This window comes from Aquila chrysaetos, chromosome 2 (assembly GCF_900496995.4).
Source record: "Aquila chrysaetos chrysaetos chromosome 2, bAquChr1.4, whole genome shotgun sequence".
NCBI classification, from domain to species: Eukaryota; Metazoa; Chordata; class Aves; order Accipitriformes; family Accipitridae; genus Aquila; species Aquila chrysaetos.
In genome coordinates this window covers 16317883-16389971 of record NC_044005.1, presented here as the reverse complement: position 1 = coordinate 16389971, position 72089 = coordinate 16317883, and the positions used below count along the sequence as shown (strand labels likewise).

The following is a 72089-nucleotide window of genomic DNA, read 5'->3' as shown; positions in this document are numbered from 1 at the left end:
CTCAGCAGCAAATTTAGTTTTACATACCATGGAATACTCATCTGCTGTCCAATTGCTTCAGCTTGGGGAAATTTTTGCAAGTCATGTATATGTATGTGTCTCTTTAGTACTCCTTGCAAACTACTAATCAGTGTGCTTTTACTTAGCTATCTGATCTAGGTGAGAAAAATGAATTTCTCTAGGCATTTGTCTCTAAATGTTCTATGTGTAGCTGAACCTCAACTATGATATCTACATAAAAATCCAAAGCTACAAGATGATAACACTCGTGTGCCTTGTCTGTTGGTCTTTTTTTTCCCACCGTAAGCCCTGCATAATGGTACCAGAGAGCAGTCCTGAAGCAAACTCTCCTGTTTCAAACTTTGTGAAAGTCCTCATCACAGCCCCGACTTGCCAGCTTCTGACCCACCTCTGGCAGTTTGGCAACACGCTATGTCAAACCTGGAGAAAATGTGTGTCTGCTCTCTTGACAGGATCAGAGAGATTTTGGGTAAGGCATTTGCTTCAAATCTAGGTTGTTAAGTGACATAAACTTAAAAGAAAAAAAAAAAAGCAATTGGTCTCAACATAATTTTTTTTCCAATACAAAACTTTTTGCTTTTACTGTTTAAAATTTTTTCTTTGCCAGTGGCTGAGTAGCTTGAAGTCTTTGAAACACTGAGCTTTCTATAAAATCCAAATAATTCTCTGTAAATCAAAGTACTTGGCATGCTTGCTGCAAAGCCTGAAGCTTTTTTTTTTTTTTTTAAGGTAATCTCTAGAAAGTAGTTTGTACTCATGTTTTCACAGTGATTAAATATGCAAAGTAATTTTCATGATTATCACCCCGTTCTGAACCAAATCAGATGCGGCTATGCTTTTCTTTGTACAAAGCCAGTTATTGGATCAGATTCCAAAACAAATCCCCTGAATTTGGCGGATCATCATTTTAAAAGGGGGCTTGTTAAGGTAATGATTAAATTAAACCACCCCTTTAAGAATATTTAGATCTGGTCCGCCAAGCGGAACGGTCTAATGGTTTTTAAATTAGAAGCTGCGAATGCTAGTGAATTTCTTTTGTGGGTCAAGTGGGTATTAACAAATGCTAAGACTGTTCTCTCTTTTGTCATCACCTTGAAATCTGCAAAGAAAAGCGAAGAGTGGGAAAGACACAAGGAGAGAAGCAGTGTTAGTATTTAACATCAGTGCTTTTTAACCAAGGGCAGCCTCAGATTTACAAGGTTGGATAGGAGAAGGTATGAGATGGTGTTGCCAGTAATCTCTTTAGACCTTGCTCTTGAGAGGGAGATGGGAGCTCGAATCTTCAAGGAAGTGGAGAACCCAAGTGCATTCAATTCTGGCAGTCTTAAGCTATTGCAGAGGTGTAATAGCCTGCTAACCACAGAAGCGTGGATAACAACCCATACCTGCGGCTTCCAGATTTCTTAACCCTGTCAATTTTAAATGTGCTTTTTAGCCTCAGATGCTGCTGAGAGTTTGTGGCTGGGAGAGGCAGTTGTTTTCTTGTGTGGAGAGGATGGCTGGGTTCTTTCCAATACCAAAGACTTCAGTTCCTCTTTCAGGTACCCTAGGCAAACTGTGTTTGTCACTAGTATTTTTCATCCCACATTACTAGCTGATACTGGAGTTCTGTGAATATTGGATTTATGGGGCATAACAATCTCCCTGGTTGGAGGAAATCCACATTAGAATATAAATCTGTCAAGTCAGGTCAAGTCACAGCTAACAAAATACCAATGCTGTTCTTCTGTGCTTAGTCTCTTTTCCGTCATATGAAAGTTTCTGAAAATGGCACCTCTTGGGCCAAATTTTTCCTACACTGAGATGGCTTAAAAGAAAAATGTTGGGGCAGGGGAGACAGAGGTGGAATTTGAGCTGCTCGGAGGAAAGTGGGGAGAGAAATAGCTTTCTGTTTCTTCAAACAAAATCCTTGTGACTATTTTGTTTATGAATAGCTTTCTAAGCAGAACGGGTAGTAGTGGAAGCTGGCTTAGGCTACAGAAACAACTGTAACTGGTGAGGTGCACTTCTGCAGGTGAAAAAGTCAGTTTTCAGTTGACTGCATTATGACCCTTCAGAAACTGCATGCTCTGGACATGTGGTTTGGTACAGTTTGTGTAGGGCTTTTTGCTAAGCTTGTAAAATGCGCACTCAAGGAGAGACATGCTCTGTGCATGTGTGTGTGTGTTGAGAGACGGAGAGAGGGTAGGCTAACTTTGCTGTGAAATGAATGATTTTCTGACCTGACAAAGTGGTTAGGGAAGGTGGCTTACTGTGCTGAGTCCTGGGTTTATTTTTTGCAAAGCAAGTAAGTAAAGAGGTCAGGTAAAGACTGATTGGTATGATGTAGGATTTACAGAAAGAAATATCACTCCGATTAATCTAACATACTGGCTTCATTTTGTTACCTACACCCATCTTACCAACCCACAAAATTTCCAGTGGGGTGTTGATAAAATGTTTTGAACTATGAAAAAAATAGTTAAGGGAATGTTACTGTTTAACACCTGAGAATAGTTAAAAAAAAGATAAATCATAATTCAGGCTTGTTAAACAACAACTCTGCCTTAACTGCCTTATTCTCTGCCTTATTCTGCCTTAACTTTGCCCCGTGTACATAGACATGGCAATACATTTTCTGATTCGCAGTGCTGGTTTTAAATATCGGTTTGCATTCTTGAGAACTGTGGACAGTTCTGTATAAACTTCCGTATACTGTGCAGTAGTTTGCAATAAAGCAAACCCAATGTTTTGATATCACACTGAAGATGATGCTGAAGGACTAGGAAGCAATTGTGGTATCTTCTACAGGTTATTTCTTCTCATCTGGAAAAGCTATTGTTGATCATGGCCAGATTTCTCTCACAAAAAAAAATAGTAATAAGTTCCAAATAAAAAGCACTGGAAATAATTAACAGTACACAAAACTGAAAAAAGTACAGGCTGTAGTTTAGAAAGGAACAAAGAGAAGACTATGATAGATATACATGAAGTATGGTTACGTATGTTAAGTTAGGCTCTTCTCTTTACCCTTTTAATTAATAGAGGAGCAAGTAAGGCTGATCAGATTCTATTTTGCATATGAGATTGTATAATACATAATAAGCCTTTGGTTCATATTGCCACATGTAATTATTTTGGTCAAGAAACCATTACAGTGCAGAATATTAAATGGAAATTTAAGTTGTTAATATTATTTATATTTCACATACATTTTTTTGGAAGCAGAAAAGTTCTTTCCCTCTCACTATACTTTCAAAATTTGACTCAGGAAGAATATTCTTTGTAACAATAGAAAGGTTGCAATGGGTTGGACTCAAGCCATCATACTGTGAAGTCTAATCTAACAACATAGAGACCAGGTTATAATGAAATTCCTTCACAAGGAGGCCCAATTCATAATTAATGCAAGATCACAGCAGGTTTTTTGTTCTTTCCTTGAAAGCACAGGGCATTGATGATTTTATGGTCTGTTTGGACTGTTCCCTTATTCCCAACTATATTTTCCCTAAAATAAAAGTTTTATCAAAATTATCTCCCAAAGTGTTTTGTGAATAAAACCCTGAAGCAGTTCTGCTTTGTACAAGATCATCATGGGCTCAGTTAGTTTGAGAGAGAATCTGCAGTGAAGTTCATTTTCATATAACAATTTTTCCAAAGTCCATGCCCACCTTGATCCCCTCTCCTTTTTAATTCGCAGTTTAGTGTAGAAACTATCTGTGAGCAATCACTAAGCCTGGATCCTCATTCCTGCCTTCACCAAAGTAAAGGTGCGATTGAATCTTGGATTTTGGTTAGGGCTGACAGTTTAAAATTAACTCATTAGTAGGTCCCTATTTTCTAAGGGCAGAGAAGGCAGTGTATTTCTTTACCATTTCTTGCAAGCTCCCTGGGAAAAAGGCTGCATGTTCTGTCAGGTGGAACAGAGTATTTTCAACAACACAGCTTAGAAGTGCGTGCAAGTATTATCTCTGTTTCTAGCAAAAGAAAATGAGAATGAATAAAGCATATTGTTCTAAAATATCTTCATCTTCTCTCCAGTGTTCTGACTTTAAGCCTGAGAGCCACCCTTCCTAGAAGGGGGCACTGTAAAGTGAAGTTCTGCCTCAAAATGCCTGTCAGAGCCTGTGATTTTGAATGTTGCTGTTGCTTCATGGCAGTCATGGACAAAGCTAGCCAAAGGGCAACACTTGTTCCCAAAACCACAGGCATGAAATCAGTGGCCACAATTATTTGCAGACTGAAATCACTAGCATAAAGATGGAAACCAGGTTGAGAGACTGTTTTAAATTCACCTACATTATATCTTAAACAGGTTTTCATAATAAAATAAAAATTGTGTGATAGCACAAAGAAAGAAAATTGATATAAACCCCATGTAAGAATTTTTGGTTCCATGTCTTGAACACTTGTTTGAGGTTTGAATCTGAACATTTTTATGTCACCAATATCTCACCTGGCATCTAACTTTCTCTGCTGAGCTGTAAGGTCAAAACTCTGCTTTTGGGTTATCTGCAGAGGGGATCTTGACTGTATGTTGTGCCCTTGATCCCTGCATAAACCAGCCATTGACGTCAGTATGAGTTTCATGTGCAGATTAGAGCTGTGTAAGCTCTTCACAACAAAATCTGAAGTTATGCAAAAGCCTCTAGTAGTTTGAGATTTGAATGTGGAAATAAACCCAGAAGAGTTTTATGTACAATGTTTCTGACTAACAAACTTTTCAAAGGAAAACCAAAACTTGTTTCTCTAGACAAGCAGGATTTTTTTTTTTTATTTTTTTTTTTTTTTTTTTTAATGCTCAATGCCATGGTTTTGCCCTCTGGTTTCATTTGGTTTCATGGAAGACGTGGATTAAATAAAACTTGATCAGTCAGAAGCAATGCCTATACTCTTGAATTTCACCAGCAAACCTTTAGATGTGCAGTAGAACCTGCATGTTTTGAATCCAAATTTTGAACCCCAGGAAACTGGGGGATTAGAAGAAGAAGGAATGATGTGGACCAAATGATCAATCGGAGTCATGGATTCCATGCATCTGCCACCCTTAACATAACTGACAGGAGTCAGATATTTTTTTGTCCTGGTCAGCTCCTACTCAGAGCAGAACCTGGGGAATATAAAGCATATGATTTAAATCGCACCTTGGTCAAAGAACTGAAACTGGCAGGAGCTGCAGTGCTGAGTCAAAGTCATAAACCTAAAGGTACAGATCTGTTGTGACAGATGAGAAAAGAAGCTTTCCCCCTAAATCTTTGCAAATTAGGGACTCTTTTTGTACAACATTTTTTGTGACTTTTGAGATGTTTAAATTTTGCCTGAAGTGATGGATTCCTGATGCCTGTGGGTGAACTCTCTGAACAGGGAAGGCAGGACTACACACTATGGACTCTTATCAGGAGAGCTGTTCTTCCCTATCACTAAAATAATGTGACTTAATTAAAAATTGTAAAGATATATTTACCTGCTCGGACAGAAATGGCTGCCTTTAGAACAGTTCCAGTCTATTAGTAAATAGCATACATTTAAAAAAGATTTATAAATATGTATTTAACCAAAGCAGTCATTCTGGTCTCTTAGATAATTAATATGCATTGGAGAACTTTCCACTAAAGATTTTTGCCTCTCTTCTTTTTGCTTTAAAAAGCAAAGAAGTTAAATGCAAAAAAAAAAAAAAAAATTAAAAAAAAATTCAACCACTGAATAATGGTAGGCTTGGGACATAAACCATAAAAAAACAGGACACCGAAACTTCATTAAAACTTAAGGCTGGAGAACTTGTTCTGTGAAGCTGATTTTCTTTTTTCTTCTCCTTGACAGCTAGAATTCAAGGACAAAGTGTCAGCTTAATTTTAAACTTCCTGGCTTTGGTCCATTTGTGTTGCAGCCTTAATCAGGAAGAAATAGTTCTGTTAAGGGTCATATTATTTTTGGCCCGTGGGAGGGATGTTCAAGGTGAATGAAAGGGCACAAAGCTTTAGGCAGGCTGTTACCAGAAATGAGCTGGGGACCACATCTGTCCCCTCAGAGAAGTTATTGGCATAGGGCTGCTGCCACTGCACGGAGCCGGGGCTGTTCTAGGAGCTGCCATCAGTGGCACCTGGGCTTCTCTGGGGTAACCTTCTGTTTGCCACTAGCCAACTCCTAACTCTCATTTTGATTCCAAAATATCTGCCTTGCTTTTCTCACCTGCGAGTCAGCATTTTCTTAGGCTCTGAGCATCTGAAGGTAGGACGTTATGCTCTTACATGGAGAACCAAAGGAGCAAAGGAGCTCTGATCCTAAATGTCACTTTTTGGTTATTCCACAAATGAATGTTTAGTGACCGTGCTTCTTGAAGAAGGTAGTGTTTTAAAGTTTGGCATGTTATTTGGAAGAGTTATTTCTCAAATGCTTCACTTGAAATAGAAATGTTTGTGCTTATATTGAAGAAGTGGTGGTAAAAATAGACAATATAGTAAAAAGAGGTTTGGTTTGAGTTACAAATACTAGCATATGTCTCACTTTTCTGGATCAGATCTATCCAATTTACTGAGTAAATTATGGAGAGATTTGGAACAACGTTAAGTCCATCACAACCAAGTAGAGGTTTATCAAATCTGTAGGATTCTTAGATAAAGTGTTTTAGTGTTTGATAAAAAGCTCAAGCTAATACTGAATGATTCACAAATGTCTTCTTACCAGAGGGCATGTTTGAAAGCCCTCTGAAATCAATAGACAGGATCCCACTGATTTCAGCAAATTTTGCACCATGCTCTTGCTAAATCATAAGATTCACTCAGAATTGTCGCCACATGCTGAAAAAGAGATGCCTTTTTTATTTCCCTGGGCACAGAACAATAATATGATTTTATTCTGTTATACTACTGAGAGAGTGATACACACACTGAAAGATGAATTCTGATCTCTTAAAGTAGCATTAAGCCAGGGTGTCTTTCACATTTTCATACTGATATGTGGGGAAGTACTTTCTGCTTCATATGAAATGTTAGCATGATGGCACTGAAATTTAGAATGAATATAATTCCTACTGTACCGGGGCCCTTATGAAAACAAGACTGTTTATCTTGTGAGGCTGTCCGGGCAAACCAGGGCTTAAATATGAGAAATAAATGCTCTTCAGTTTTACAAGAGCATTGTGCCTCTGAGCTTTGCATTTTTTGTAAAATCCAGGATAGCGTAAGAAGAACCAGTAATAGGAGGTAAGCTTCCATAGCATTATATCAGAGAACAAATGCACACAGCTCTTTATTAAAGGGCAAGGACATTCGTTTGACTTTTTAGTTTGTTTTATTATAGGGATGCCATTCATGCTTCTATAATTAAACTTGTTTCAGCGCCTCCATTATAAACTCTTTTTTTTCCTGCTGAAGCAAATGCTGGCATGCTCCATCTGTTTCAGTGTCCTGGAGTGCCTTGTTTTTATGTTGGTTTTTTTAGGGGGGGTGGTTGATTGGGTTTTTTTCTTCACTTTGGAAAGGTTTAAGCTTAAGTCTAAGAATGAAAACTGTGTAAACTGCTTGCTACCTCCAAAACTCTGCCTGGTCTTGAGGAATTTTAGCAGAATCTCTGGAGGTGTGACCATACATGATTCTTCCAATTCTTGTAATGGAAAGTGTGGATTTTTAATAGGATCCTGGGCTTGGAATTAGAAAACCCAGCATCTATTTTTAGTTCTGCCAGAGATTGTCTTGCTGCTCTTCAGCACTGTTGAGCTCAGCAGGTGTTTCTTCAGCAACTTCTTTCTGTGTCTTGATGCTGTGACTCATGAGCTCTGGTGGTACTTGCTGAGGGGACTGAAGAAGTCCCTGATGCCATAGCAGAGAAAGCTGAACAGGCAGTGTACCTACTCCACACCCACCATAGTTCCCAGTCTGTGTGAGTCTCCATAAAACAGAGGCAATAGCTGAAGAATAGATGCTTTGCCTGCTAAGGACAGTAGGCAGGTGGGAACAATAACCTCTTTCGCGCTTGCCATAAATCACCAGAGCTTGTCAGGCAGTGTCCTCAGTATGCTGGGCTGTAAAATACTGTTTTGCACATTTCTTTTTGTCTGTCCTCCCTCCCTAGATGTCTTTTCAATTTAAGGCAGGAACTAGAAGTATGTGCACACATGTGTGAATGAGTGGAGAGGGGTTATCTTTAGCTTCCTTGTATTTCTTACCAAGATAGAAGACAACTGTCAAGCTTGGAGAGACTACATCTGTTCTACAAGTGGTTTACCTGATCCACAAACATTTAGCATGGAAGTCTGGCCCTAAAGCTTTTAAGGTATGTAGACTCCAGTCGTAACTACAGAAACACTTTTGAGCTCCTTGCACCAAGCCTGCAAATTAGTACTTGGACCACACCAATATATTTTATTTGTGTCATTCCCCTGAGTCTTTAAGGCTTGGATGCCTGGTGTACAGATGCACTCCATGCGCATTGGGAAGGATCAATACACAGACAGTGCCTATTCAAGCATGTACACCCACCCGAGGTCCATGTCCAGGAGTCACATTGTATTGTTACATTACTGTGCTCAGTGGTTTGCGTTTAGCATTTTTAAAATGAGAGAAGAGCAAGGAATAAGAGATGCAGAGGCTAATGTTTCATTTGTGTGCTTCCCAAAGCTTTTACCTAGTCAAACAGGTATAAAAAAAGAAGTCGCTCTACTGCAGAGTCATCCTAATGTGACATTTTATCATAAAACCAGAATCTTTTTGAGAAATTTTTCTTGCATTCAATGGTTTGGAGCAATGGCAATATACAGTATTTCTGTGCAGATAATGCTTAGTGGCAAACTAGAATAGATATTTTAACCAGAAAACTGATTGCAAATTCTGCTGCAGAAAAAAAACAAACAAAATGAACATTTCATATACCAGTTATCATGTTTTAGATACGATTTCTGTTATCATGTTTTAGATACGATTAAGATTCCAGATTATCTTACTTATACTGAGTAAGCACACTTGTCCACTGCCAGTCTAGACTAGTTTTCTCTCTAGCTTGTTTTTCACCATTTTGTCGGATGCTGTTTTTATAGATTTCCCTCTTCAATAAAAGTCCTTGCTTTCACTAATATAACATTAATTTGTGATTGATCTTTTCTGAGGTGGAGAAATAAGGTCGAAACATATATTGGCATCCTGATGGCTTGAGCTGGTCACTGCCAGCTCTTGATCAGCAGCCAACTTTTCAATTAGGAGGTGAGAGAGAGTGATCTGTGCTGGTTTTGCCATTTATCTCATCTCTAAGGAGCAACACATTTTGCCTTTCTGAAAACAGCTCCAAAGACTCTGCAGTTCAAGTACATTTTGATCAGTGGCTGATCTCCGCCTCACATCTGAAAAGTTCACTGGGGTTCTCAGCATCATTCAAAATGCTTGGAGGTGAAGGTATGAAACACAGAAAATGATCAGAGTAGTAATGATGATAATACCAGAAAAAGATAGACTGGTGAAGCAGGTAAGATATTATAATCCAAAAAAATGTTACGGGTAATTTTCTTCTCATAACCTGAGGACAAAAACTTTATTACTCTTTAAACTCCAATATTGCACCAATTAAATTCCAGCTTAAGAACTAAGGTTTCCAGTCCACTTTTCATTTGAAAATGTATCTCCTATTCTTGTTCCCAGACGTCCCATAAGAACAACTTTTTATTCTTCCTTTTTTTTCATCTTCATATTTCCTATAATTAAAAAGCATGAAGGAATATTAAGTTACAGAAACTGCCAATGTGCTTTCAGTTTTGCAAAAGCACACACTTAAAAAAATACTATTTTCTCATACAAGAAATAATATATATTGAAAAAGAAAGGAAAGAAACTTCAAGCTCTTTTCTTTTTTCCTGCTGCATTTAACTTTTCTACCTCACAGCTCAGATTGCTTTTTTTAATCAAAGCAGTAATGGAAGAACAGTCCTTACACTCAAATGCAATCACATTTAATCATATTTAATATCCTTTTTTCTCAGCTGATCAGACTTTAAAAATTTGATTGCTTTAGTTTGATTTAAAACTTAAGATAAGTCAAACCCAATAAAAAAGTATATTTTTGTTGTTAGTGTGTTCCAATTTTGTGGTTTCTTAAGGTGCTTGAGCTTTTGGCTGTTGTATTGCGGACCAGAGATTTCTGAGCACCCTCTCTGTGGAAAGGGGCAGAGATTAAAATGATATAATTTTAGCCAAACATACTACATTTTTTCTTAGGAAAAAATGAATTGATTTGGTGATACATTAATCTTTGTCCTACAAGAGACAGCCTCTGATTCAGTGTGAATATATTGTATTATTACATTGTCCTCTTCTGTTGTTTTCCAGGAACTTGTTTCACAACAACATTCAGTGGGATAAGATTCTGAGTTCTTTTGCTCCATGATAAACCCAAAATAATTCCAGTTGACATTGAAGTCTCCCATCTCTGTCTGCAGTTTTCATTTTCAGGCTGTAAAAAAAGGACTGTAGCTGGTGATGACTCTGATCAGGTCGTTTGACTACATTAAAGTCCATTATATTTGCTGCAATTACCCTCTGTGTTCCAGAACATAATCTAACACACAAAATGCTTGCTTCCTACTTGTATTAGTATAAGGTAAACTGTGTACTCAACATGTCACCTGGCTTCCTTTATTCTCAAATTGGATTATGCACTTCATATGGGAGCGCACTAGCTGAAAGTCCCCATCATGCCCACCAATCATGATGGTGAAACATGCCCAAAGACTATATGCTTTAGGAACAAAACTTTAGAGACCCATTTGCCCTGTAGTGAGGTAAGCGTAGACAAACACTCCCTTGAAATCTCCCAAGTGCCTATACTACTTGCAGTCTTACTTCCATGAGAATGAATAGAACAATTATGCTTTCATATAGACCAAGGCTGCAGAATATGTTAAAACTTGATCCTCCCAGTCCAGCAACACACATAAAATCTGCTAAGCCACAGAACTGAATGAAACTAATGAAATGTTCCATTCCTTGTTAATTTGATGCATGTGTTCTGGGTGGGTGAGAAGGAACAGAGCAGGAAAGGGCAGGCTTGTGCCAAAGTTCAGGGTTGAGTCAGTGTGGAGTTTAGCACAATCTCACAGATTGATCTTTGGATTTCTGGTGCTGTTAGACCGTGACGGTTTGACAGGCATATGTAAACCGTAGGAAAGTTCCTTCTGAGATACAGCTTAACAGCAATAAGAGGTAATCAAAAAGGCCTGCATGTTGTCTGTGCTGGCATTGTGGATCAGAGTCTTATATGGAAAGACTATAATTTCATTAACTTAGCATGAAGGTGAATTTATAAAATTATGGACACTGCTTGGGAATCTGGTATGCCTCAGACTTAAGCTTTGTAACTTCAAGGTCACATTAACATAGTTTTATGGTTACTTTCTTCAGTACAGACCTGTTATCTGGAGAGCAGATATTACCTTCTGTGAAATTCATTATATTGCAAAGTCAAAAAACAACAAAAAAGAGAGAGTGTAGCTCTGCTTGGCAGGGAATGCCATCCTTATAATGTATTCCTGGTTGTTGCTGGTGTATCTCTACCCAGCCATGCCACAGCACCTGTGAGACAAGGTGGAAAGTGTAAAATGCAAGACAGGGGAAGTGCATTGTGAGCTTGCAATGTGGCTTTCCTGTACTCACCTACATTAAGTCCCCTGTGTTCATAGTTTGGCCATTTGTGGGACATTACAAAGAGTGTAATTTTTTAAAAAAATGCTAGTACATAACCTTATGTCTTGATTATGTTCCAGTTGGCTGGCAGTACTCTGCCTTACATTGTTAAGCTTGTTGTCTCACTCTGTGTTTGAGTTCATTTTAATAGCCAAAATTATTGTGCGAGGCTGCTGCATAGTTACTATATGCCACTCAAGATGTGGGTGAGTTTTGAAGGTAATGTGAAATGATTTTCTCATAGCTTGCAATGTAGTTTAGGACAGAAGGCACTGCATTGATATAAGATGATGATTTAAGGTTTGGCAGACGTTGAGTAACAGTTACCATGCATTTTTCCTCCGAATTCTCCTAATTCAACTTAATAGGCAAATCATGTTTTCTCTCTGCTTTCCTGATCATCCTCCATTAACCTGCAGTCTTTGATAAATATGCATTGCCTCATAATGTTGCATAAACACTTTTTAGATGGCAAATAGAGAGTAAACAAAACCCAAGTTAAAATTATATTAAAGACTTTGATGGCTTATTAATCATTTATACAAAGCTTATTAATCAAATGGATACTTTAAAACAAAATGCTTTTTTCCAAAATCAGAGAACAGAGGCAATGCTGGCCTTATCTCTCTTAGGAGGGGAAGGCTGGCAGGAGCCAGTTCTCCATCAGTCCTAATTCACTTTTAAAAGTTCAGACTCCAGGAGCAGGAGCACATCCCAGTACTAATTCACTGTCTCTGTCTACTTCTGAGTCTTTGATTCAAGGGCTTTGCATGCTCCTGGTGAAAAGGTCACCATACACCAAAGCCTGTCTGTCTCCTCCATCACAGTTTTCTTCCCCTTTCCTTGGTCCTTCATTTACTGCCAAGTTTGTCTACCTCTGTTACATCTCTGCAGAGCCTGGTGAATAAATGAGTAGTGTTAACTTTGCTTTGTATGCCCAAGAATGAATTGATTTGAAAAAACACAAAGAACCTCCCCCCCAGATTAGCTCTCCTCTGCTAGAGGTTTCAGCACCCAAGTGAGAGCACAGCAATACAAATGGCTGGTTCAACACTCATGACAGTTGAGGAGTGCCAGGCTGAGACATGAAAATGAGCACTGGAGGCTGGGGAGAAACTGCTGATGGCAGGACTACTCCTGATGGAGAAGAAGACTTCTGTCTCAGCTGAAAGGAAATCTTTGGAGAAAGGTGGAAATAAGCAGCCAGGAGTGTAAGGAGAGTAAAACTGGTAGACAACCTGCAATTAATCTTAAAAGGTAAATTGGCTACTATTTGTGAAGCGATACTTGACAGGCTGGTTATTGTTTTTCTTCTGAGCTTCTACAGCTAGAAGCTCTGGTTCAATATTGCTGTGCAGTTGGGCCACAGTGGTAAAGGAGCTGTGTCCCTAAAGATATGGAATCACAGTGTAATTCTTCTGAGCTCCTAAATCAGAGCTGTAGTAAGAAGTAGGTGCTCTTACTCAAGTTGTTCTGATTAGTGTATTCTTAAAGTTATGGGGGAAATTGTGGGTCATTTGTAGTCAATAGCAAATTTATGTTGACTTTGTAAGGGCCAAGATTTTACCTGTAATTTGAACAAGGAAGAGCATCTTTTGGCACATGCTAAACTTGTCATGTTGAACCATAATTTTTTCCTAAGTGTTTAACTCGTCTGGCTGAACACAAGTTAAAGGACACATAGCCTGGTCTGCATTTAAACATGTTAGCTGGACCATGTTAAAATTCACCCTTTAATTCCTCGTCTAGACAAAGTCACACTCTATAAGAGAGGGAAGAAGCTGTCTACAATCTGGGTGATTAATGGGCTGAAAGCAGATGTGAGATATAAAAGAGTTTGTAAGCCTCCTCTACTACCTGGAGGTAAAGTTTGGCTGTCACAGGCAAGAGAAAAGGGATAAATTTCAAAGGAGGCTGAAACTGCAGCCAAAATGCATTAAATGATTACACGGCCAGGACTTACTTTGATCACACCTCAAAAGTAAAACAAACACAAACATGAAGAAGAAAGGGTTTTTTTCCCCCCAAAATAGCTCAAAAGGATGAATTCATTAAAGAAAAACAAGCACTCTAGGGCAATGGTACCAAACATGACTTGGTGTTTTAAATCCCTCATCCCCACTGTAAGGGTGAATGTGACTCTGCTGAGAGCACTGGTATAACCCTGCAGTTTCACTTGATCCCCAGGGAGAGAACGGGTTGCTGTGAACCTTTGCATACATGTAATCTATCCGGAAGCAAGCATGGCCTAGCTAGTGCACTTTGTACAGTCTGATATGCATGTAACCTAACATAGAAGTCATCTAATAACTGGAGATCGGTGCCAATGGAAAAAAGAAGCAATGTACCGAAATAATACCAACTTACGTGGACAAACACCTGTGGATCGCAGAGCTGCAGAACCCAGTGTCATCATCTCCATTTTAAAGACAGAAAACTAGAGAAGGGAGATATGAAATGGTTTATTCCAGTCATCCAGGCTGTGAAAGGTAAAAATCCTAGACCTCTGTTTCTATCTACTGCTCTCTCATAAACACCTACTAGGAAAGAAAGAGGGAGGGAAAGTATATTCATATATATTCTAGTTTGGCTTCAAAGGAGCAGGCAGCATGATGAACAAAGTATATTCTCTCTTTGTGATTGGAGTTTAGTCAAGATAATTTTGCAATTTAAGAAGCCGAAATAGCTTGTCTGCTTGTTTAGGCAATTTAATTCCTAAGACTGGAGAATGGCTTATCCAGAAACCAAGTCAGATTTTAACATCACTTCAGTTTTAAAATCTCGCTCCCTATACTTTGTTATAGGAAGCAGTCAAGCTCCCTGGGTATATATAGTTTAGAACTGCCACATCTGATAATATTTGGCACTTTACACTTCCAAACCTTTGCAGGTATTAAGTAACTTTATAATATAATTGTGAGACACGCAAAAAACTACAGTCCCATCTCTGTGCCCCCACATTTCCTGGGTATATAAGAAAAAATCCATGTAAAGCTCAAAGAAAGGCAGCATCACTGTGTTGTCTGATAGCCTGCATACAAGACACTGAGCACAGGAATTTGCAGTATACCATATCTTATGTAGTTTTACCCATCTGTAGATTGAAGACAATTCTACCAAGAGGGAAGGTGGGATCTCCAGGTTGCTTTGTTCTTCTCTCTGGAGTCTCTACATTATTTGGTGCATCACACACAGTCTCAGGGCCTCCATTTACGCATGTTCAGAAAGGTGGGGTGACATATTTGCTCTTTCTAAAAATATTTGAGAGCTAAGACTGCAAAGTTTGTTTGAAAATGCCCAGGATTACTTAGGGCTGATTTTTAACTTGTAGTAGGTATCCTCCTGTAATTGTGTGGGGACAGAGGTCCTCTAAAATCTTAATAAGAAAAAGTATAAACAAGTTCAGCTTATGCCAGTGATTTCCTGGAAAGCTACACTGGTTAAGATTGTTATTTATTTATTTATTTGTAATACTGCTAGCAAAAGCTCTGTCAAAATAAAAATGTACCAGCAAAAAAACTTCTATCTGGGTATTTCACTGTGCACACACTAGGAGTTTTTTTCTGGCATGCTAGAACGAGGAAAACTTTTCTGGTGCAGACCAGGTCTCCAAACACATTTTAAGTAATTCCAACAGTGGTTAAGTGTATCTAATTTGAAAAAGATTGCTCTGATAATATGTTAACAAATAAACATAAATCAAACTGAACCTGGAAAAAACCCAAACACTTTCTTCTTTGTGTTTTTTTTACTTAAAAGAAAAATTCTGATATCAAAAGTAGCAGTAGAGAATGGTTTCAATAAGCAATACAAGCATTACTGTCTTTTTTTTGCATTTTTAAGTTTTAAGTCTTATTTTACACTTTTTTTTTTAAAGGAAAAATACCATATAATTACTGTCATACTTTTACCATTACCTTCTTCAACTTTGATGGTAATAAGCAATATGACAGCCTCAGTTCCTCTGTCAAGGGAAAGGGTGAAGTCTTCATTTACTTCTAGTGTAATAGATTAAACTGAAGAATCCATTTTAGTCAGGGAAGAGTGGATGTTGGTGAAGTTATGAGCTTACTGCACCTTTTAAAATGAAATATTTAAACAAGTGGAACTTTACGTGGTTGATGCATTAAGCTGACATAGGATGTAAATCAAACAACACCTAAATGTCCTTTAACAAAGTCAATTATATTATATAAGCGTAACAGAGATGGAACTCCTTTATCCTGTGCATCTGCCAGTTTTTTCTATTGAGATGAAAACCTTTCCACAGATGCAGAATATCATTTATAACTGCTCAGTATTGTGCTATAAACTTAAAAGAAATTAAACAAAAATGTATTCTTTATTAATGTTATTGAAAAATGGTGTTCCATAATCTAAACATCTACTGGAAACATCTACTCAGTTCCTGAAATCATCTCTATTAGATTATGCAGATACCATCTATGAAAATACTTCTAAACTTAATCTGTCAAGACTTCAAAGAGTCTATAAGCAAATACTTAGATTTGCATTAGATTTTTGACTTTGAAATCCATTATTGTAAGTTCCTTGCTGACTTTGATGTGTTGCCTTTACACCTCCTCTCTGAGAAAGGAGGTGTAAAGGCAGCACATTAGTTTATAGATGTTCACAGACTGTTTTTCGGATAAGGCCATTTAAATCTCTTTTGAAGGTCAATCCCAGCTCTTATCATTCAGAAGTAATAATAACAGAGAGAGACTGCCTAGAGTAAGGACTGCTTTAAAACACAAAATAGCAGGGGTGGAATGAACTTACTTAACTCTTGACCTAGCACAATATCAGCATTCTAGTGTTTTGCTGTGACAATGCCCTGCTAAGGCATAGTGTGAAATTTCAATATAGGTGTATGGAATTAAATGATTAAGAAGAACAAGAGGTTGCAGCTGTTTACACTGGCTTATTTTTTTCTTTGATTTCTTTGGTTTTGTTTGTTGCAATTAATAATGTATTGATGAACCATTAAAATACTGCTTGAAACACATAGTAAGATACCCCGTGTTCAAACACAGGACAAGAATTTCCTTTATGCATATGCCAATATTTTCAAACCCCGCTGGCTAAAGTTAGACTTTGAAAGCAACTTTGTTGCTTCCATAGACCCCTCTACTTATTATGGAAGTAGGCCTATTTGGGATGTTTTCTGCCCTTCCAATATGAATGTCATTTCACTATAAGTCATAAGATGAATTTTCAACCATTTTGGCATATTACTGTTTTGCTTCTTGCCATTGTTTTCCCCTGATCAAGAAAAATGAGAAAGATCTATTTTTCTTCTTTTAAGAAGCAGCCTGTGTCCAAAATCTCTTTCTAGTCACTTTGTCTAGGTTCATTCTGATTTCAGTGATTATTTGTCATATGTAGCAGTCTTATATAGACAAAATATTTTGGAAGCTGTTGCCTCCAAATAAGGGACCTTGTTCTCAGAGGATGAAGCCTTACTTTTGAATGCAAAGTTTGGCAGAGCGAACAGTAGAAAACACAGAAAAGACTGAAATTATTACATTTGTAGTGAACAACATTTAGCAGTTTTTCTTTTTTTTTTTTTCCTTTTGTAGGTTTTGGGTGAAATTTGGTAGGGATCATGGTGTTAGATGTTCTGCTAGTTGAGTGCTGACAACTCTAACTTTGCAATAACTAGAGTATTTGCATGTGATTTATGAGTAGGAAGAGTTAGTTTTGAAACTGACCTTGTCCAGATGCGGTTTTGTGTGGTTTCAGCAGCATTTTCTGTACTGGTAACGAACAAGCAGAGAGGAGCTACAAAATGTAAATGCAGTGCAGTCATTTTGTAGGAAGCCTTGTCTCTACTGTTTTAATGAGACGGAAAAGTTGTGCTCTGAACAAAACAGTGCTATCATAATGCCATCCCATAAGTAACAGAAGTGACCAATATCAGAGAAATCTGCAGGGGAATATGCAAATCTGCAGGGGTCCAAACCACACCTATAAAAAGAACAGCGCCAGATTGATTTCAGAAATTTTATGCTGGCATGTTTGCCATTGTGTTTTGAGATGCTATGCATGCTTCTGTGTCAGTTTTCTTGTGGTCAGGAAAACACAACTACATATTGTGCTTCACAAGTTTTTTGGAGAAAGTAACTTTAGAATGAGCTGTTTTACTTGCAAAGGGATCTTCTTGCCCAAATTATTTGCAAAATATCACAAAGTTTTGTAAGAAAAAGGGTAATTTTAAAGCTTATATTTAAATGATGGATAACAGTGAGAAAAGTCAGATATGTCATTCATCAGCACACTTAAATGCAAGCAGCACCTAAAAGTGCTGTTTCAGCATATTACATTTGTGCTACAATCTCTTACGTGTTTTCTCACATAAACAGTTTCAGGCCCCAGCTTTGCTTCTGTTGATTTTAGGTGCTTATCAAGTCCACATTTTGAATGATTCTTGTACTTCTCCCCAGATCAGCAGTGGCACGGAAGATTTGTCACCCACTTTTCTGCAGATGGGAAGTGATGCATGGAGATGAAATGATTTAGTGTTTCACATGCCCTCTGTCAGAGCAAGTACTTGGGATCACCATTCCTAAGGTTTAGGTAAGTTTGGATCATTGCAGTAGCCTTTCTTTCTGGGTCTATAGCTTACTTCATGGCCTTTGCAGCAAGAGCAGGAAAATTCACATGTATGAGCCACTCTTCAGCATGTAGTTGTAAGGACTGTTGAACAACTTAACACCAGTTATGGATTGCATTGAAAGAATTTTCTTTAGAGGTAGAGCTCTGGTGATTTTTTTGTCAGTACAATAAGTATATTGCTCTGACTGCTCTAACTTCACAGGCAGGTTGGAGCATTTGTGCCACAATCTGTACTGTGGAAGGCTGGAGGAAAGCAACAGCTTGTGGGTAGAAAGGCTACTAAGCCCTCTGCACACCGGGAAACTGTTTTTTATCCTGAACTTTCCAATCTGGCCTAGAAATAAAAGCAATCCTAATGTAGGTCAGGAGGAAAAGAAGTAGTTTAGGCCTCTTACCCTAAGCTTACATGCTGTAGTAGGGATCATTCATGTCACTGATGTCAAACACTAGATTTGGATAGCTAAAACTTTAACTCCTGTAGCGATGATGAGCCACATCCAGGATCTACTTAGATAAGTGTAAGCTTATATTTCACAAATGCAAATGAAAAGGAAGTATGCCTCAAATTCTTAAGACACTGGCTGACTCTGACTCAGGAACTTCAGTGTATATATATAAGAAGGATCAAAGTAAAACTTCTTTTACAAATATTTTTCTAAAGATTCATGATTTTAAGACTCCAGGGTTATTTCTTTAAAACCTTCACATGTATGATATTCCTTCGCTTCTTAAAAAAAAAAAAGCCCAAAACAACAAAAAAAACCCCAATAAAGACCCAAACCGCCCAGCAGGATCATTGCAAACGATCTCAAATTCCACTTGTCTATGATGTAGTTCTGCTTGGGGTCCAGTTTTCCTCTTTTCCCACTGACCTGACAACAGCAATGTATTTCCTGTCTGCCTGAAGATCCCTGGAGAAGTGCCAGTCATAATCTTCCCCTTATTGATTCTGGTCAGCAGCTATTGACAGCTTTAAAAAGATTATGTTTTAATTGGGGATCAGATAGATGGCATTTTAAGGTATTTAATTTCACTTTGTAACTCACTATAGATTATCTGAGTGGTTCCACAACTCAAGGAGGATAAAGATGAATGTGTTGTCCTTTTCTTTAGGTGACCCTGAGTGCAAATGTAGCTCAGGCTAAAGTGACTGAAAATCTTTTTCTATCACTGGGCTGAAAAGGTTGAATGTGAATTCATTAGTGTTATCTTTGTTTAAGGCACAGTACATACACCTCACCAAGCTAACATCTTCAGTGGTCACACTTGTTCTCATGTGGTTTAAGAGACAAATGGACTGGTGAGGTAAATAAAGAAAAATCAAGTCAAAGAGAATTCACATTGTCTTGAAACCTGTATGTTCGCTTACAGCTCTACAAAGTGCACCCAGGAGTGCCATCAAAAAGATTGGATGGAAGTCCCTAATTTAATGGTGATTTCTTCTTCTTGCAAAGGAGGTTCAAGGCAGTGCTGGAAAAACGGGTTCCTAAAACAGTTTTCTTCACATTCAAAGGACTGAGGATACTCTTACAATGAAAAGCAATTCAAGAGACAAACAGTCAAAACCAAATACTGAATTCTGAGACCTAGGCACCTCATGCAGCTCAGCTTGAACAGCCAAAGTCCGATCATTGCACCTTCAGTACTCAAAATTGTCTGGTGGACTGTCTGAAGGTGCCTTCAAGAAATCTAGATCCATCTCACCAGGAGATGCTTAATAACACATACTGATGAAGTTCAGAACCTAGTGTCCTGTGCATGCTGGATGCACCAAAGATTATAATCTCAGATTTACTGGGCTGTAAATTGGAGGACATTTTCCTGAGAGATGCCTTTTTTTTCTGACCAGGCTTGATTTGAGGACTCTGAAAAATGGATCAAATTTTCCAACATCCAGCTAAGTATTGCAGAGAAATTCATCATCTTGCATGTGACAGATCTGATGTGTCTCAAAGGTATCACCTTCACTACACAATAATACCTAGCGCATTATTGATGATTTCTGTGAAGTACTCTATATATGAATATTGCAATTTTAGTTAAGATAAAAGGTTAAAAGACCCTCTGTTGCTTAATTTCATCATCCAAGAACATGGTAACCGTTGTACATAGCAAACTAGAGCCCACTGAAGAATTATAGAAGAATGTTTGTTCTGCATAATGGTTGTAAGACACATTTATATGCAGGTAAGCAACTATCTTATAGAGTTAGTATTCCTGAGACATGAATAGATAAAAGGAAGACCCAGTTTGTGTGACAGGAGGAGGATCTTAAAGATCCCTCTTAAAGGCTGAGGTGAATGATTGGAATACAGAAATGAATGTCTGAAATATTTGCTCCCTTGATATTCTGTATATATTTTCAAAATATGTTTAATAGGTGACATATACTCTTTGCGCTTCCTCATCCCGTTTATTCCAAGGGATCAAATACAAGTCATTAAATCTCTTCACTGTCTCTCAGATCTCGCAAGCCAACAGGCTCCCTGAGTTGTTTGTGGAGAGAAATAAAATGCCATGTGGATAACTAAAAGTAGCCAAATGAATTGTACATGGAAAGTATTTAACTCCTTCCTCTGACTATAGAACCGCCTCAGTTCTAGACATCTATAATTGTGAGATGCATCACACTTTCTTTTATCTGAGGGTGCCTACCATAGCTGGACTTTGGCCACAGGAACGCAAGGTAGCTAAGGCATTTATTGTCTCTGCAATACTTCCACATGCCCTGCCACTTTTCTCCATACTGCCGTTGCAGAGCCTTAGGACCTCACAGTCAGGAATCCATTCCTCATCACACAGTTTCTGTTAGATTGGGGAGCACAGTTGTCCCTAGAGCACTACTGGAGACTTGAAGCAGGGACTGATAGGCAGTATGTCCAAGCTTATAGTGGAAGTCAGCAGGACAGCAGAGAGATGAGAGCCAGGATCGCATCCTGACAAGAAGATAATTTATTTTGCTCAAACTAAATAGTAAATTTAAGGGAAATCGGAATGAGGATGACTTCTGTGGACTTTGCAGACATGATGAGCCTTTAGAGGAAATTAAAAATAAGGTGTCCTTTACTCTGGGTTCAAGATTTTCTGGTGTTGGCAGAGTATCAGGTCCTTGTTTCCTTTCAAGGAGCTGGTTGAATCAGCACGACTTTAGAAAGCCTTACAGAAATACAGAGAAAATAGTTTCAGTACTGTGGCCTTCTGAATGACTCCCTACTCCTGTTTTATTCCATATTTTACATACAAAATTTCACTCTTCTTGCTGGAATGGTAGTCAGTTATCCTTCAGAAAGTCTGCAGACTCTCAGAACAGAAACAGAACATGTTATTTTGGTGAAAGATGGAAGAGATGAGCTTGGAGCAGCAGGACAAAAATATGAAGCAAGATGATGGATCACTGGGAACTGACTGAGAGATCTGATCAGAACAGTGAGCTGATGTGAAAGAGGGTGCAGGCCATCATTTTGGCAGCAGTGTTCAGATGGCCTACAGGAGGGTGACACAGATATCAGGGAGAGAGAGGGAGGTTGCAGTAATCTAAAGGAGAGATGAATGCACTGCAGAACTTAAACTACCCACTAAGGACAGCCTCTCAGAAATACCAAGAAATCCAGTGTGCAGCAACTACTTTCATACAGAGGATTTAATTGGCTTAAACTCCAAGCCCATGTTGAGAAGGCAATATTAATTGGCTCTGCCAAACTTAAATGTTGAGCAGCAATTTATATTTCATGCACTAACTCTCATATGGGCCAAGAACCAAAGCAAACAGGCTTTCCTGTGGCTAGGGATGAAGATGGTGCTTTTTCTCTTTACATCAGATATTACATATCCCAGAGCTATTTCCTTACATTTGCAAAGACTTTATTTGTGGCTGAGGTCAGACTGACAGACTCCAGGGAAACAACATCTAACTGTCCCCATAAATTTTATTCTCAGAAAGTGAGCGACTCCATTCCAGGATGGTTTGGCTGGTGCTTTCATTGTTGTCAATCCATAAGAACAATTATAAATATCATAATCAAGTCGTTGCCCATGGTTTCTGTTCTCACAAAATAGGTCTGAGGAGGAATAAATTTGTCTGCTCCATCCTGAACCACTTCCTTGACCTGGGCTGAATTCAGGACAGTCCTTTTCATCTCCATGTGGAAGCCAACCTCTTGGTCTTTCCCGGACTCAGGGTCAGCCTGGGTTATATTCATTTGCTTTTAGTGGTCAGCAAGCTCAATGAAAATCTGTGCTCAGCTGCTCCCTGCTGTTTAATGGGCTGATTCAGTATCAGAGAGGGAGAGGTCTCATGCATTTTCCTCAATTTTATCCTTCTTGCTCCTGATTCACTCATTCACCTATGCTAGTGATAGGAACTGTGGGACTCCACATATATAGATGCAATCCCAGCAGACACTGATATTTGAAGCACTGTGTTCTGTAGACCTGCTTTGAGCAAGGTTAGTCAACACAGCGCTTAAAAAGCTGGCAGCCATCTGGAGCCCAGCCCACGCCAGAGTTCAAAATTGTTTCCTTCACTGTTGGTAGCAACAATGGGGAGGGGAGTGGTGGGTTGAAAGCTTTCTTAGAAGCAGCGTTGGGGAAGAGGAGCATTCACTGCAGGCTGAAGTCACGCCGTAACCCCAGATCCTAGAGGTTCATGGACACTGTGCCCTGTAGCACAACCTCTGCTTAGAGGCATCATTAAACTCCTGATAATTATCAAGTCATTAGGTTTTGACCACACTTAAAGGTTAAAAGGAGAATCTTTGGTGATGGATATTTTGTAATTTTCTTTCTACTGTGTTCTTATGTATTCTTTTTGTGCTAAGTGATTCTGGTGCCCACCTCTTATCCACGAGCTGAAATCAGCTCATATTGAAACACTTCTTTGAAAACAACCCAAAAGTTATATCATCTTTTCATAAATTGAGGCCACATTTTAAAAATGGTGGGGTAAGAAAAGTTTAACATTAGTGACTCTTTCATTTTTGATCAGAGCCTTGGAGATGTGCATTTGATAGCAAGCTAGAGAGCTGTGCTATAGCACTGCAACATAGCACTGCAAAACTGCAAGATGAATATCTAAGCCTTGATGAGATAATGTGGGGCATATCATTTCCTGTAGTCAATATTTCCTGTAATGACTCCTCCAATACGATCTGGCTTGATTAAGTGTTGTTTAATGACTTCTATCATGTCCATCTTTCTATCCACAGACAAGTCAAAACTGTCTTGCTGCATTTGGGACAAATCTTAAACAATCCATTTCATGCCTAAGACAAGGACAAAGTATGTCATCCACAGTATTCCCAAGGAATTAAGCTAATATCCCTAGGACACTTTTTGTAACAACTAAAGAGCTGTAGCAGTATAACTAGAAAACTAGAAATTATTTGCAACATATTTTACTCTTCAGGAGTAGTATTCTCACATAGTGAGCTCTGTAAAGCACATGCAGAATCTTTTGTCTGCTTCTGACTTTTAAAGCGAGGAAAATTCAGTAACAATTCTCCTTCAGAGTGTTGAATGTATTTCAGTTCATTCCATGCTTGTAGGACAAAGTGAGGATTAAAAATAAAAAGAAAAGAAAAAGAAGAAAACACTACCATGCCGTGTACTGGAATGAGTGGAGTGGAGGATTATGAGGGATGGTCTGTATGACAGCAGGCTTTCTAGGCCTGCTGTGTGAACAGGGGGGTAAATCACAGTTTGTCTGTAACCCTTTTGAACTGCCTTTCCTGATATAGCCTACAGTCTCCCTGAAAGCTTTGGCATTTGTGGAACCAGCTCTCTGTCCCATCCACTTGGCAGCCTGTCACAGCTCAGAGGACATCTGAAGGCTACTGAGCATCAGAAGGACACTCTTCTGTCCCAGGAGTTCTTTGCTTCTGCAATAGCTAGAGGGTGTCAGAGTTGCCCTGGATGGCTGTGTGAAAGCTTGACCCTGCCCATGGTTACCAACAGATCTTGGTAGCAAAACATCCTAAGATTGGTGTGCCTACAGCTTGTCATACTAGAGAGAAAACATTCCTCTCAGCCCCATGTGAGGCATCTGTATTTTCATTCATCTTGCCTAGACCTGGGGTTTTTACATGGAATTGTATGAAGCTGCAATTAAAAACAGAAGCTAAATGCTTGGCTTCCTTTTCAGATTTTTCCTCAGTAATAGAGTATTTTACCTGCAGATAGCAGCAAACTCCTATGCATTGCAGAATGAGATCTTAGCCATGGGGAAGTACCTATTTATTTTTTAATAAAATAAAAAAATAAAAACAGTATTTCTCCACCTAATTGATGAATCATGGCACATTTACTTTGTTAGCAGGTTTTGTTAGATCATATGATATCCCACAACCTGACACAGTGGCATGCGCTCACTGCAATAGCTGCTTCTACTATACTATGTACAGGTAAAAATGAGTAGGAGGAAAGGGCGTGAGTGTTGTGACTTGCGCTTTACTTTAACCAAGTCTGAGATAAGAAGAAGTCTACGAAAAAAGTAGTTTCCATTATTGTCGGGGAGTATAAATTGACATCTTAAATGGATACAGAAAAGAAAACTTTTTGAAATGGGGACCATTTGCAGGTTTCGTCCCTTAGGTATCAATACAGAATAGTATCTACAATCTGAGATGCTATTGTAGCAAGGGGCTATAGAGAGGGCTGAGTCGGATGACAAAAAACCTTGTCTGTTACAGCAACCTGCTCCCAAAGTACAGACATCTTTTGCTTTGCTTTCTGTATTGTTGCTTTTAATCACATTTTAATTTTTTTTTTTACATTCTTAATTTCATTTTTCTGACAGAAATTGTGTTGTTAATATTATACAAAGTGGACCTGTTCATGCATATTATGTGTTTGCTTTGATCTGACTTACTTGATACTGAAAGAGTTTTCTGAACCCTTGAAGAATTGAATGTAAAATGAGGGTGGAGGAACAGAGAGAAACTGTGTAGCCATGCAATACTTTGGTCCATGAGGCCTGGGCTCTCCAATATGATACATTTATGGTACAGATTTTTGTCTTTTGTGTTTTGACCTCCAACTGCTTAATAATAATTGCCTTGGACAGTCATGGCAAACAGTGTTTTATGGCACAGTATAGTATTCTCATTCTTATTGGCTGCCAATATTTAGATTGTAGTCACTCCAGAAAATATGTAAGCAGGTGCCACACAAAGGCATTCCTTCACTCTCTGACATGAGCTTGAATTAGGAAAAGCTGGATGATCACAGAAATCCCTTTATCTTCTCTGTTGATGGTTCTTTTTAGCATCACTGGCATACGGTAGGGTGGTACATTTTCAGTGGGCAGTTCACAAGCACACGCTGGAGTTTGGGCATCCATTTTTAGCCTCCATACACGAAAAGGGAATTTTCAAAGCTGAAGGTGGGCAGGGCTCTGACTCTAAAATTGTGCTGCAAGTCTTGAGTGCTCAAGAGCTCAGGCAGGCAGCAAGTCAAGGAAAGCTTCAGCACAGCTGCGCCCTTGAATGAGGTTGGGTTTTTGTAGCTATTCTGCTCCTCTTTTTATACTATAGGTGCACTTCTCATATGAGTCAGAAATGAGAGTTCAGTCTGAAACAGAATTTCATGAGTTTACACATTTCTACTATTTTCTTTTCCTGCCTTTTGGAGCTGTGTATATTAGAAAATCCTGTGTGTGAGAAAAGTGGCTGAATAAAAGATTTTTCATGTTTGCATTTCCTATGTCCTGCTTTTTATAAATTTAAGAGCTTGCCATTGCATTAAGAAATTATCTTGGGGCACAGATCTTCCGTTGGTAAATTGTCATAGCTCCAGTGAAGTCAGTGGGGCTGAGGACCTGCCTGACTTTGCAATCAAGCAATCAAGTAAGCATTTCCTGTTGTGGATAATCTATTCGGTAAATATGGAGGGTTTCACCTTACCAGAAATAGTTTCATCCTTTCCTTTTGAATTTTTGTACTTAATACTATATGGCTAATCAATAAATTACTTGAGCAGCTGCCCACCCACACAGATATGTCTTTAAAGCTTTCTATAAGTTTGTAACAGCCCCTTGGCACCAGACGTAGAAGTTCTGGGAACCATCTTAACTGAAAGGACTCAAAACGCTGCCTTAATGATAAATGCACTGCTTCTAAGTGAAACGAACTTGGACCAATGCATATTGTCAGGTCGTGCTTTAAAATCTAGCATCGATAAAGATGCCTCTTTGGCAAATTTTCTCATTTCATCAATTGTTAATATTTGAAGCTTCTTTTCAGAGCTCCTGGTCTTGGTATCTAGGAATCCTTCTTTGAAGAGTACTTTTTTTGTTTTTAAAGTAGATTATTACATCTGTTCCTAGTCAGCAGACAGTTTGGACTTGTAGCCAGAGCATGGCTAGAAGAGATGTTCTCAATCTATATTACTTTGATATGTTGTTGAAAGATTGTGTCCCCTGACAGGATCATTTTTGCTTTTTCTATCTGCTTCCCTTATTTTTTACATCAAATACCTTCTTACATATCTTTTTTTAATATTATGTTCCCTTCCATGTCTAAAAATGACAAGCTTAATATAAGCTTCTCTTATGCTTTCCACTAGTCTTTTGCAGGTTTTTGGTAATCTGTCTGTCCTTCTCTATCATTATCCTGAAGACCAGACCCTACTGTGAAAAGCTGTTGCTCTTATTTATTCATTCATGAAAAACCCCTAACTTACCACAAGAAAAACCCCACAGCGAGCAACCAATGAAAAGAAAAAAAAGTTTGCAGTAGATAATGTCACAGCAGATTTCTACAAATGAATATAGCTCTGATTTTGAAATACTTTTCTGAATAGATTTTATCTCTTTTTGGATGCATAGTAAAGAACTTCCCTGGCCTATTTATTTTGTTACTTCATTTATGCTTCTGCAAGCTATTTAAGCCTGGTTTCTTTATACATTTCTTCTTTCATTTTCAGGGCCCTGCACAGCTTCTCTCCAATCCATACCTACTCCTTTCCGTGTTTCTTACAGCCCCACTAAGCTGTCCTGGTAGTCACTCACACTATGAGCAAGCAAATAGTTGACACAATGTCTCCTCTTGCTGTGAGAGTCCAACAACTTCATTGTTGGATCAAGCTTATTGCCTGGTCCACCACTGAGTCTAAACTGTAAACAGCTGTGGATCTTTGTAGTCATTAACAGACTCCTCTTGAGTGGTGCATAAGCCTGAATTCACCAGGGAAATAGACTTGGCAATGTGCCTAATGGTTATACTTGCAAGTTTTAGAATGGGGGATCTGAAAATGGGCCAGCAACCCTGTTAAGCTTAATTTCATTATTTATTTTCTTCTTAATGCTGTGTATTTCCTGGTTCAGTGAGTGCTGCTGGAAAACTGAAGAATTCCAGGTTGTACCCATCACAAGTTACAATCTGCAGTGAGACTGTGGGAGGGCTGCTAGCCACAGTGGGCCTACCTGAGCAAGGTGTTTTCCTCCTGTTAACTCCTCAGAGGTCAATGGCTGGGCGATGCAGGGGAGTGAATCTCTTTTTACAGTGATTCTCCTGCTGCCAGGATTGAACTAAAGAATGGTAATTGTGATTTTACACTATTAGCAGAGATAAGGTGGAGATGGCTTTTGCTTCATGTGATACGTTGAGCTGTCAGCACGAACTCAAGACCACTTGAAATTTTCACAGGAAAGGGGGATGTGATGAACAGACAGGTGGTGGAGTAAGAGGTGACGCAGTAATCTGGAATCACCAATGTGCCCTGGATGAGGCCTTGCAGAGACAAGGACATGGATCTCTTTTATTAATTTGCAAAGCATCCTGACTGCTGACCTGTTTGTTAGTCTAGATGTTCTGGCTCTCTTTTATACCTGGAATACCACCCTTGAACAGAGCATGCCCACAAAACATGTCAAAGTTGATGAACTTACATTTCTTGCAACCAAAACTTTTAATCAGAAAATTCCCGCCAAGCCTGAGAGTCAGTGGGTGTGAATCTGACCCTGGCTTCCTTAAAGAACGTATCTGGGATTTTATTTGCTGGAATTGAGAGAGGGAATTTATCCATTAGATGACTCAATCTATAACCTTAGCCTGCAGGATTAATGGTCAAAATGGATTTGTTTTTTGGCTGCCTCTGTGTTAAATTCCCTGCTGCAGGGATACGTATGCCCACTTTCACTGCTGAACAGTGCCACTCTTATCAGAAAGGGGTTTACCTCATTGCCCAGAATACATCATAAGCAGTATAATTCAATTATTTATTTTAAAAAAACCCAACCAAAACAACACAAACTCTGGTCTCTATTTTCTTTCCTTGTTTTTCATTCTTCCTCGGTCTGAACTTTGTTATACAATGAAAAAAATCATGAAAATATTGTCAATACACTGTGTTTTTAAATTTCTGGATGTATCTATAAACACCCTTTCATGAGGTCAAGTTATCAAAACCCAAGAGATAATCATGTGGTAGCTGCAATATTGTTTAATGACATGCTAGCTGATGTTATAGGGTAGTTGTTTTCTCCATTAATATCTTACTGTCTCCTCCTAAGCTGTCTGCATGTTGAATTCCAACACTCGTTGCATCTGTCTTAAATGATCATGTTTAAAGAGCTAAAGAGTATTTCAATAAAATGCACTGAAACTGGAGGACCTGCCCTTGAGCTCTTACAGGTACAGTGCAATGCTGATATACAGTTTAGGTAGTATCATTGCCCTTCTGAGGTTTTATTTTTTTAAACAAAGTTGACAATTCAGGCAAGCTTTGTGCACTCTGTAGAAAGACTATTAAATAGTCAAGGGAAGTTAAAAATATATCCATTATTTGCATGTTTTCCAGTTTTTAGAGCTGCTCCAAGCAGACTACTATGAAGTATTTTATTTTACTTATTTTTTATTTTTGTAAGTAAGGTGATCTTCAAGGGTGTTACTTATCAGGTGAAGCAAGTTTAGAGGCAGCTTGGGATGATGCATTTTGGATTTGAGTGAGGCTCAGTTAGACAATCTAAGGAACATAAGATTTGTTCCTGGGTCTCTGATTTTCTAAAACCTACTGTAGTTGCGGTCTAGGGTCAGGAGGATCTGCTTTGAGTCATCCTTTTCCAAGGAAGCATCTATCTTTGCCCGTTCATCCCTTCTGTTCTTTCTGAAAGTCCTTTATTTTTCAGACTTTTGAATTTTTGGTTTCCCACAGCAAGAAGTCTCAGAGGCCTATGCTGGTGCATTTCCAAAGCAGATGCCTGTCGAGCAAGGAACTGCAGCAGGGGATGCCTCTTTGCTTCTCTCAGCTACTGAAGAAGAAAGAGGTGAGGGTCCTCAAGAGTAGTTTTAGTTTCATGTGTTGGGCAGTGACCCATCCTGCAGGGTGTAGATCCCAAACATAACGCGTGGGAGGAGATCATGGAGATTGCTAGCCAGCCAATAGACCTTTTCTTCCTCAAACTGGGCAACAGCAGTTTGATTTGTTCCAGCTGTGGCAAAAGCACCCAGTGGTTTCAATGGCATAGCAATCAACCCTTTGAGATGGTTATTTCAAACACAACGCTTGTGGCATTGTATTAGTATTGGAGTTTTTTATTGTGGTAATATCTGGAGCTCTGTGTAAGGAAAACAGAGGCATTGTCTGAACTTCAGCAGTCTGAGACACTGGCCTTTCCTTTTCTTGATCAGGGAAACTTTTGAGGGTGGATTTCTGGCTTGTGCTCTCTTCAGCATAAAGCACCTCTGTGTTTCTCCAAAGTAAAATGGGGACAGAGCTGCTTGCACAGGGAAATAAAATAGTTTTCTCTGCACTTTTTTCTTGGGAGTATGCAAAAATCCCATGTGCATTTTTTTATGAATTGGGCCCTTCTGTTTTATAGCTGGTAGTATTCATGCTTATTACAATGCCATATTATGGCCTTAGACACTTTTTATGTCCCTATAACATAGCACCCTAGAGAAAGATGCTTCACTAAGCAAGAACCAGTAAACTTGCTACAGAATCAGCGGAATACTTTTCACAAAAGTGCATAAACTTCTGTTCTTAAACATTGTCATCCTTCACCTTAACAAGCACAGAGAAAGGTTCCACTGGTTTCTATGCCTTGTTAGGTCTATCATCTTTTTAATTAATAGTGTTTTTACGAAGCCGTCTGAACTGTGTCATTTCCATTATCAGAAAACCATTGCCATTAATGAATAATTTTCATTTCTGATCCTTGATATCATGCTAGTTGATCTCCTGTTTCCATGCCGCCGAATGATAGCATCGTTTTCTGCCCACGATCAAATTTAATTTGGACTCTGATTATATTATGCTGTTGCGACTGAAGTGTCAATTTTTGTCAGGCAATTAGGAGCTATAACCTGTGAAGTTAAGTTTGATAGGCATTGTAATTGGATTGTTACAGTAATAGCTTGGAACATTCCCTTTTTTTCTTGCTTCTTTGATTCTTGATGCATACTTTAGTTGTGAGAACAAAGGCATTTTGTTATTATGCAAGCATAGGATGTTCAAGACAACAAGATGGAGTTCAGGTTTTTCCACTTTCCCCAGATGGACTTAATTTAGATTTAGTTTTGACCACAAATTATGCCAGGATTTTAAAAGAATTCGGGGGTGGGGGTGGTGTGTCAAGGAAACCTTGAAAAAGAGAGCTGTGGAACCAGAACTGCCAGGATTATAATATGGAGGTAGTCTTTAAAATAAAAGGTTAAAAGGCAAAAAAAATTTAAAAATCATCAGACTGGAAATGTGACAGATTACCCAGGCTAGTCTCACTCCTTTTAGTGGCCTGTACAGTTTGTGTACTTTGCAAGTATTTAGGACTATAACTTAAGGTCACACTATGGCCCAAATTTTGTATTAGTGTATATCAGGGCAGTTGTATTCAGATGAATCAGTAGAGAATTTGGCCCTGTGGAAAATAATCGTGACGTAAGAGCTAACATGTAATGGAGAACACTTTTTTCTTTTTTTTTTAAATTGGATTCTTGCTGTCAGACTGGAAGTTATCTGCTTTCACAGTTTTTTTTTTGTTGTTTTGTTTGTTTGTTTGTTTTTGTTTGTTTGTTTGTTTTGTTTTGTTTTCCTATGCAGACACAGTAGTTCACAGCCTGGCTATTTGTCAAAAGAGTTTTGTTCTGAATGTCTTCAGTGTGTGCTCAGCCCCTCCCCTAGCTTCATCTCCTGATCATCTCTAATGAAAGGCACAATGAAGAGACCTTTTAAAAAGGACAATGGAGAGAAGATAGATAGTTTTTCCAGTGCTCATTTGATTGGACACTTTTCATAACAGCTGCTATGTGACAAGCAAAAGGTGGAGGAAAACAAAGAAACTCCAGCTGCTATGGAATGTAAGGGAAAAACTCACCTGCAACAGGGTTTATCTGGAGAAAACTGAAAATCAGTACCAGAGCTGTTAGGTAAATGGTAAAGAGAAATTAAACCTTTAAAATCGACTATAGGAGGTTTTCAAAAGTTCCATATGCTGGGTATGGGATAGTTGTATCCTCAGAGTTAGGAAATATTGACCAGGAGTCCACCTTTCTCATCCAGCAAGCATGATACCTACCCGCTTCCTACCAAGCAGTGTCAGCCCTGTCTCACTCATTACATCTTTAGAGACATATTTCTTTGTTCTGATAAATTTGTGATACCAAGTCATTTCATGATGTGGCTGACTGGGTCTGCTGCTTCCTACTTCAGGCATATGTTCCCTTTTCTCTTCTGGCATCCTCAGCGTGTAGTCAGTGCTCGGTCAAGGAGTAATCTGGTGAGCTTGCAGCATTCTTCATTAACAACTATTTGTGTCTAGCAGATCTGTCCCTTGCTCACCTCCCAACAGCGCTCCTCCTCCTTTTGCTTCTTCCCAAACCTACACTAGAGATTTTCTGTCAAGGCTAATGGATTGAGTATTCACATCCCATTGCTTCAATCGTGTGGTTCCTCAGCAGCTCTGTTCCATCTTGTAATTCCACTTCTCTGCTGTGTAAACTCACTAAGTTCACTTAGTGTTCATACTCCTGTAGTGCTCTGCAAAATTTCATCATGTCCAGTTCCATTTCCTCAGTGTCTGCAGGGCTCAGATGGACCATGGGTCCTTGTAGCTGCCCTCTCCTCTGAGCCCACGTGGGACACCAGGATATGGATGCAGCAGGGAACTCTGGAAAGCAGGAGTTACCAGACTCTGTACTGTCCAGTCGGGCCCTACTAGTGGGACTGTTTCATTTTGTTCATACTTTGTACTAATGCTAACATTTGCATAGATGCTAAAATCTGGACTGATTTTTTTTTTTTTTTTCCCAGAATCACTCTTTTTCTTCTATGTTTTCTTTTTTTTTCTCTTTTTGTCTTGTTCTATGAAAGCTATTTCCAATGAATGTTTCCACTTACACCATATATTCTTGCCAGTCTTATTTATTTGAATATACGGAGTCTAAATACAGGGGCTAAGCTTCCTGTCATTGCCCCCTTTAGTTTCATGGTATTGAAAACTAATACTGAGAACCTGAAAGGATGCATCAGGGCTGTTACTGAGGGAGTGGATTGCTGATGTGACAGAAACAGCTGCATATGAAAAGGTGATATATGGAATGGAAAGTAAGTTAGATGAATTTGAAGGTATTTGTAATCTATTCTTCAGCTGCATCAGAAGAGATGTCCTGAAATATGATAGAAGATAGTGAAGAGAGGTTGAAGGGTGAATGAAAGCTTTTGTTTCAAAAGGTAATAGTAATAACTTATCTCCCTGCTTTTCTATTGCCGTACTTTCCTTTTTCCTTTGTTTTTCTGCCTCCCTGGGAGATAAGGATGGGCTGCAGTTATACCTGAAAAAGGAGTGAAAGTCATGTAAATTCTTCTGTACATATGTTCTGTTTGCAAAAAGACACTTAGAATCTGATGAAAAAGAGCAATAGGAAGACAAATAGGCATGTAAAAATCCATCCCAGGCAGTAGATGTATGCAACTTTCTGGAATCTAATGGTGACAAGACTGTGTATTAAATTTCTGCTTTTCAGTTGATCTGATACAGGTGTAGCAATTACCACAGACTGATGTCATTAATTGTAATGTTCTGTAGGAGTAATCAATGAACTCTGTTTCCTGAAAACAGTTTCACCTTTGCGCTATTAGTGCTATAATGAAGAGGGCGCAGTATATACTTACATAAAGAACTTAGAATCTATTAGCACCTGTGCTGAACAGTAAAGCTGCTGATACTTTGCATGCAAATTGTAGTCATCATCCGAGAAGAAGCAGAGTTCATAGGTTCAATATTCTCTCACTTTCAGTCTCCTATGTCAGCTATGTCTTAACCAGCTGGGGGCAGAATTACATTCTGGAAATTAGTGAGAAAAAAGGTTAAAATTGAAAATCTACTGTTTCTGCATCTAGCATCACCATTTATATGTTATAAGACAACACGAGAAATCCTAGCAAGTATAAATGATGTCTGATTTCACATTATATTTTTAAAGTGTCAGTACTCAAGTAGGTTTACATTTGACAGGTGATTTAAATACTTCAGTACATTTCTATAGCCATAAGAAAAAATCTTTATCAGGATAAAAACTTGGAGAAACTATTCATTTTTCTACTAATGCAAGAAACATTACTACTCTTTTTGACATGCAGATATATGAGGCACTATATTCTTCATAATTTTTCTACATATTTCATTGTTTGAGGATATTTCAATGACTGCTCATTTATGTTGTTTTTACTATATTTATCTTCTGTACTGATTCTTGAACGCTATGGTCTGAGTACATACCTGATTATGTTTGGTACAATCTTACCATAATACTGATAGACATATCTGTATTTCTGTAACTCTTCTAATGAGTTTACCTTTGGTAAATAAGTGGTGGTTTTTTTCCTCATACCAAAATAACGCTTTTAGTGCCTACAGCAGATATATGGCTTCAGCCATCTCACAAGCTCCACCACCTTTTGCCTCACTTCTATCTCAAAAGAAGCAGTTGTGAAGGTCTCTATGTTCAGTTTTTGAACACCATGAAACTGTTCTATGTGTAATCCTATATGAAATAATATTAAGATTGGCCTGTTGTGAACTTTGTGACACAGAAATGAGGTGTAGAAAAATTACAGCTGTAGACTGGTAGAGTAGAACAGTATGATGGTTAATGAAACAGAATTGAGAAAAACACACAGAGGAAAAAAAAATAGCACTCCTATGGACAAGAAATATTCTGCATCTCTGGCTCACTTTGGCAGTAGGTCCATGACAGTTTGCCTGTGGGATGATGCCACGAGTGTTTCACATGTTAGATCAGTTTCATCTCCAGCTGTGCAGACTAACCAGGTTAAAAAGATGAGAGAAAATTCACCCTCAAGAATATAATGATATATAAGGATACTGAAATAAGACAGTCAGTACAATAATGAAACTAGATTAAATTTCTGACTAGATTAAGATGCAGCTTTTTCCAGGTTCTTTGTTTGTGAGCATATTTAAATATATTTATGCCATATTTAAATCTTCATGGGAGGTCTTCCAAAACATGAGAATCTGGGCTTTTGCTTTAGACCAGTGAAGACAAGAATGATCCACAGAGTTTGGATTGTATTCAACTTTCTCAAAACCCAGCAATTTGCAAATATTTCTGAAAATTCAGGAATTTTGGTTTGGGCTTATATTTTGTTAAAAGTGTATCTGTTATACATCTATGAGAAACATAAAATGGAGAGGAATACTTCACAGATACGACTAGTCGTCTCAAACAATTCAATTTTCTCTCCTTGACATTTTCAAATCAAAGATAGAGAACAGCACTATGACTGAACCACAGGTTTTCTTAATGTCCTAGTTTCAGCTAGGATAGAGTTAACTGTCTTCCTAGTAGCTGGTACGGTGCTATGTTTTGAGTTCAGTATGAGAAGAATGTTGATAACACTGATGTTTTCAGTTGCTGCTAGTAGTGTTTAGACTAATGTCAAGGATTTTTCAGCTTCTCATGCCCAGCCAGCGAGAAAGCTGGAGGGGCACAAGAAGTTGGCACAGGACACAGCCAGGGCAGCTGACCCAAAGTGGCCAACAGGGTATTCCATACCATGGGACGTCCCATCTAGTATCGGAACTGGGAAGTGGGGGCGGGGAATTCGCCGCTCGGGGACTAGCTGGGTGCCGGTCGGCGGGTGGCGAGCAATTGCACTGCGCATTGTTTGTACATTCCAATCCTTTCATTATTGCTGTTGTCATTTTATTAGTGTCATCATTATCATTATTCATTTCTTCTTTTCTGTTCTATTAAACTGTTCTTATCTCAACCCGTGGGTTTTGCTTCTTTTTCCCGATTTTCTCCCCCATCCCACTGGGTGGGGGGAGTGAGTGAGCGGCTGCGTGGTGCTTAGCTGCTGGCTGGGGTTAAACCACGACACTTAACATCAGAGTAGATTGGCTTTACCATATGGGGACGGTTGTCCTGTCAAGATGTTACTCTAAGGAATAAACAAAGGATTATCACTCTGGGCTCTGATTTTCCAAATCGCTCTCAACGTTGACCTGGCTCTGCCTCAGTGTATGCCGAAGTAGACAATTATGAGCACTTCTGGATAGTTCATTATCCACTAGCTATTATCACTGCATTCAGCTAAAAGAAAAGTCAAAACAATATAGGGTGTATTAATAATCAAATAAATGGAAAATCACAGAAATAATTCATCTTTATTATAGTTGTGGCCATGTGCTTCCTAAAGGCCTGTGTTTTGAGCCTGACATAAAGGCAGAGTTTACTCTCACTGACCCAGGAGAAGACAATGATCTGAAGGAGGCCTCCGTTAGGCCAGCAAATTGTCCATTTATTTCTCTGTGCAAGGAAATTGAGCTCATGAAATCTAAAGCAGCCAACCTGTTCTGCAGCTCAGGCATTGCAAATAGTAATCTCACACCAAGTTTTCACTTCTTCTATAACTTTCACTGTTTTCATTTAGAGGAAACTAGGGCAGTGATTTAGGTCTTTCTCTCTTATCTCATCAGCTGTCTTCATGAAACCAGAAGGAATATAATTTTGGAGATTTTTAGCCCTCAAGTTCAAATTGGCTAATGGTTCAGTCTTTTGTTAAGGGGAAAGTAAAGGGGAGAGAAAAGAAAGTTGGAGAGACAGACAAAACAGTTACATAAAGCTTATTTCCATAGGAAGCCAAGTTAAACTGTCTTTATCTGTAGGAATTGTAAGGTCTAGTTATGTAACTCTTCAGCTTATTTGAAGAGGTGATTAAGTGTTCCTAATTAAGCATTCAGCTACAGTCCCATTATAAGACTTTTTTCCCCTCTCCAGCAGCTCAATAACAAATAAAAAATTAAAATGTTAAACCCCCCACCAACAAACCCATAAAAATCCCTATGCATTCACATTTTTAGGGTTAAAACTTACTGACAACTAGAGTACTTTAGGAAATTTTGATTAAATTGAGTAAGTACTTTTTAAGATTAAAAGACTTGAAATAGCTTATTTTTAAAATATTTGCAATGTCTATTGTTCCTTTGTATCCATCTCTCTGTCCAACAAAATCACATAATACCACAGAGTTTAAAACATAAGTAGATTTCAATACTGACTGTGCAAGAGTCAGTTTTAGGGGCAGAAACAGTAAAATGTTTAAGAAATATCTCTATTTGAAAAAATCGACTGATTTCTCTACCTGTGAAGATGGCAAGGAAGGAAAAAAAGCCCCAGAAAACAAAATACTTTCATCACCAAGCTCTGAATTGCACCGGGGTGTTTCTGAAGTCTCTTTTTAAAGCTCTCACTTCTCTTTAAAATTCCCTGCAGAAAGCCATTTTCCAGGCAGAAATCAGAGGAATTAGAGGGCAGCGATTTCCTGACGAGGTGGCAGAGCTGGGGAGGGAACCCAGATCTGTGTGTCCTTCTCACTTGGCTGCTTTTGTTGGCAGCAGCTAAGGAAGCTGAACTACCCGTGTGATTCTCTGCAGACTGCGTGCACTGCGATAGCCAAAACTCATGAATGTTCTTACTTTGCAATGTTTCGTTGTGCCTTGTAAAAGCCGTGGTGAGTGGGTACCTCAATAATATTAAGGGATCCTGGGTTTTGTTTTGCAGCAGTCATCATCTGTGACTTCCATCTAGGTAAGATGCCGATTTCCATGTGGTGCTTTGCTGCCGTGATTTATTAGCTTTCACCCAGTCTTGCCTTAGTAATGGGAAAATTAAGCCCTCATGTGTTCTCACATGATATTTTCTTCTGTTCACATCATGCCTTTTGCACTATCTCAATTTAATTTGCCTTGACTTATATTAAGGTTTTCTTCCAAAAGCCCTTTCCTATAGACCAAAGCAATGAATTCAGTGTGAGGAAGGCTAGACATCATCTTTTCACTCAGAGAAATAGATCACAGAAAAGGAAGCCTTTAAAATGCTACTATCTATCTCTTTACCTGATTAGTATATAAAGAACATAGTACAAGAGTAAGGGCTGAAGAGTTAATCTCTTACATTAATCTCCCCCATTACATTATATTAAGTAATCTCTTCCTCAAATGACTATACAATGCAGTGCTACTAGTAAAATAAATTTCACATCAGGATTTTCTAAGTATTGTAGCCCTTGAATAATTTTCTTTATTTAACTCCATGACAAAATTGCATCCCAAATACTGTACAGACATCTGCTCTGAAACTTCCTCAAACTGGTGGGATTGGCGGCTCTCTTTACAGCCAAAACATTCAACAAAAAGATTCCTCAGTTTTCCCTCATCATGCACAATTATGAGTTTTGACTTTAAATACTCATACTCGTAATTACAGTATTCTGAAAAGATGTCCTATATATATATGTTTCCCAGCTTGACTGTGACTTCAAGTAAATTCTCTTGTCTGAGGTGCTTGGTAAAGTGAAACTGAATTAGTAAGAGTACAATAAAGCAAGTTACAGTGTTTAGATATAATAACCAAAAATAAAGTCAATTTAATCTTCCAAAGTAGGACAGCTTTTCAGTGTATTCGTCACTATGGAGATTTAACAGTTGATTCCAACTTGCATTTTAATAGCAAACTTACATAATTGTGAGTCCTGGTGTGGTACTGCTGAGAGTATTCAGGCTGGAATTACTAGTTAGACAGATCCTGCTTAACCTTGTAGTTAAGACTTGCTAATAGTTTACACATGTGCATGACAGTTGTTAATAACCATCTTTATAATCACCTTTGGATTTCTCTTTTCTTCCTCACTCAACATTATCTAAAAGAGAAAATCAGTATTAGTGGTCAAGTCTGGAGATTAAAATCAAGATTATTCCGTTTTATTTTTTTATTATTTAGCTAGTTTTGCTAGTGAGGATGAGCAGATATTTTTGCAACATGTATTTTAAATAGACACTTTTTATTTATTTATTTGTTTGCATATTTATTTGTTGGTAGACAAATTTTCCTGGATGTGTTTAAAGATCTTCATGAGGAAAAAAATTCTCAGAAGTATTTAAGAGATTGCTGAGTGCTCAAAACTGGGAAAGTATGCTGGAAATTTTTTGTTTTGACTAGAAAAATTATTTGGTTTTGGCAGTATTTTTTGCATGTGCCCTCTTCATTCCTGCGTGCTTGCTTTGTAACGAATTCCAGTCATTACATAACTTGAGGCAAAAGGTTTGCTTTAAATTGTCTGTGCCTTAGTTTCTCCAGTTGGGGAATGGTTGAGAAAAATCATCTACTTCCCAGGGTGTTGGGAGGCTTAATTAAGTGTTTATAAAGTACTTTAAGACTTTTGCATGAAATGCATTACGGATGTGTAATGTAACATTATTATTAATGTATATTGCAAATTATTTTTTATCTCTGGCAATTTTCCATTACTTTAGAAGATTAGTCTAATCTAAAATATTGGCCAAATAGACAGAATTGCTGCAATTCCTTTAGTAAAATTTCAATGATGGAGTCATGTTGACTTTTATCTTCAACAATCTTCCCTCAGAGTCTTCCAGAGACAGAGGACTTGAGCCATGCTTCTAATTGTTGGCTTCAGGCTAAAACTTTTGATCACTTTATTTCTGCTACTTTCTGTTAAAGTCACTGAATGAAAAGGCTTGATAACATTTTATACTGTCTAATTCTTTATTTTGGGGAGTATGAAAGATGAATTTGACCTCCTGAATTTTTAGTCTAAACTTTGGTAACAGGGAGCATCCTCATTCTTGTTTTCATTCATATTAATACTGCATCTATCTCTTTTGCCCTGTAAAAAGCTATTAATATTGTTCTATTAACCTCTTTCTAAGTACTAATGACCTTTCCCCTGAAAATGCAATTATTGGACTTTTTTCCCATAATAAATCTCATTTATTAGAAAGTTTGGCCTTGTGCACTTTGTTCTCTGCCATTTCCTTAAAAAAATCATCTTTATTTTCAAATAAGTACATTACTTTTATTCAGAAAAATATTCTATAATGCATGCACTTGGTCACAATTTGAGAGGAGGTAATGGCTGCTTGGTTCAACTATGTCTCTGCCTTTAGAAAGAAGAAGGCTGTAGTGACAGTGCTCTACATTCCTCCATTGCTTGACTGCTCTGGCTGTTTGCAGCTGTAGTATCTTCTATTTTGCAAAGAATTGCCAACCAAGTCAGTTTGGCTCTTGCTAATGTCCTGTCCAAATGGTCTCTGCTTGGTTAGACAGAGCTCCTATTCCCTTTCTGCAGGGAGTAGTGATTTTGAGGTGTTGCCTGACAAGCTTTCTCTGTTTTGTCATTAGGTCCTGAGAGGAAGAAGGAGGAGAAATGCTAGACACCTCCTGTTGTGTGTGGCAATGCAAACTTCTGGGGAGACAGAAGGGGAGGTAGGGGAAAAGCTCTTACTGCATTCCTGCCCTTCAAGCTGCTGGTTTAGTCAAGGGAGATGATAAAGAAACTTTCCTGTATTCTAAGGAATACAAAGGTAATGAAAGCATCTGTAGCCTCTCCACATCCTTGATGAAGCAGTGGCTATAGCAGAGGGATTTTTCTTCGCTCCAGTAAAACAATGCTAAAAAGCTGTGTAGAAGAGCAACATTATTGTCCTCGTTCTCCTCTACGCCCTACCTCCTCTTGTTGGAGGAGTTTCCAGTTGCTTGAGGTCAGAGAGAGAAGGAAGGTTGTGGCAACACCCTTTCCCTGGCCATTTTCTTTCCTAATTGTAAAGAATCCTTAAAGAAGAAGTGTGAAAATCCATATAGGTTTCCCTTCCTATGTAGGCAGGAAAAATATCTATACCCACATGTAGGGGAAGAATAGTTTTGTGGTTATAGCTCTAGGCTGGAAAAGGGAAGAAGTGGATTCAGAGTCTTGGTGTGTCTGATTTTTTTTTTGTGAGCACAGGCAAAAAAATTTTTTTTGTGTCCATTTTTTTAAATGGACCCATCAAATTAGAATACAAATTTCTTAAAACATGCACTGAAATGAAGGCAGCAGTTACATACTTTACATTAGAAATTAGAAAGTGAGGCTCAGCTTCTAAGAATGACAGAAAATGGCTGTCAGATTCATAACATGGACAGAGAGACTGTCCTTCCACGTATTCTCCCCCACCATCTCCCAGATTAATCAGTCATGCTACCAGGAATTTTAACACTAATGATTCCAAGCAACAAAAAAAGGACTTAGTACCATGTAGGCAGGTAGACATGAGCTATACCATATGCACAATTTTAAGATGAAGAATTATTTTTTTAAGCTTTGTTTTTCTAACATTTGTTTGAACTGCACTCTTCAGAAAACCGCATCTTCTTTACATTTCCTGGCTCTGTGACTCATCAAAATGAACTGTGTTAGTCACATCAAATGATGTGTTTCATAGAATAAGACAGGAAAAGCAGCACACTGAGTCATCATCATAGGGAGGGTGGCAGCCAAGCCACTATCAGACAACATAGGGTAAAGCAAGCCTATTAAATGACTGGGGTCACAGAAACACAGCCCAGTGACAGGAAATCATTTACAATCAGGTGAACGTGAGCCTCCTCATCTTTTTAGTCTGTTTTTTAAGGAAGTGAGATGTGCTATCGTGATGTTTACCTGCCTGTCAGCTTCTGTCCCCCAGTAACTTTGTAAGCCATTGGCCACTCTCAATCAAATTTGTTGAAGTGGTAGAGGTCTCAGAAATACAAAGTTCTTAATGCATTTCCTAAAAGTTGATGCTTTTACCAAGCAGGGCCATGGCCTTTGCACCTTCCTGAGAGAAGGGCTGTAACGCTGTCTCAGCTGTCCCCTGCTCCGTGCCCCTGCTGAGCTGGCCACCACCTCACCTGTACTGCCTGGCCTGGCAGTGCTTGTGCGGCTCTCAGCTCAGCACAACTCCTCCTGCTCCTTGCTCTGCACTCACAGAAGGATCTGGGGGTGTTAACAGCTGGGTTATCCTTATGGATTTGGGAGAGGAAGTGGAAGAATGAGGTGGCAGCGGAGACTTTATGTGGTGTGACACAAGACCTGGTGATGATACACACTGACAGAAAGAGGTGTGGAAATAGGGAATTGCATTATAAAGCCACTGCAAACCAAGATTCAGTTCGGGGAGTGACTTGTTTCTGAAATGAGCCTCTGTGCTAGGTATTTTTTAAGAGCTTTTTTCCTAGTGGAAATCTTTCAGTTCTGTCTACGTTCAACAAATTACTGTAGTTTAACTTATAACCTAATTCTAAGTGCTCAGGTTATGCTCCTTGCTAGAGACACTTCAATTTCTGCTTCAGCTCCCTTAGGAATGAAGGTTGATGCAACTGTACTGTCTCTCTGTCTGCTGTGCCCAAAGTCAATTGAAAACAAGGCCCACTTTTGACAAACTTGACTGAGGAGTGGAAGTCCCTATTTAAATTCCTCTAAGTAGTCATGTACTGGCTAGCCAAACAGCCTGCTTGCTATTCCAGACTAACTATAGCAAGAATTATCTTTTGCTTGCTGGGGGGTTACACAGGATGGGGAGAGAAGAGGGCTAATAGATGAACTGGGGTTATTTTGACAGGGGAAATGAAGGTTATAGGATAAACATTTGTAAGACATCAGGGTTTCATTTATCTTACTTGTGATGAAATAATCTGACTGTTTTTTCAAAGCTTTGACAATATTTTTCATGACCAGTTTCAAATTTGTAAAGGGGAAGAAGGATGGCAAAATTATCACAGCACAAAATTGTCGTCTCCCCCCCCCCAATTAATTAATCTTTAACATTTGTTAACTGTCCATAATCTCTTGGTTATTTTTTAGGCTGGTGCTTTTCACAGGAGATTACCCTGTTTCTTATTAGGAAAGGAACAAATATACTTCACTTGCTTCTCCTTAATTATTTTGATTTTTTAGTAAACTCATGAACAGCAAGCTAAAATCTGGCAGTTCCATTATATTAGCATGTTGAGGTGGATTTGATTTTCTTCTCATTACTGTAAATTTGCACATCTCTTCAATAGGGCTGAGGAGAAACAAAGGCACAAGAACACATAAACACCATAACAATCTGGACTCAAAAAATATAGAAAGATAAGTTGTCATGCCACAGAACCACTGTTGGCATGCAAGTCAGTTACCAAATCAAACTGATATTCCTCATTTTTTTCCCAGTAACTAATTCTTATCTCTAATGTATTTGGTAGGGATTCTTCTATGCTCTGCTTTGCTTTTCATACTGTTGCTGAGACAGACTGGAATTATCATCTGTAGAGTGTGCCACGTCAACTTACATTGGCATACTGTGTCTTTTTGCATAATGCCATCTATTTATTATAATCTGTCATAATATAGCATCCCATTCATTACACAGCTCATATTTCTAAATTTTATTTGTGGCAAAGATTTGCCAAATTGTTTCCTTAATATAGGTATTTGGGGGGATACTTTTACTGGGGTTTTGCTACTGAACTTCTGTATTCATAGGGAAATACCCACATTTCATATTTTTGAGGTTAGTACTTATAAATACGAGCATTTTTATCTTTCATTCTAATAGCATGGAGGACAAGAGGGATAGGTGTTGTATTCCAAAGGTCCATAGGAGGTGGGAAAGGTTTTGTTGCATCTGCAGATCCAGTTTGCAGGTGCTGCTCTTTAATGGTTTCTATTCTAGGATGTACAGAATAAGAACCAGTAGCAGCTTCCACCTCCATACACAGAGGTCTGATATTTAGATCTACTAGGACAGAAGGTCTGTGACTGCTCTACTTTCTTTGCAGGCTGGCTTATCTTACCTGGAGGGTGGAGCCTACCCTGGAAGCCTTGATGAGAAAGGATAGCTCTCACCTCCTCCGATGAATGTAAGAGGAAACATCAAGTACAAAAGCCTTAAAAATTCTATAGAAGCATATGAGGAGGGGAAAAAGTAATGAACACTGAGCCTCATAGTCCCTGAAGCAAGGATCTCCCCACGTTGATTCTGTCTGTGAGCTCAAAGAAGGATTGCAAGGACTCTGCCTATCTTAGTGTGAAGGTGGTGAGAAGACTGCACTGGCATCCATGACATACTTCACTTTGAGCATAGTTCAAAGGTTCTTTTCCACTAAATTAACTGGGGGCTGTCAGGCACCCTGAAGTCATGGGGGAGAAAACACTAACATCCTTTATCTTATACTAGTATGCTTCTATCATAATTCACTTATTTTTAAAAATTATTGCAACTTTAAAACACACAGAACAAAAAATACAAAACTCCTGTGACTCTCAGCCAGTCTTGTTTTGTTTTGTTTTTTTTTTTTAATTTACGGCCAAGAAGAAGAGACTATTAATTCATACTTTTTGAATGTTTGGAGTCAACAGTACTCTGATTGGGTTCTGTTCTTGCCTTTTCTACAGATGCTGTCATGTGTTGGTGGGATTAGCAAGGCAGTGTTTGGAACAGTGGTGTTCTCTGAAAAACTTTCAGTTGGTACAGCTGGCTACTTTTTCTCATGGACCTAATTTCATTTGAGCTTTTGGTTGTGTTTGGTTTTGGAAAGTCAGCCTGTGACTCTAGGAAGGATCTGCTTTTCAATAATTTTCAAGAGAGCAGGCTTAATCAGGTTTGAGATTGCCCCATTCTGACACACACATATGTGCACACACATCTGCATCATTGATTTCAAAATGCTTCCCAAACCGCTCATTGTGTCTGCAGACCCTATTCATGGTGTTCCCTCTGGATTTTGGTATCAAATTCATACAGAAAGAAGTGACAATGACACCAAGTGTTTCCCTGACAACGCTTGTTTTGAGCGTATGTGCAGTAATGCTATTTGGTAACTGCTTTGGAGGGTAAATTCTCCTCCCCATAAACTTCTGAGTGTAGTATACTATTGAGCAAGTCTACACAAAACTGTCTGTGATCATCCACCTTAAATATATTTATTTTATTTCCAGCAGGACAGGTCTCTAGCCCTTCTTTCATACGGTACATCCTGGCACACTTCCTGCCCTTGGAAAAGATTATTTCAATACCTGTGAATATATGCAGTACGATAGACCTCCTTAGACTTGCTTCTGCCCATATGGAAAACTGAGCTCTGAATATTTCTCTGGGAACCTCAAACGTGGAGAGTTCACACAGTGACCAGAGAATGTCTTCCTGCCCCTGAAAGAAAAAAGGAGTTGACTGAGGCAGAGCCACTGTTACAGGCTGAGAATCAGCTCTACATGGCTCAGACGTGAAAGGGAGAAATGAAACCAAAGCCTCCTCCAGCATATCTCATCCTAACTCTCTTATCCCTTTTCAGTACCAAACTGTATTGTCTTAATCTGGGAATGTGATTTATTTGTGAAATATCTAGTGGGTGGCAGAGGTGGGGAGCAAAGCTGCACAAAGCTCCCCAGAGCTGCTGACCGAGGTAAATAGTGTGTCATAACACATTTATCAAATAATAATGGAAACAGTATAAAACATATAGGAGAGGGAGGGGGGAAACCCATTCCCCTCTGGGAAGTTACTGAATATTTCAGCCAGTTTATAAAAGTATGTGTACATGTGTTTGGAAGGGGGGAGGTTTTCCTAGCTTCACGTCTGCGAATAAATCATTGGCCTGAGCAGACGAGTGAAATGGATGAGTGCATTACGGATCAAGGAGGTGGTATTCCTGCCTTGGTTAGTTTGAGAGAGACCACCTAAGCACTGTGGGACCAAGATGAAACTGTAAGTTGTGCCTGTAGAGTTCTGAAAGGCTCAGGCTGCAGCTTCTGAATATGGTAGGAAGGTGGGGAATAAAATAAAATTGATGGTATTTCTCAAACAGAGGGCATGTCTGAACTGGCTTTGTTGCTAATATTTTTTTTTTGCCCTGAATTGGATTGCAAGCATAGATAAAATGAAAAAAAGAAAAGAAAGAAATGGCAAAGGTGTAATAGTTATATCTATTTTGGAAATAAATTGATGTTTAGGTGCAATTAAAAAAAAGAAAAAAGAGATTAATGATGTATTATGTATATTTTTCACTGTTTGCCACTAGTCATTTGCAGAATACAGAAGCCAAAGTCTGAAGCTCTCATTGACATTGAGAAGAATCTTGTATCATAGATGGTCTATTGAAGTCAGTGGGAATTACTTATGGAATGAGGTACCCATTCCACATAAATAAGGCTTGCAGAACTTGGATGAGTGTTACCAAAAAATACCAAGTTAAGAGGAGCCTGACAGAGACAGTATCCTTATAAATATATGTATAGTTACAACTTTAGAATACTTGCAAGGGAGAAGGGGATCTGAGTTTTGGAATTATAAGCTTTCACAGGAAAACCTCTTAGAGTGCAACTGATCACCTTTTTATATTTACGCATGGCAATAGTTATTGAAGGCTTATCAGTCTACCTATAGTAATGAATTAGATGAATTCTGGGGTGTAAGGAAAGCCAGTAGGAATTAAAAGGTGAAATGTGGAAGGTGTCTCTATAGAAAAAGATCCTCTTTTTTCTTAAAGAAAAAAAAAAGTCTTGATATTTTTCTATTATATTCTAAGATTTTATAATTTTTAAAAATCTTAATTGAAGGAATGTTGGAACTTTGTATTCAGCAAAATTTGCTTTCTCTTATAGTAGACACTCCTAAACTGTTTTAAAATGATTTTAAAACCATTCCTGCAAAAATGAATGTTTTAAAAAAATGCTGTGTTTTCCACCCATGGAATGATTTTCTTCTGTGCTTGATCACCTCTAATAGCAATCCAACAGCAGTCGCAGTCAGATGCGGACCCCCACTGCGCTAGGTCAGCCATTGATTTGGGTTAGGGATTGGGCCACAAGTTGTAATGTGAAGCCTTGGGGCAGCCCACCTTTAACACCAGGCAGGAGATCCCATGGCCGCAGAGGGGTGATGCTGGCAGTTTGTAGACACTCTGCCTCCCGTAACCGATGTCCCAGAGGGTGTCAGCTATATTCCTGGCAATGGGATCTTCGGGGTGACGCAGGAGGCTGAGATGCTGAGCACATGCCATCGCTAAAGTTCCCGTATCACATTTCTTAGGAACGGAGATGTTAACTCCCCATGTTCAGGCCAGATTTCAGCTTCAGCATTCATATTGTGCCTACCTAAATCTCCCCTGAAGTTTTGATTCGATACAGTATCATTCATTTGGTGCCTTAAACGGTTCAGTGCAAGGTTGCTGCCCGCACTGTTGAACATCTGCTCTGCTTCGAAAGTTGCTGAGTTTTGCCTGTGAAAGAAGAGATTATTTTCTTTTTTTTTAGTTTTAAGGGGAACTAACTCAACTGGAGCTCCAACTCTCCCTGGGCAGGGGCTGAACAATTGGTGTTTGTGCTGGAGAACAAGGCTGCAAGAGACTGGAAAGAATCCTTCTCCGCCCAAGGGCTTAAGGCACCCGAGCAACTGATCTACAGCTTGTACTATAAACTGTGGGCTATAGTCGCAGCTGTGATCTCTGCATGAGATTTGCAGCCCACGGATCTGCCCCTGCTGTGTTCCCAGCCTGCTTAAAGCAACTCACTATGTTCCCAGCATGTCCCTGCAGAAAGTGCTGCACATCAGGCTGGGAGCTATCTGGAGGCTGCTCCACGGCCTTATCAATTCACGTAGACTACCTACAGCCTGGCCACTGGTGGAAAGGCTTTTGTCTCAAATCCATTCTTGGAGGTAAATATTGTGTTATATAGACTCTAGGTGCTCAGCTACTGTAGTGATTAGTGCTCTAGCTATTAATAAGAGCTAAATAAATGCCAGATATTGTTGAAGTACATGGAAATTCCTTACGTATAAGAAAATATTTACAGGTGTTTATTACTACTGGAACTATATGTATGTTACCATAAGATTTCTACTGCTGATATCTGTACACTGGGGCTAATTACGCCCATTCCTTTAGAAGTTTAGCAGTGTAGGAACTGTACAATGGGGGAGAGGACAGCAAAGAGAGCTGCCCTGAATGGCAGCCTGCAAAGCAGCTGGGCAGAGAGGGTGTAGGGAGAAGTGCAGAGCTGAGGAGGATCTGCGATTCTGTGAATCCTCTTCACCTCCCTGTTCCCTCACGTAGAGGTTTTTCCAGCAAGGGGCCCTTCACAGAGGAGCCTTCTTGCCATACCTGCTGGTGCACTTTCTTTGCACTTCCTCAGCTCTCTATGTTGTAAGGCAACCTCAGTGCATAAAACGCATGCCTGATAATTCTGCAGTTAAATTAATATGTAAGAAATGTAGTATTAAAAAAGGGCCAGAAAAGACTGATTTGTTGTTGAAAGCATTGTCTAATCCATATCGTTGAAAGGATTCTTGTATGCAGAGAATAAGACAGGTTTCTTTGACATAAAGAATAGGCCTCGATCCCGTAATTATTTTGGCAGGTGCTTAATTCCCAAAGTGTGAGTTATCCTATGAAATTCAATGCACACTGTGAAACAAAGGAGTGGGAAGGGAGGAGGAAGGGATTACAGATGTTGAGAGAAAAGCAAGAGGGGCTCTCTGAACAAATGGGACTGAAAGAGGGATTGAAGGAGGAGAGGAAGGGCGATTGGCAGATGAGAATAGGAAAGCAATTCAGATTTGAAGTTGAATCAGCATTTGCTGACATGAATGTGACACTAATGGAAAGGATTTGGGAGAAGAATAGTTATAAGCTAATAGATTTGTTCTCTTCAAAACATTCTGTATGCAGGTAATAACATGTAGACTTTGTTTATAATAACTTAAAGTGACATCTTTTGGTTTCAAAGAGAATTCACGGTCAGAAACAAGGAATGCCACACTCACCTGTTTTCCTTCTTCCTCTTTTCTTCCTTCTTGAAATTTATTTCTGGAAGTCATTAAAATTCAGATCCCATCATTTGTAACAAATGATGTGAAGTGTTAGGTACAGTACTTGGAGTATATGTTTGTTAAAATGAAGGAAGAGGCTCTTCCAACACTTTGGGATTTTATGAATGATTTACATCTGGTGCTAAAGTTCATAAATGAAACGTGGGAGAACCAGATGCTTCATTTCTTGACTGCATCGTGTCTGCACATACTGATGGTGAATTGAAAACAGGAATGTCTCATAAATCAAGGAAATCTATTTTTGTACTCTTGATTTCTATTCCGAACATCCATATAACACCCAAACAAATGTGGTAAAATTGGTTCCTTGAGAAACCCTTTATGTTTAGTAACAGTGTGGACATGTTAATAAAAAAAAAAAAAAAAAAAGGAACCAATCTTCAGAATAAAAAATGCTCAGAATGAGCAACCATTCTTGGAGATAAGCATTGAAGGCACTTTGTTTAGCAAGAGAAAGACTGAATGGAACTGCTAGGCAAATTCTGGCAGTTGTACAAATAGCTGAGGTGTGTAACAAGGTGACGTTTCACAACTTTTGGCATTGGAGGGAAAAGAAATTAAAAGCCAAATTCTTCCTTCAGTTACTGACATGATAACTAAAGGCAGAATCTGGCCCACCATTTGAATAGGGAGATTGAGGCTCACAAGCATACATTTGCAGAGGTGAGTGAAATTCAGATTTTGTTTCATTTTTCATCAATGCTTTGGAATGATGCTCTTTGCCTACTCTCCTTTCTTGGTCACCTCTCCTATTGGCCTAAGAACTGTAAGCGATGTTTGTCATTATGTCCAGGTGTCACTCAAACTTTTGTAAACAGGTTTTTAAAATATCATTTATTGAATTATAATGAAAGAATAAGCACAAGTCAACCTGTCTACAGGTTTGGGGTTTTTAATAGAACTAATAGATTCAAGTTTTGATGGTTGGACTCGATGATCTTAAAGGTCTTTTCCAACCTAAATGACTCTATGATTCTAAGTTATCCTCCCTTACCTTTCCCACTTCATTGTTTTCATACTACATGCTTATCCACACATTTTAAATGACTATATTACAATTCCAAAACTACCTGTGAGAAATGGCAGGGTAGCAATAATAAGTTTGGATGAACGAGTTGTACACAAAAGGGTTACCAAGTACCAGCTGATGCGTGGTAGCTGCCCATGTGACAAATGCATAGTAATTGGAGCGGGCTTAGCCCACCCTGCACGTGTGTGAGGCCGACTTGACTCACCTTGCATTTGCTGTGGGGGAATAGTGTGCATCCAGGCAGTTCTTGCAGCTCAGCAGAAACCTGTTACCTTGTGGTATCTTGTTTGTGTGCTTAAGCCCTGGATGTGCATGCCTTGCTAGTTCTGTTAACAATTGAAAACAAATGTTTATTTAAATTTATTTACACATCCTACACACAGATTGAGTGTAGGTGTGCTGGCAGAAGGGAGACTTTAGGAGGGATTTCATAAGGGTGAAGGAAATGGCTTAGCAGCCAGGTTTCAAGGAGGCACCCCAAATGCAAGGAGCAACATGAGACCGTGGAGGCATTTGTGATGGTATCAAGGTAGGCACTGCTGGCAGAGCAGGTGGAGTTTGTGAGGTAGGGGAGCTGACCTTCCTTTCAAAGGTAGGTAGGCAGATTGTATAAACATGCCATTAACTCATGTATCTGTTACTCCAATGTTTCTCTTGTGGAAACCAGTGGAAGTTTTGCCTTTTATTTTAATGAGAACATGATCAAGCTTTTCTAGGGGGACTATTCCCTCACTACATGCTAGGCATCGCACCCACTTTCAGACTGAGGTGGAGTTACTAAAAGTGGCAGAAGTGCTCTGTACTCCTCTTGGTTACCTTACTGCTCAAAATATGTCCCTAACTAATACAATTTGCTATATGTCATAAAACACAAAGGAAAGCACTTTTCATGCCAAATATCAGAAAAGCGCTCTCTTTTCTCAACTGCAGAAGTAACAGAAATGATGTGTTCATTTTAAATTCCATTCATGTAGGCCCTAATAAAAGCTATTATAAAATACAATTGTGTGGAGACAAAAAGAGAGATAATATCACTATAGCTCAATATAAAATTTAAGTAATTAAGACATGAAAACTATTACACAATTTACTATGAATGCAATGTGAATAATAAAATGTTTAACCATTTCACTTCTTTTTTTTTTTTTTTAAATAGTGCCTTTTGAAAATATTTGAGGTTGAAATATTGCTAAAGATCTAAATTCCATATTACTTCAGAAGATGAGCAGGACTGAAAAGTAAGCTAGCTGGGTTTTCCAACTAAGTCTTGTATATATTTTTAGATGTTGATGTAAATATGGCACTCTGCCACATAATGGATTCTACATGAAAAATGTCAGTTTCAGGTGATTTTGATGGTGGCTGTAAATAAAACAGGACATACTGAGTGAACTGTGGAAGTATTTCAGCAGTGCAAGCTAAGCAGCTGCATAATAGTTATGAAATTGTGTAGACAGACTGATGGATCCCAAGATTAAAACAAAAGCACTCATAAAGGTACTGGAAAGAAAAGTATTTTTAAACAGGAGTTGCTTAAGCCCTGCATTTTTCTTTCACATGATTCAGCACTGTGTCCTCTACTCTGGTGGGCTTCAGTAACCCTGTTGGTAAATGGTTGAGAGAAAAGCTCAGTCTAGTCTTTCTCTAGTCGAGTGAATACCATAATTCAGTATCTTTAATAGACACATTATTTTCTTGTACACTGACATGTGCATGAGAGTCACAGGCATGTACCGGCACTGCCTAGTAACACTTAGCAACATCTGCTCTATGATCCAGTCCTATCTTTTTACTTCATTCCAATGTGATTGTGTATGTTTGTTTTCTAGCTCAAATTTGTGGCAAACAATTTGCTTCAGTCCGTGTCCAGGCTCTCTCCATGGAACAGCGTTCTCCTGAGCTGCAGGAACGGCTAGCTCGCGTTGGTGGTTCAGTAGGTGGCACTCTTCCCCTTAGATCGGTCCGAGCCCGTGTCCCAGGTGTCACACGGTACACGAAGCAGCAGTTCTGCAGGCAGCTAGCCCACAGACCCACACCTTGCACTGCCGGGGTGTCAGGGACTAGCGTTTGCCAATGCCCGGTTGGAGTACATCCTCCACTGGATGCAGTCTGTGTGGTTTGTCCTCGGCTTATCTGCCGCAGCGGCATCCTCCATACCTGTCCCATCCAGAGGACAGAAGCAGGGCCTATGGTGTGGACCATCTTTCGCGTCTGGGCAACGTTTACCCTCGGGATCCCGTTCTGCCCAAAAAACCTACATAGGGAATGGAAACAAAGCTTACAGGTCAGTAGGACACAACTCTGCTGTCCAGCATGCTGTTTAGGCTGATGCTTCACCAAACTTACTGCTCTTGCTTGGTAAATTTGAGGAGAGTTTGTTCGCTAGGCCTTCAGAAGCCAATGATCTGCAGTTCCATTTATAGTAATTTTGTGCTTCTCAGACCTTCATCAGCCAGGCCTCAGATGACTCAAACTGTGTGCCTTTGTTTATAAAGTCAGTCTTTGCTGTGCCTTAATTTTTTGGCTGTAAAATGGAACTGCTCAGACTTAAACGTGGCTTACAGGTGTGTGGTAAGGCATGAAAATGTTTGTGATGTGCTTGGCAAAAAAATTGAATTGAGCATTGTGCTTATATTTGTTGTTATGATGAAGAATCTCTTTATGAAATACATCTCCTAGACCTTTGGGTTCTCTGTCTTTTCCTATTGTCATGGCTTGTTTCAAACTGGGCTGAATCCTCCCTGAAGCCCCAGACAATTATAAATAGTAAGGAGCAAATATATGTATGTACATATATGTGTATGTATGTTTGTGTGTGTATATATACTATATTATGGTCATTAAAAAAAAAAAAAAAAAAAAAGCTGTAAGTAGGCCAAAATGGAGAGGCAAAGTCATCATAATCTGTAAGTAAAACAACATGTGGTGGGTTGACCCTGGCTGGATGCCAGGTGCCCACCAAAGCCCCTCTGTCACTCCCCCTCTCAGCTGGACAGGGGAAAGAAAAATATAACAAAAGGCTCATGGGTCTAGATAAGGATAAGGAGAGATTACTCACCAGTTACCATCACAGGCAAAACAGACTCGACTGGGGGAAAATTAATTTATTTAATTACCAATCCAATCAGAGTAGGATAATGAGAAATAAAACCAAATCTTAAAAACACCTTCCCCCCTCCGCCCTTCCCTTCTTCCCGGGCACAATTCCACTCCTGAATTCTCTGCCTCCCCTCCCAGTGGTGCAGGGCACATGGAATGGGGGCTTTGGTGAGTTCATCACACGTTGTCTCTGCTGCTCCTTCCTCCTCAGAGGAGGACTCTTCACACTCTTCCCCTGCTCCAACATGGGGTCCCTCCCACGGGAGACAGTCCTCCATGAATTTCTCCAACGTGAGTCCTTCCCACAGGCTGCACTTCTTCACAGACTGCTCCAGCGTGTGTCCCTTCCATGGGGTGCAGTCCTTCAGGAGCACACTGCTCCAGCGTGGGTCCCCCACGGGGTCACAAGTCCTGCCAGAAAACCTGCTCCAGCGTGGGGCCCTCTCTCCACGGGGCCACAGGTCCTGCCAGAAGCCTGCTCCAGCGCGGGCTTCCCATGGGGTCACAGCCTCCTTCGGGCACCCACCTGCTCTGGCGTGGGGTCCTCCCCGGGCTGCAGGTGGATATCTGCTCCACTGTGGACCTCCATGGGCTGCAGGGGGACAGCCTGCCTCACCATGGTCTTCCCCACGGGCTGCAGGGGAATCTCTGCTCCGGCGCCTGGAGCATCTCCTCCCCCTTCTTCTTCACTGACCTGGGGGTCTGCAGGGTTGTTTCTCTCGCATTTTCTCACTCCTCTCTCCAGCTGCAGTTTCTGCTGCTCACCAACTTTTTTTCCGCTTCTTAAATCTGTTATCCCAGAGGTGCTACCACCGTCGCTGATGGGCTCGGCCTTGGCCAGCAGCGGGTCCGTCTCGGAGCCGGCTGGCATTGGCTCTGTCGGACATAGGGGAAGCTTCCAGCAGCTTCTCACAGAAGCCACCCCTGTAGCCCCCCCTGCTACCAAAACCTTGCCAAGCAAACCACAATGGTAAATGGCAGGCTCCAATTTTGGCCTATAAGATTTTTATTTTCTTTGCATTTAGTTTTGTGCATCACCATTTCTTCTTAAAATTGCAAAATACTTTTCTCTAACATTTCATAAATCACTCGGCTATTTACATGCTTTAAGATCAATCATTAAAACAACTAAGAAGTAGATGTTACACAGGTCAAAGCTTAGCACAGACTTTATAGAGAGGAAGAGTTGCAGGTTTATAGTTCCTTACTTTCCCCAGTAACTCATCCCATACATAGTTTAATATTTGAGATATAAATTATTCATGAATAGTTTTTAGCAATCAGTGAATTAGCCACTTGCAATTAAAAAAAAATTGACCTCCTCTTCTTGCATTTAATCTGACTGAAGTCAGTGTCATTGCTGTGTGATTGGGTCTCATCTATTTTTATCTGCTGTAGGAGCTGTTTTGATCCAAAATTGACAAAACCACCCTAGAAACCTGAAAAAAAGAAAAGGTAAGTCATATATACATATATGTATGTACATGTGATAAGACCAGGACTCAGCCCATTCTGCGAACTACATTATTTCCACACTGACTACCAAAGTTAAGAAAAAAACCTGACCCTTCACTCACGGTAAACTTTTTAAAGGACACACAGAAAGAGAATGCAAGCAATCCAAAAGAAGAGCATTCCTTTTGCAAAGCCACCAGGAATCTCTAGAAAGCCAGATGATAGTGACTAAATATTCTGACACCTCTTTTTGGAAAAGCAATGTCATTTTACAGATGACTCTTCAGCCCCTTTACCAAATAGGGCCTGAAAGAAGAAGTTTACTTTTAGCATTTGACTTGAAAAGAAATTAAAAACACTCTTTGAAGACGTTTATAAGACAACAATGGATCCTGCCAAATATCATGTTCTCCATTTTGCCAAGACTGCTTTTCTTTGCTGCCTCACTTTTTTTTTTTTTTTTCCATCAGGCCCAAACTGCTGACAGAATGTCACTTGAATAGGAAAAGACATCATTTGGAACAGTTATTAATATAAAAAAAGACCATGTTAGAAAAGGGTTAGCCATCTAAATGGCCAAGTTCAACAAGACACAATTAGGGTTGCATTATCTCTCTCCCTGGAGCGCACATGTGTGAATTTATGAAGCTTAGAAGGGGGATAATTTAGCCTTATGCATACCTTTTTTTCACTTGGTCATTCAAATAGTTAACACTTTTTTCTTTTTCTTTCTTCTTTTTTTTTTTTTTAAAGCAGCTGTAACATCTGATCTACCATAGCTTTGATTTCTTTCTATCTTCATAGCTACTACACAGTAAATACTTATTTATTCATTTATGTTACATTGTGGAAAAGATGTTTGTTACAAAAGGCTGTATGTTACCTTCTGTATTAGATAGGGGTGGGAGGTCACCCCAGACTGTAGTGGATAGATATGAGGAGTGTGCACTGAGTGAGACATCGAAGACATTGTTTAGAGAAATAGAAGAACAGAAGGAGAATCTGGAGTAACAAAAACTGAAGAGGACAAGATTTCATAGAGAAAGGATGGCTGGTTATGTGAAAAGCTGTTGAGATGTCCCAGGGAGGTGTAAGAAGATTCAGACCATGAAATTTGACTGGGAGAGGAATAGAACAACCTTTAAGAGAGGTTTCAGTGAGGTTTCAGTGGAGTACAGACTGAAAATCTTATTGAATAGGTTCAAGAAGTAGGCTACAATAAATTAAGTCAGCAGGAAATTGTAGATGACGTAGACAGATAGAAATTCAATAAGCTTGGCAAGAGAGGGAAAACAGGCTGGATCCTACTGACAGAAGTATATAGGGCAAAGCATGGACATACCTAAAGGTAGAAGAGACTTCTGGCAGTATATTTCATCACCATTACCATAAAACAGCACAAAGGATTCTAGTAAGAGCTGATTATGCTCCTGTCAAAAGTTCTTATCTTGGGACTCCTTTATGCTCTGGCATCTCCCTTAAAATTTCTCTTCTGGAAATTCTGGAAGAAAATTTATCTTCATTTTCTATTAAGTTTATTAAATAAGACAATTAAAAAGTTTGATCTTATTGCTGGATAAAATAAAATTTTATTTTCTATCTATAGTAATGAATTTCTAAAATGAAAGGAAAATATTTTGTAATTTTTTTTTTTTTTGCTAAGCTTGTAAAAGCAACACTTCTCCCCCCATTCATCATTTTCAAATGGTAAGTAATATGGAAATTAGTGTATTTAGAAGATAAAATGAAATTCAAATAAACAACAGCATAAAACATTCATCTTGTTATTCTCAAGCATAAATATCTCACCTATTAAAAAGAGACCATTTCTATTAATATTCTTGTAACCATGCTTTGCCACCCTTGCTCTGTTGTGCTGGAATGGGAATATATATGATGGTTATCACTGGATGATTTTGAGAACCTTACTGGGGAGGAAAAATGCACTTTTGGCCAGCAATACTCTAGCTAGCTCCACCTGGACAGCTTGCCCACTTTCAAGCCTGACAAAGTGCCATATTATGCTTTCTGTGTCCAGCTAGCTTAAAACTTGAATCCGGGAGCTTATGCCTTGTGTTTATAAGACAGTGGGCCAGCATTCAAGATAAGAATTTACATTATGCATTCCACAATGTGCTGTGTCAGTGCTAAGAGTCCTGAGCTGGTGCATCCTCTAATTATCTTAGGTTCGTGCAAAAGTCAGTCACAGAAGTGAAACTTCTGCAGACAACCCCCTCCTCACTTACTTTGCTCAATCTTATAAATGACACTAACTATCAGCTTTGCTTCCAGAGGTTTTCCAGACCTCTGCTGTTTCTTTTTGGTCTGCCTGTCTTTGTCTGTTATTTTTCTCTAAGTTGACATATTCAAAGCAGAGCTGAAGAATGCAAAGATTATCCACTTCCAAAATCTTCTCTCCATGGACAGACCCATATAGCATCTGCTGATGAATGACAGCTTATTGTTCATTCTCATTACAGTAATGTGTAAATCTACTGACTGCGACTAGGGAAACTGGGAGCTTGTTTGCCCTATAAACTTTTTCAAGTGCCTGCTGGAGGCACAGTGTTTCCCCAATCACCGTGCTTCACTAGCAATCTCTGAAAATGCAAAACAAACAAATAACCCTAATGCTTGTAGCACATAACAGGCAGGAAGGATATGTTTTAATGTAAATTGTGTTAAAAGTTCTCAGGCTGAATTGCCTGAAGTGGTTAGGAGTTAGCTGATGGTGTGTAATAGCTGCTCAGTCTTTTTCTTGCTTCTTGGTGCAGACAGCATTGATTGGCTGGGCTGATTATAGCCCTGCACATCAAAAAGGTGCAAGTTGTTCTTAACACTAGAAAATCGGCTCTTGCGTGAACAGGCTTAGTGCATGATAAGCTATATGGTGTAGACATAAATTTTGTGTGCTTGAAATTGAAGTGAACTTTGCTTGTATGACATATCCGTGTAGATATGGCCAATAGCTGTTAGAATCTGTTGCAGCTCATATTTATTGCTTGTAGTTAAAGCAAAAATCAGTGCCATGCGATTTTATTCAATTCAGGGAAAAAAAAATAATTGTTCTTCTGCCAAAGTTTAAGTGCTACATTTTTTCATTAGAATTTAACAAATGTTCATCTTAAAATAGACTGACAATGGGTCAAACTGTTCCACTTTATCTGTTATGAACTTAAAATTTATCAAAGCTAGTACTCGCTCTTCCCAGAGCAATTTGTATTTTCACTCCTGGATTTAACTATCAAATTCTCCTTTGAAACTACTGTTTAACATTCACAACATCCTAAAATATTTGAAAAAGATCACTGCAACAGTCTTCCACTTTCACCTGCCGCACACAACATGTTATGTAGATGCTTTGGGGTATTATTATTGTTTGTAAATCTTTATCTCTAATGCAGGAGAAGTGTCATCTTTTTAGGGAATGTTCTTGAAGATAGCTACTACCTTGTCCAAGATATGATATCCCTCTTTATCTTGGCCAGCAATGACCATTCCATGAATGTGTGTGAATCAAAGTCAGTTTGGAGCGTAAGCTAAATCTTCCTTCTCCCTTTAGGTTTGTATTCCACTTCATGACTTGCAAGCCCTCATCTTGAATAGGGACTCTCCTTGCTGTTGTAATATAACTAATGGTAATACTTGAGGTAGGTGTGATCCAGTATGAGAAAGGGTATCTTAATCTTGCCCTCTCGTGGTAAAGTATATTAAATCCAGGATTTAAAAAGTAGACTAAGCATTGATGGGATTAAACATATTACATATCTTTAAGGAAGGCACATTTATTCTTTAGTGTTTAGTGCTAAGTCCCATGTTGAACTAAATCCAAAAATGAGATGTAGATTCTGGCATATCTAAAAACGTTGAACTGGATCTCTTGGTTCTTGCTTTGATGTGGCAATACTCTTTTAGTGCCTGAACAACGTCTTGGGTAGAGGTGAAAATGTAACACAGAGCCTTTTAATTTCATTATGTTATTTATAACAATTATCTAAGTCAAATTAGAAGTAAATGGCTACTAATCTTTGAGTGTATGTGTATGCGTGCCCAACAATTCCTAAATGCCACTAGGAAATCAGAGTAATTTTGATATTAAAATGATTACTACCACTTTTGTAATAAACTGATGCGACTTTAGAAGTCTGTCCCTGATATCTTTCATGATTTAGACATCACACAAGCTATAATTGTGCTATTAAAGGAAAGAGAGCTAATCTTTTTGCATTTGAAGTAAGCCCTCATCATCAGACCCGACAAAGCCAGACAGATCAAAAAAGAGTAAAAAAGAGCATTTAAGGAAATTAGTACAAGTGTCAGTTAAAAGGTAAAAATTAATGCACTTATTATTGAAATACAGTTGAAACCTACGTTCTTTTCATTTCTTTGATATTGCTAAAGCATAAAACATTCAATTAACTTTCCATTGTGTTTGGGGGGTAGTAGGGAAAGACAAAGTATTGTCAGTGAAGTGTTAGGTGTGTAGGTGGTGTGTGCAAGGCAAAAATGATTAGATAGGAGCAGAGGGTACAGCAAAGGCTTTTACTTTGCAGTCGACAAAGCCAGCCAACTCCTTTAGTGTGTTCCAGGGCAATGTTCTTGCATGTATACTGCTTTTCCTAAAGATACAGTACTGAGCCTCTGAGAAGGTAGCATGTGTTCCTTTCATCGTCACCAGGGAGTATTTCTTTTCCTGATTATTATTATCTACATCATTGAAACCTGCATGGTTTTGCACCTCTTTCCTAATAAAAAGTGAATACAGATAAATTGATAATATTTTGGACCATTGAATAATAGTACTTTGCAACATAAGTGAAATAGATATGTTTAATTTGTACCTACCCTCAGCCATAAATATGAATTCCCATGGCTGTATTCTTTTATTCTTTGAAAGCTGTTACTAAGAGTGCTGATTTGTAAAAACTGATTTAGGATATTTCAAAACATATCCTTGATTTACAACTGTTATATGTTGGCAACACCAAAGCTGCAAATAATTTGTAGTAATGCAATAGTTTTTCTCATCCTTTGTACTGTTTAAAGGGAAAACATCTTCTTTTTTTTTTCTTTCTTTTTTTAATGAGAGCATTGTAATGATGTAAAATGTATAGAAGGAAAATTTAAAAAATCATACAGAACAGGAATCCCTCTGAACCCATTCAGCTGGCTTGTTAACAAAACATTTCTAATATATTGATGAAGATGTTTTCTCTCTGATTCCACCATCCCTACATTTTATTTGAATTTCAGTAATATTAAGATGATGCCGTAATGTTCAACATGCTTTAATTAAAAGAAGTATTTACTAATTGGCATAAAATATCTGTGTGATTATTTTTCCATATATTTACGATTTTGCAATAAGAGAACAGCTGCTAAATATTTTCTTACATGCTGATTCCACTTAATCAACATTCTTCTTAACAGAGGCGACAAAAGTTAGAAATTGTGTTTTACAAATGTGTTCCATGAAAACATCAGCTTGATGACAAAGTCATGCCCTTTGGGGTACAAATGAGCAGGTTTACCGCAAAACAGTTCTATATAGATAGGAGATAAATCTTAGTTTAAAAATCCTTTGCAATATTGAGCACCTTCCAAGCCAAATGTGTACTAGCACTTAAAGAAAATATTACCAGTTTTAACACCCAAACTCACTCGATGTTTTGATTATTATTCCTATTAATATGCACATGATAGAAGTTAATGCCATACTGACAGATTTAATGCTTTGTAAATGTGCTGAATTAAACTAGAAAGGTAAAAGCAGCCATTACCCTAAGACCTAAAAGAGAGACACTAATCAGCTGGCTTTTTTCCTCCTATCCTTTTTACAGATGGCTGGGAATACAGGTTTTATTTAAAATGCAAGGCTGGAAAAAGCTTAGCCACAGGAAAAAGAAAAGGTCTTGACCCTTAAATATTGATTCCATTCTATTGATTACAAGAGATGGGGGTGGAGAGACTTTTTAAAAATGTAATCCTAAAAAAAGCACAAAGCAGACTGAGGTAAAAATCAGCCTGAGCTTTATTATCTACAGGACTAAAGAGTTACAGAATAAAAGGCAAAGTGGAGGGAGATCAGGGCACACACGGACTTCGGAGCTGATGTTCAGACCTCAGACTCAGAAGCCAAAAGCCCTCGCTTCTTCTGGCAGGAGTACTCTGTCAGTAGACTGTGCTGTCCGTGGAAGCTGGGATATCCAGCAAGGTCAGGATCTACATTTGCTGGTAAATTCCCTACTATGGGTAAAGGGGCACCTTGCCAAAGCTTCCTTTTTCTTCAGCCACTCTGAACAGTAGAGCAAGAAGAAAAAGAGCCCCCCCAGGCACTGACAAGTCAGGAGAAAAGGTAACAAACAAGTTTATAGCCTTGCATCTTGAACTGAACTTTGGGAATGAAGGGGAAAACTGGAAGTTTCAGGGACAAACAGAAAGAAGGACTATTTAGCATGGTATTATCCAAGAGAGGGTTTTTTGAAGGCCCTCAAAATCCTAAGGCAAGCGAGCCTATGTAGTACAACTTCTCTGAGAAGCATTAAATCTGCATGAACCCTGAAGTGCCTGATTTGCTTGAGTAAAAGGCTCCGTAATTCTCATTGTCAAAGAACTGAAGCAATTCTGTAGATTAGTGGAAGTACTGCTCCCTTGCAATGTGCCAAAGCCACAAAGAATTCGCTATAGATACGTTGACAAATGGAAACTTAAAATAAACACAGAAAAACATGTAATCCAAGGCAGTAATATGTATTTTAACCTAAACCATTGCTATACACTCAGCATGTCTACTTAGCTTTTCCACGCCGCATAGCCCAGGCTGCTGACAGGACTTTCCCCGTTCTTTTGCTAAGAAAGCACAAAATGTGTTAGATTGTTTCTTTGCTAAAGTTTCTTACAGCCTTGTGGAATTCTGCAGATAGAGTCTCTTAAAGACATTTAAACTATACAACATTTGCTGAGGGACTTCTAATGAACAAATTCTGATTTGCAAAATGGGCAGATGTCCTAGGACCCAGTCTGGACACCTGCTGTTCTCCTCTGCTGCATATAATATTCCCATTATCTTTCGTGATGTTTCTTTGCAGGTATGTTCTCCTCGATGCAGAAGCAAGCCTTCTGTTCACTGACATTGCTGTTACATGTCTACTTGATCTCTCCAGAGAGGACGCCACAAGGTGTGTGGAGTCAGAAAAATAAGGGTCAAATACTCTATTCAGGTGAGATGGAGCTAAAAGTTATGCATATAAAGTATGTTTCAGTTTTAGCAATCTGCAGTAACTTTTAGAAGTAATCATGAATCTGGACAGTCAGTCTATCAAGGGTACAACCACACGGCAGCTAGGCATGAGTGATCTGGGACAGCATGGTGCTTTGCGTGGGGTGATTAAGTCCTGCTGAAAAAAATAGGGTAAAACGGTGTAACATAACTGTATTGCTGCCAGTGACCAATTGTCTTAGATATCTCTGCATGGCATTTCAACATGCCATATAGAAAAATACCCTAAACTATCATGCTAGGTAGTCTGTTCTCATTATGGTGTGCCTTCACCATTGCTCTTCATTTTTGCTGTCTAAAGACAACTCTGGGTAATATATTCTCCAGTAAGTATTTGGTTAAGAATGATCCCTGGATTTTAAAAGCCACATTTCTTTCCAAATTATTTTCTTCTAGAGTTTTTATTAGTTGCAGTATCATCAGCTAATTCTGCAATCAGTGATCTCCTTCACAGTGCAGTTTTAGTGCTAACAAACATGCAAAAAAAATCTTGGTATAGAATCAAAGAGGAAATCAAATTATTTAGAGGTTTTTTTTTTTTACCTCTGCCTGGTTTCTCCCCCATCTAAAGCAATCTATGAAGTTTTAAAAGACTGATAATTTCCTTTGTATAACAATTCAGAAATAGGACTTTTTTTGTGTGCGCCTACTAAATTAGAACATCCAGGACAGTTGATTTCATCAATAATAAACTCCCTTTGCAGCAGTTAGTGACAAAAAATGTTTCTCAAGGGAAGTAAATATTTACTTACATATTTATAAACTTTCTCAGTGCTTTTTATGAAACTCCTCAGCAGCTCATGCAAAATAAAGTGGTGTATTAGAAAATGCACTACATAATAACAGATATTAATCTTTTTCTCTGTCTTACCTGTCTTTTAAAGAACTAAGATCAGAAAAGTGTAAAAGTCATAATGTGAACTGGGGAGCTCCAGAGTTCTTATGGGCTTTACTTGTTTGTTGAGTTTTGGCTGTCATTGTCTTATCCATGCGCAGCCTGGTCTCCGCAGCATACCTGGGAATCACGTTTGCTTCAGGTGCGGAACACCGCAGTCCTGAGGTCAGACTGGTTGGGCTGAGGGGCTGGGTCTACCAACACAGGCTGTGAAGGGGCTGCTCGGGCAAGGGGCTGCCCAGGGCTGAGACCTGGGCTCCGCTGCCCCGCAGCTCCCACCCGGCTGGAACGAGATGGCTTCCTCGCTTCAGAAGGGCGTCACAAAGTTAAAATACATTAAAGACGGCAAGGTACTTAGACATTGCAGCTTTGGATGGGGAACATGGGATCGTTTAAGCACCTTAGGAACAGAAGTTGATTAATATAGACACAGCTCTGCTTTCTTTGAAGTAAATGTAAAAGGGGAAAAATTCCCTGTCCTTCAAAAGAGAAAGGAGTATAAGGTAAGAAAATGAAAGGCTGCTACAATGGTGGCAAAGGCTAGCACGGTATTATCGTAACACCAATGAGTAGGAATTAGAGGAATCCTTACAGCCTAGTTGTATATTACAAACAAGAGTGGAGGTTTTAATGAAACCTTTTAATCTTCAGAGACAATTTATGGGCTTCCTGCTGCTGGGTGCCCAACCACCCATTCCCCACAATCTCCCCCGGCCCTGGCTGTCTCCCTGCAGCTATGCGGCACCAGGTGCGGGTGGCAGCGCTGGGGCTCAGATGCGATGGCGGTGGGCCCGTCTGCCCCATCAGCACTGCAGACCACCCTGTGTCTTCCTGCTGCCCATGGGGCTGGCTCCTGTGCAGGAGGGAAGTCAGGGCACGTGCCCCAGCTTGCCATGTTGCGGCATGGGGGAGGCAGCATGGCCCCTTTGTCCACAAACCACCTGGAAACCCCATGGGCCTCGACTGGTGTTTCAGGGCAACCCCCATCCCCTCCCAGAGAGTAAACTTTTTTTCTCAGTACCTTGTTGATATTCAGAGGGAAAGGGTGCCTCAGCAAGGGCGGGGGCCCTCTCCTCAGGGGCCGTGGTAATCTCCTGGCCCTTCCCGGCCGCCATGTTGTGGTGCAGGCAGCCTGTCAGACCTCCACCGCTGCCTGCATGTTTTGCCTGCCACTGCCCAATCCTCTGTCACTTGCTCCCTCCTTTTTTACTTTTTTTAATCACTTGAGGTTGAGGTAGATCCCCGTGCTCTGGATGTGTGCAAAGCTCCAGACTTTTGCCTCAGAAAAGTCCCAGCACAGTCATGTGGGCTTCTTTGAGTAAACCCTGGGAGACACAACCTGCATTTAAAAATCAGTAAAATAAATTGAGGTCTGCAAAAGTGCTGTATAAATCTATACCCAATAATAACAATAGAAAGCTATTAGTTTAGCCATCTAGCCTCCCTTACTGCTTTGCCACCATTATGTTAATAATGATGAGTGGAGTGGCAAGAAAAATGGAGCCTGTTTTCCTACTGAAATGCACTGAAGGAGTCGATGCTTCTGTAGGAATGGAAAGAAAGATGGTGACTTTTTCCTGGAAAAAAATGGGCAGAAAGTGAAGCTGGCATTTACTGTATAAAAATATTCTTCCAGTGAGGTTCATTATTTTCTGTTTCAGGAGGCAGGGAAAGAAGATCTGTCTGGAGGGAAGACCAGTTAATTCAATATGTTTTTCACCTGCAAAAAGGGGTGGGGCAACTGCTTTAATGTCAATTCAGATTCTCATATTTTGGTTTAAAAAAAAAAAAGACTTCTAGCAAAGGAATATCACCTCAATATAAAGTTAATATTAGGTAATTTTTTTTAAATTTTTTTTTAAGAGATAGAAATGAAGGCAGAGAAAGAAAGGAGAAACTGAAGGGGAACTCATGTTTGGGAAGTTATTTCACAGAAAAGGCAAAACAAAGTTTATGGAGGGTAAGTTCTGCAAAAGGACCAGGTGTTTCTGAAACCTGTTCCTTTCCAAGTGCATTCAGTGCTGTGCACCAAAAGAAGTGCAAACAGCAAAGAAGAGGTACATAACACATTATGATTTTATTAGACAGTTCTCTGCTAAAAAAAAAAAAAAAATACCAGTAGCCCCAGTCTTGCAGTGGCAATAGAATGTCTGTGCCTTTTGTTTGCATTGTTGTTTGAGGGATACTGGCCTAAGATTTCACAAAGTAGCCTTGGGCCTCTCATGCCACTTACCTGCAAGGGCTAGTTCAGGTTCCAGATATCCATGTGTTTACAGGCATGCAGCTGGATCTGTGTAAGGTGGACACTTGCATGCATCGTATATCCTGAAATCATTGTGCTCTGCCCATATACAAGAATTGTGTTTTCATGTGTCTTGTTACAATTTCAGGATTACAGAATGTATATGTTCAATATTTAAGTGTCACCCAGAGGCTGCTCCATGTTTTCTTCTCACCCATCCTGCCCAGCCTTATAGACACACTAATTTATGTCCTGATCCATGCTCTGGGAATTAGTGTCATGGCACTGAATAAGGTTGTAAAGAAGTAAAATCTTTTTTTTTTTTTTTTTTAACCTCTGTATGTTGAAGGTACTTATCTTGTTGCATGAATATGGATGATAGTTTCCTATGAATATGGAAAAGACCGGGGAGGGATGGGTCAGTGTTTAACTGCTCTTAACCTTTCCACCAAGTTGACCCTACCACAATATGATGCATAGGAGGGGTCAGGCTTAGCTGATTTTCTGTAGAATGCCATTAGTAATTTTTTGCCACATATGTTTGCCCTAAAGCCTTGTTTGCCACCTATATAATTATTAGAAGATTCTTATAATTGTATTTGAAATTCTAAGTTGACACTTATGTCACAGTACCATGGCACAGTATTATGTTTAATTTCTCTTTTGTTCGTCTCATTTAATGTACTGAAGAATTATACTCAAAAGAAGATCTCACACACTTCTTTTCCTTACCATTACCAGCTATGTGTTCCTCCCCTACCTGCTAGAACCATCAATTTAATTAAAAAAGGAAAAGAAGCAAAAAAGCATGTATAGGTTTGCATGCTCAAAATATCAAGTGGGTAAACACCTCATTTCATATGTTGTTTTCTGAACCTGAAGTAACAGGACATTTATATTTCCCTGATAGATAGAACTAATAACTCAGTAGTATTACAGGATGATGATGCTAAATTAATCGTGACTTTGACATATTGCACAATCTGAGTTCTTTGGCCCAAATTATGTTCATTTGATCCTTGTACAGAGTAAACTCTCTTTCAATTAGCTTCCTCCTCTACCCTAGCAGACTTGCTTGGGTGTCTCCTGCAGTGGTGCTCCTTTTCATCCCAGAACCCATGGCTGAGGCTCCTTAGTATAAAGACTCATGAGAAGGTGTTAAATACCAGGTGACACCCAAGCTGCATGTTCATTCTCACTGGGCCTACCTTGGAATGGAAACTCCTGGTGCAACCATGAGGTGGTCATCTATGAATGGTTATAATAGGGTCACACTGTGTTGAAAGGGGATAGGATGATTATTTGGGCTTCTCAGGTGATGTTGTTTTTAGGTCTCCATATGGTTGTACCTGATCTCTCATGAAATCTTGGAAATACCTAGCAGCGTTCAGTGCCAATGGGGAGGTGATCTGGATTGCTTTCAGGTAAGACTATAAGTTGAAAATGTACTTGGATTTAATGCAGGAGGAATATTGCAGTAGCTTTTTGGTTTTTTTAAATAATTATTTTATTATTTATTTTCAAGTGTTCTAGTGGGTTGTGGAAGCAGAGAAGAGTCACAAAAAGTAAGCACTATTCAGCCACTATAAAAGGAGTGGAAATAAACCTTTTCTTATTAGTCACTTTCTACTTAGCCACATCTTTTGGAACAGCTGAAAACTTTCATCCACCTGCTGCAGATTACTATCTGGATTAACTGTTCCAGTTTGAAACAGTATTACTGCAGCAGCGATCCTGGTTTACCACTGCTCTTCTCTGTTGTTCTCTAAATATTTAAGTTTTGCACCAAATTTGTCAACCAGTAGATATTTTACACTCTTTTTAGTGATTGAAAATTGATGTAACAATAACATAAGCTAGTTTTCCAGAGAAGATGAGTAAGCACAGAAAGGTCTGATTGGTTTATTGGGCTCATGTGGTTAAGGTGTGCCAACTTCTGTAGCCAAGAGCAATGCAAAAGAGAGGTTAGCAACAGATGTGTCCGTCTCTGCTTTCTAGCCTAATAGATGAGGTTTCCAGTTGTATTAAAGTAGCAGAATTTTACAGAAGTTTGGATTGGAACTGAAATTTACAGGTTTAGATCTACAGTAGGATTTTTTTTTTTGCCTGTGAGCAACTATAAATACAGTGGACATAAGTGGATACTTTTGTGTAGCAGTGTCTTTGAAGTCAAGCCCACATGTTTGAACAGTTGGCCTTTTGCATGTTAAGTGTAAGTCCAGTTATATTTTTATTACTTAGCATTGCAGTAGTAGCAAGGTACTTAGCTCAGTATTGTTATTTTTGTTTATGCTATGCACTTCTAAGATAATTAAATTATGATAATCTTGTCATTGTGTTAATTACTGTGGACACGTATTGCATAATACAGAATGCTTTCTGAGTAAATTAGCTCCATGCTGCTGTGACTATCCTCTCCTATTTCACTTAAAGGTTATCTGTTAATACATGGTATGCACAGTAGACATATCCACAGATGCTATCCTGCAGAGTTTATAGTTTAAATGTACAAAACAGGTGAAGAGTAGGAAAAGAGAGTTTCCCATGATCTAAAACCAGTCAGGGATGATGTGCACAGCCTTCAGGTTCTAGTTACTGCTCCATCCATATCACTGTCCGTTTGGAAGACCAGTGTAGCATAGATTAAGATACTTAGACTTGCACAAAAGTTTTGGGTGGTTTTTTTATTATTATTATTTTTATTATTATTATTATTATCATAAAGTAAATGTCAGCTATTCCATCTGCCCCTCAACATAACCATCATTAATTAGCTGATTTCTTTTAGGCGTTGCAGCAAAGGTGGATTTTTAAGGATAGATTTCAAAGAAGTGAGGACAATCGCCTGACAGCTCAGTTCAGGGAGGGCACTCCATGTGTGAGGGGCAGGGTGGAGCTGTGTGTGAGAGAAGCTGACAAACAGCAGAGAAGATTGTTATTGTTGGTGGATTAGAAGAAAGTGTGTGTGTATGTGTGTGTGAAAGAGAGAAAGAGAAATGCAGTTAGAGACAAGAACAGACAAATAAAGAAGGGTGGAGTTTTGAAGAGCCTTGAAGCTGAGGACAAGAAACCTGAACTTGCGGTTGTGAAACCAGGAGGGATTGAAAGGGGGATGAGTTATGTGGTCAGAGAAGACAAGGAATATAACCTGCAAGTCAAAAAAAAAAAAAAAATTAATGATGCGCTATCTCTTGATAAGCTCAGAAAGCACAAATTGGCAGAACAACCTCTGCTTCCAAAACCTTTTAGAAGCTGAACAATTTTTGAGGAAGAAAAGAGAAGAGAGATGGCATCCAAAATAGCACATTTAAAAAAAAAAAAAAAAATCTGAGCAAGGGCGTTTGCAGCGCTAAAGCAGAATGTTAATTGAAATCCTACTGTGCCAACAGGAACATTGGAAAGAGACCAGTCAGGATTAGACTAATTAAGATGTCTTTAGAAGAAAGAGAAAAAAAAAAAAAAATCTACTGAAAAACTGAACAGGTTGGATTGTCTTAAAGAGGAATTTACCAAATACACAGAGAATTCTTAAAGAATTTGTAAAGTGTGTCCATCTTGCAAAGCATGAATTGAAGTAGACTGTAATGTTGACACGGTTAAAGAAAAGTTGTCTTCTAAGTATCTGTGGGAGCTGATGTCTGGGAATGTGCTGAATAGTAGCTCTTTGTCCCCTACATTTTTATTTTGAGGACAGATGCTAACGGCTGCTTTAAGGAAGTCAGTGGCTTCTGTATAACCAGTTGTAGTGGGTTTCCCTGACATAAAATGCTTAAGACTCAGCACCCCCTTCCTTGTCTTCACTTGCTGCCGTTTGGTTTTGTGTGCCTGGCTGTGGAAAGGGGCAAAGGGACATTCATTCTTGGTGAACAGAATTTCTTCTTTTATTGAGGTAAAGATATTATTTAAGGTGACCTTGTCACATCTGTGATAGAGGTGAGATATCCTTCTTTTCGAGCTTTCACTACGCACTGCTCTCGGACACCACAAAAGTGCTTATGTGGCACGAAAACATAAGCAGTAAAGATGGAGACAGCGTTTCAGCTTGCCTTTGCTAGGACTAGTGCGATGTGGGACACACAGATATGAGTCTGAGATCATTGGTAGAAGCAGTGTTTGCCAGGCAGCTTCCACAACTGGAGCTGGTGACCCACATCCAAGTCTCTTACAGCCCTTGGGAAGATAACCATTGCTCCTGACATTACAGAGTGATAATGGCATTTGATGGAAGAAACCATGAATATTTTAATCCTTTAAAAGGAGTAAGGAGTATGTCTAGTGTTGAGTCAAGCTGTTTGAATTATTCAGTGTGAATAAGTGAGCCAATTTATTGGACCTTTTCCTTGTTCACAGATCACTCACAACCTCATCCTTCTTTCCATGACCAGAGTTGCTTTTCTCAAGTGTTCTGCAAATAGTTTATACAAATGTCAGCCAATGGAACTTGTGATCTCTTTCCTTCAACCATTATTAGCTGTTAGCCTTGCATAATTTTCCAAACCATTGCTTTTCTGTGGTTGGATGGCAGGACTTTTAAAATGGGAAAAAATGAAATAGTGAATCTTGAATAAATATACTTCTGTGCAAATACTGTTTCGTACAAAATTTCAAATAGGTCTATTTGTGCAAAAAGCAGCCTTTATCTATATAATCATAAGAACAAATAAGCTCTTGGCTGACAGGTGGATTTTAATGGGGCTTAAATTGTAGTAATACCCCGACAGGAGCCTTCTCAGGAGTGAGGGTCTCATGTTGGCTGGATCCACTTCTGCTTTGCCCTGAAAATGTCTCAGCTATTCAGAAAAGCACGACATCTAATGTACACTTACTGTGTTCAGCAATAGTTTTAAAACCTGGCTGTGAATTTTATTGGAGCTGAAGAACTGCAAATTTGATGAAGAGTGAATATGAAAGGTATTAATATGGTTAAATCAAAAAGAACTCTAAGGAATGTTTCAGAGCCTTGATTTTATACTATTTAACTTGCTTGAGTTTTGCACTGGTGTATTTATTTATTTACCAAAGTCAAGGTCTTTCTGCAAAAGTACTCTCTGTAATGACATTCTTGGGAGGTCTGCAGCTTGTCTCACAATTGTACATTTATGAAGTCAACCCAAACAAGTAAGCCTGTCAGTGTAAAATCTACATATTGATATAGTACCTTTCTTAACATCTGATATGAAACTACACACAATAGGAAAGCCAGAGCCTTTCTAGAAAATAGCACAGACAGTAAATCCCATTTTAAGCCATTTATCTAAGCAAAATGGAGTGTACAAGGTACTAAACTAGCATGACAACCTGTATTTAGTGTAATGATTTATTTGCTCTTTGGCAAGCTCTAACCATTTACTATTAACTATTGCAGAGGAAAGGTAAGGTTATTATTACCTCATAAAGTAAATAGTGATACTTAACAAAACAGAACATCTGCCCCCCTTATTAAAATATTTTGACAGATTTAAACTGGTTAACATTTAATCTCATTTGTTAATTATGGGAAGCAATAGTATGTGTTCTGAAGACACAAAAATAAATATTTTTGTGATTAGGAAACTTGTTACACTCCAACAATAATTTTTTTCTCAGGGTTCTTTTCTTAATCTGAAAATAATGTAGACATTACTTTGGCATTCTTGTAAATACTGAGGCTACTTGGAACTAAGCCTACTAGTTTTAGATGGCTTAAAAACCCAACCCCTATTTATCTTATTGGCATATAAAAAAGAGAAATATAAAAACAAATTTCTGTGCTTAGCAAAATAGGTTGATATATATGAATCTAAGGGGATAAGGCACAGTGTTTTCCTGTTTTGAGAATATAATCTGAGTGCTTCACTACTGGATATTTAAAGGCTTTTTTTTTTTTTAAGAGAGCCTGAAAATGTCCTATTTGTATGTTTTAAGGGCTGAGGACAAAAATTGAAAACTAGCCCAGCAAAAGAAAATCATTAGTTTTCAGCCAGATGCGTTATTTGGTCCAGTCCACTACACAGCCACATGACGACAAGCGGGTTGCCCCAAGATGGGAGGCAGGAGCAGGCAGACAAGGATAGCCAGACCTTTCTTGTCTGTGACTCTGTGGATTCACACTTGATTAAAATGACTCTGAAACTGTGGCTTGAGATGGGGATTCCAGAAACTTGAGCTAGACTGTGCTTTTGTAACTTAAGATGCTGTACCTCTTTGGCAAGTAACTCACTGCTCTACACTTTTTCTGCCTTTCTTCCCCCATGCTAATTTTTTTTCTTTTCTATGTAGAAAAGTTTTTAGCAGTAGGGGTTTTTTCTCTTACTACACTTGCACAGTATCCAGAATAGTGAGGTCTGTTTCTCAGCTGAAGGCTACTAGTGTGGAACACAGACTCAAAAAATTTGGATGTGACTTTGTGTAAGTGGAACTAGTCTGCTTTGCACCAGCTTCATCATTACATGTGGTAGAATGTCCGAAATCTCTATGCTCATCAACTTGGTTTTATATAGCACTTTTTTTACAATGTGTCAAAAGCATTTTAAAGAACAATAGCTACTGAGTTGAATAATCAATTATAGATAATAATACAGTACAGTACAGATAGCACAAAGTGTATAATTACAGTATTTGATTTGGTTCTGTTAGAAGTCAGTGGCAATTTAATGTTCACATCATCAGTGGAAGCAGGAAGCCTGTTGTAGATAAATGCTCAGCATAGAGTTAGTTGTGAACTCTGTATCAGCTATTCACAAATGTCCCGTAAAATTTCAGCTTAAGCTGGATCTTTCTGTGTTGAGTCCTGCATCAAAGATGATCTAGAGCAGTTTAAGATAATATTAGTTTATCCTTTTTCAATTTAAGTATTGACTTTCTGGCCTCTCTGTGGGCTGTATCTATATTTAAAATGTCATCTAAGGTCTGTCATTACAACCTGGAGTATAATCTATTCAGTGGACTTCACCAGTTCTTTTATATAAATATTCACAAGCAAATTGCAATTTTCTCAACATTTATTCCATTCTTAGAAATTCATGAAAGCAGCTTTTCCTGAGCAGTCCTCCCCACCCTTTTCTTTTAACCTGAAATTTACAACTAATCCCTAATGCACAGAAATGTAAAATATATAGCTTAGTTGTGACTGATGATGTGATTTTCATGGCCTTGTTTGTACTTCAGCTGGATAAGTGGAAACCTTTTAATCTGCTTTCTGCTGCAAGGATTTTGGAAAGTGTGGGGTTTAAATTGTATCTCAGTGAATTGTAGAACATAGAAGCTGAAGAATCACTGTCCCTGAACATCTGAGCTAATAAATCTTGATTGCATGACTACTGTGAGAAGAGGTCTGGAGAGTGTTTATATCTAGATTTAAATGAGTATTCATGTGATTTTATTCATTATTCTCTCCACACAATTAATGAGTTTTCAGAGTATAATCTGAGAGTCTTTCCTTTCTGTGTGTTCTTTGTGCTCTTCTGGTTTTTTATGTCTATTTTTGTATTCCATGCATATTTTTGGTAGTCTGTCTTGATTGTGCTCACACATCTAACCTCTCTCTGTGACCTTTCTGACAAGATCTTGTGACTAAAAGCAGTAGGTCCAATAGTCGTGGACAGGATTGGACCCATAAATTGTACATATTCCGTCCAATTTGTCTCAATCTCTAGATGAGTCCTCCAAGTCATGATCTCATCTT

At 38.9% G+C, this 72089-nt stretch overlaps 1 protein-coding gene across 5 annotated transcripts; it reads left to right on the top strand.

Annotated features, from left to right (window-relative positions):
* The first annotated feature begins 37135 nt into the window (after nucleotides 1-37135).
* Nucleotides 37136-52305, top strand: LOC115338633. 5 transcript variants are annotated; one of them, XM_030007312.1, is made up of 4 exons: nucleotides 37136-37327; nucleotides 43379-43459; nucleotides 46851-47253; nucleotides 51286-52305. In XM_030007312.1, exons 3-4 carry the CDS (start codon nucleotides 47046-47048, stop codon nucleotides 51783-51785), a joined length of 708 nt encoding a protein of 235 aa, XP_029863172.1. In that variant the 5' UTR covers nucleotides 37136-37327; nucleotides 43379-43459; nucleotides 46851-47045; the 3' UTR covers nucleotides 51786-52305. The 5 variants fall into 5 exon arrangements, 3 of the variants coding, with proteins under 3 accessions (XP_029863172.1, XP_029863174.1, XP_029863173.1); XM_030007314.1 differs by having other exon boundaries at nucleotides 37137-37250; XR_003922464.1 differs by lacking the exons at nucleotides 46851-47253; nucleotides 51286-52305 and adding an exon at nucleotides 44541-45486.
* The last annotated feature ends 19784 nt before the right edge of the window (nucleotides 52306-72089 follow it).

Bases quoted from the DNA above. Each gene is read 5' to 3' on its own strand.
- LOC115338633 (XM_030007312.1), top strand. From the start codon at position 47,046: ATGAGATTTGCAGCCCACGGATCTGCCCCTGCTGTGTTCCCAGCCTGC. The intron at 47,254-51,285 runs GTAAATATTGTG...TTTGTTTTCTAG, and splicing joins TCTCAAATCCATTCTTGGAG to CTCAAATTTGTGGCAAACAA.